We start from the raw sequence: 71,943 nt of genomic DNA on the forward strand, positions 1-71,943 counted from the left end.
CCATCCTACTCCTGTTATCGCTCATCCAGTACAAGATGGGGCTGAAATGGAATGCATGGCTGAAGAGCTCCTTGGATGGTCTGCCACACGGCACTCGCTACAGGCACACTGTGTCAGGCCTTACATACGGCACATGCTCTAGGCACGCCTTGCCGGGTCTTATGCACAGCACACGCTACAGGACACCATACAGGGCCTTACGCACAGCACACGCTACAGGACACCATACAGGGCCTTACGCACGACACACGCTACAGGCACGCCGTACAGGGCCTTATGCACGGCACGCTACAGGCACGCCGTACAGGGCCTTACGCACGGCACACGCTACAGGCACGCCGTACAGGGCCTTACGCACAGCACACGCTACAGGACGCCGTACAGGGCCTTACGCACAGCACACGCTACAGGCACGCCGTACAGGGCCTTACGCACAGCTCACGCTACAGGCACGCCGTACAGGGCCTTACGCACAGCACACGCTACAGGACGCCGTACAGGGCCTTACGCACAGCACACGCTACAGGCACGCCGTACAGGGCCTTACGCACGACACACGCTACAGGCACGCCGTACAGGGCCTTACGCACGACACACGCTACAGGCACGCCGTACAGGGCCTTACGCACGACACACGCTACAGGACGCCGTACAGGGCCTTACGCACGGCACACGCTACAGGCACGCCATACAGGGCCTTACGCACGGCACACGCTACAGGCACGCCGTACAGGGCCTTACGCACGACACACGCTACAGGACGCCGTACAGGGCCTTACGCACGACACACGCTACAGGACGCCGTACAGGGCCTTACTCACGGCACACGCTACAGGCACGCCGTACAGGGCCTTACGCACGACACACGCTACAGGACGCGGTACAGGGCCTTACGCACGACACACGCTACAGGACGCGGTACAGGGCCTTACGCACGGCACACGCTACAGGACGCCGTACAGGGCCTTACGCACAGCACACACTACAGGACGCCGTACAGGGCCTTACGCACGACACACGCTACAGGACGCGGTACAGGGCCTTACGCACGACACACGCTACAGGACACCGTACAGGGCCTTACGCACAGCACACACTACAGGACGCCGTACAGGGATTTATGCACGGCACACGCTAAAAGCATGCCATGCAGGGCTTACACATGGCACACGAGCCCACAGCCCAGGTGGTACAAGACCACAGAGCTGCCGTCTGAGACTAAATTAGATCACATATATTTACAAGCTCAGTCTTGCAAGCTTGTGTTTTTGTAGCTCATGGGATTTTGAAGGCTTTTTTTAATAGCTGCCCATGTCCTGTATTTAATTTAACGTACATGCTGCTACTTTGCATGACAAATTCCTTTGCTGGAACCACACAATGGAGCTCGTTGGGGATGTGGGTGGCCTGGCTGTGGAGGCGACGAGATCAGCCCTCCGCCCGGACACGCTGTGGTACATGCTGACATGCTGGAAATCAGGACTTGTGATACTCGTGGTTGAGGGAGGTGGTCTGGCTGTACTAAAATAGATTTTTTTTTAAATAAAGTTTTTTTTTGGCATTCCCCTCAACTAGGGTGTCAAATTTTCCCTTCCAGATATATTGCACAGGAGCAGGTAATGTAACAGCTCATCTTTTCTTAATCTCTACCGACAATGTGCTTCAGTGACCTTACTAGTATCTACAGCAGGACCTCAAGATGTTACCTTGTGATGTGATAAGTGCTTCATTGAGGGCCATGTGAAGGCTTTAATAGGAGAATTACAATGGCTGCCGTAACCTTGGTGACAGAAGTCACATGTCAATGTGTGAAAATGTTGATTGGATACTACAGGCTGCTGATGGGTACCAGCTGGGCGGGGCTAACAGGTCGCTGACAGCTGTAGTACCATTGAGTTAAGTACCCATAGATGTACTTCAAGCTATACTGCTGAGTGTTTATTTGCGTGTGCATAAGGAGTGGGGCTGTATGCCACATGTAAAGCGCGCTGTTGCCGTGATTGGCGGGGCACACCCACTGCCCCCAATCTCTCTCCGCAAGTCCATTTCCACTCGCTGTGGGACGCTGGCTAGTCCCCAGCCCCCTCCAGTGGGGCTGCTCCTGACTGCCTCTCACTGCCATGACACGCAGTTGCAGGGAAAAAAAAAGAAAGATAAAAATAAATGATGCAGAGGGAACGGTGGTTTTGATGCGAGCCCGCTGGCGTGAGTCGTCCCGACATCCTCGGTGCGTGGCGCTGCCTCAGACACTCGCTCGAACCCCCTGCTCCTTTGTAGTTAAATACAAGCACGGCTGCCTGCGGTAGGCTTTCAAAACAATTCATTTAACTACATCCAAATTGGCCTTCCATTACGCTGTCTGGTTCAAGCCGTAGAAAGCTATTTGATTTGAATTAAGACAAACTTTGTATAAATAAATGGCCTCTGAGTTGTCTCTTGGCTTGTGATCAAAGCCAAATAAGTGATAAATGTATCTAAATGAATGTTGTTTCCCCTCCTCCCACAGCAGAATTTTTTTGAGATGCCTGTACATTCACACACTCTGACTAATGAACATGAGACCTGAATCCTTGGACTGACAGGATTTGCTTTGCTTAGCTGTCTGCGGGGTGGCGCCCCCTATCGGCCCAGATGCCTTATAGCCTCATTGCTTTTTGCAGGCAGCCAGCGGCGCATCTGGCCCAGACTGGGAGAGACGAGAGGAGGCTCTTCTGGGTGACGCTTCATACAGCAGCACTCAGGCAAAATGGGCTTCTCATCATGGTTGAGTGCTACAGGATGATCAGATCAGCACAGTCTCGTCACCCCCACCGCCTGAGGTCCAGCACATTCCAAGCCTCGCTGAAAACGAGGTGCCTGGGGGAGCATCTTCTGCCCCTAACATCCCCCCACCCCCCTTTGGCCAAGGGCCCCGCTGCAGATCCTCAGCTGGAAGGTCAGCCTGTTGTCCTCACCTCCTTTGTCATGAACCGATGGTCAGAGCAGAGGAATCGGAGGCAGGGTTACTTTGAGGATGAAAAGATGGAAAACACTGTCAGGTCCAATTTCCTCCACTGCTTCATAGCCACACAGCTGTATTTTCGCATGAACATGAGCGAGTACGAAGCTGTAAATCACCCCGACTGAAAATATAAACTGTTTAGTTATAAAATTCATAAAGTTGCCAGACTGTTCTCATAAAATTCATATTGCATTAGCTGAATTCGGATCCTAAAATAATCTGTCGAAGGCATTTCTCTGGCTCCCTTGTTTTTTGTTTTTGAGACGTAGATTGGGAAGCATATATTTAATCATTTTGAGTAAATATTTTTAAATTGTCATGTTTTATGATCCTTATTACCTTTATTATGTTTGCTGTTGCCCAATCAGTTGTGCAGAAGGATCGTTTTATGCGATTGGCAGCTGTCTGCCAGGAAATGTGGGATGGAGACACGCGGGAGGGATGTTTATTGAAACCAGCAACGTTTGGTTACGCCCGAGTCCGCAGTTACCCCTGTGCGCCACCTCATTCTGCCCTGACTGATATGGGTCCCTGTAGGTGAGCCTTACTGCACAAGCCCTGCGCCTCTCGCCCTCCCCGCTCCATGCTTCTCCATCCGCTGCGCAGGATCGCCACAGCTGGCCCTCTTACCCGCGACGCTCCTGTCAGCGAGACGAAAGCCAGCTGTGTCACATTTGCCGGGGCGACGGAGAGACTTCCAAGCCTTGCACGAGCAACAAATCAAGCCCCCTTCTCTTCCTGTTCTGTCTTGAAGCACCTTCATCCACAGTGACAGAAGCCCAGTGCAATGTGGGAGCTGGGTTGGGGGGGGGGGGGGGGCAATTAGCGGTTTTCAGGCAGCTGTGCAAGTCCCTGGGTGATGGGAGCTCAGGTGGTCCTCTGTCTCCAATCACACGCCACCCCACTATCTTTAGTTATTGGTCTGAGTCAATGCTGGGGGAGGAGCCAGTGACTGTTCAGGCATGCGTGTGCGACTCCCTCTTGCTCACCGCCGCAGAGGAAGTGGTTCAAGCTCTCCATGATGCAGCAGAGAACACCTATGGAAAAATGTATCCGGGACAGTGGAGGCTGCTTTTGGGAAGACAAAAACAGGGTAGCTGTTTATTCCGTGAGCAACATGTGCCTCTTTGATGTGGCTACTTTCATCTCGGGATGCGTGGGTCTGTTCGGCCGGCAGAAACACATCAAGACAGCGGAGCACTGGCAGGGGATGGCGGGTCGCCACGGTGACGGCGAGGAGCAGCGATGGGGCCGTCGGCTGTCCACCGGGCAATACAGACGCTGCAGAGGCTGTGAATGTTCTCTGACAGGGGGAGGGGCCCGAGGGGGCAGTCACTGCTTCCTGTGAATCTGCCCAATGGCACCGAACCCCGACCTGTGCCAGTCACCCCCGGCAGATGTGCCGCATAGTGCCACCCCAGAGGCATCTAACCGGAGAGCCACAGAACACAGCACCTACCACAGTGGGTAATGCAGCAGGGGATGCTGGGACAGCAGGGGATTCCCAGTTGTGCACGGTGGCCTGTCTGCCTGCTCCACGGCTTCTCACTTGGGTACTGACTGTGAACCCTGGGCAGCAAACACAGGCACAGACAGAAGGTGAAAAGCAGCATGTCACCAAACATGCCAAGATAAGCAATCAGCAGATGGATGGATGGATAGATAGATAGATAGATAGATAGATAGATAGACAGACAGATAGATAGATAGACAGATAGATAGATAGATAGACAGATAGATAGACAGACAGTAATAGATCTTGTACCTTTCTACACAGACAGTAATAGGCTAGTTAAGTTCAAGCAGCTGAACGTCTTGCGGTGCCTCTGTAGGTGGGAGGCCATGTGGAAGTGTCACACATTGGCTGTGAGTATGTTTCCCTCCCCCCAGAGCCTTCCAAATGGTGGTCCTGGAATCCACAAACCACTGAGTGCCCCCATTTGGGCCCTGTGTCTGGGGGTTAACCCCCCATCTGGCTTTGTGCCAGTGGAGAGGTTCTCACACCTCTGTGGCTGAGCCGGGGGGGTGTGGGGTGTGGGGGGGGGGTGTGGATCCCTCGGCACTGTGCCATCACCCACCACCCCTGTGGGGAGACGGGAGACTAAGACCTGGCGATGAGGCCCCCGGCCCCCAGTGCAGATTCAACCTGCTTCCAAATTTGCATACCATACTGCCCAAAGTACATCGTGACATGGATCACAGAAATAAGCCCCAAAGTTATATAGTGTTTCTCAGTTCTGCTGTATCTTTTTTTGTATTATGGGGGTATTTTCCTTTAAACTACTATCTTCTGAGAAAAATACAAGAGAAATAAAAGAAATTACATTTTCTCCCCTTTGTTCTGCTTGCTGACAGTGTGTTTCATTTTGAGGTTTTTGGTCTTTTTCTATCTGTAACTCTCTATTCCTGTACAAAGGCCATGAGTTCCCCTGGGACCCTTGAGGGACAGTCTGTACCATACCTCACATGCTCGCCCTCAACCCCATCCAAACGACCCCCAACCTGTGTCCATCCGTGTTCCATGGTGAGAGCAACACCCCTGGCAGCCTTTGGCCCCTGCTGGTCAATCCGCAGACCTTTCCGGTGACACAAAGCTAGCCGATGCGTGGGAATGCTGCATTTTTACAGGGACAGCGAGGGACTCTGGCTAGGGCCCTGGGGGCCTGATGGCATGGCAATAATTATGCCAGGAGCACAAATAAGGAGCTATCTGTCACTTTGGCCCAGCCTCCCACACCGACAGCAGTTCCCTGGGGATGCACACGGGGTGTTCGCAGTGAAAACGTCGTTCTAATGTTCAGTGTCACGTCTTTCTAAACACTCTCCAAATCTCTCCCGTAAGAAATAATCCTAAACATGCCCAGCGTGACTGTAAACATTTGGGACAAATATTTGGAGGATTGACCCCCCCTTCACATCTTTAAGTGTATCTGCTGGTCGCCAACCGTTCTGGGGGCCCACCATTCTAGGGTCCCACCGTTCTGGGGGCCCACTGTTCTCGGGGCCCACCTTTCTGGGGGCCCACCGTTCTGGGTGGGCATCATTCTAGGGGCCCACCGTTCTGGGTGCCCACCATTCTAGGGGCCCACCGTTCTGGGGGCCCACCGTTCTAGGGGCCCACCGTTCTGGGTGCCCACCATTCTAGGGGCCCACCGTTCTGGGTGCCCACCATTCTAGGGGCCCACCGTTCTGGGCGCCCACCATTCTAGGGGCTCACCGTTCTCAGGGCCCCCATTTCTGGGGGCCCAATGTTCTGGGTGGCCACCATTCTAGGGGCCCACCATTCTGGGTGCCCACCGTTCTAGGGGCCCACCGTTCTGGGGGTCCACCGTTCTGGGTGCCCATACTTCTAGGGGCCCACCGTTCTGGGCGCCCACCATTCTAGGGGCCCACCGTTCTCAGGGCCCCCCTTTCTGGGGGCCCAACGTTCTGGGTGGCCACCATTCTAGGGGCCCACCATTCTGGGTGCCCACCGTTCTAGGGGCCCACCGTTCTGGGTGCCCATACTTCTAGGGGCCCACCGTTCTGGGCGCCCACCATTCTAGGGGGCCACCGTTCTGCCCCATTGTTTTGAAATCAGCCCCATAACCGTAGAAGCATCACTTCCCATGGATCCAGGAATCCTCAGGGCACCGCAAAATGCTGCTGAGGGGGAAGTGATTTGTTTTGCTTGGGATAAGATTGGCGTTGGGAGAGTTGGCCCCCAGCCCTCCAGGTTTACACAACGCTGAGACAGGCTTCAGTCCAGCTCACTTAGAAATCATTTTCATCATCATTTTGAAAAAATATATATTTATGGCGCCTACAACGAGGCACAAACTCATTCGGACTCTTTTCCATCTGTGTGCAATACTATCATCACCTGTTTCCATGGTCCTCGTTCACATCTGGTTCCCATTTAAAAAAAAAAAAATCACACAAGGTGCATTTTTTTCCCTGCCTTTCTCATCTGTGCCTTTGTATTTAACTTGAGGAGGCTGCAACAACAAATTATGATCTTAGACTTGGACTCTTGCTTCAGGTTTTAAACAGAAATATGACTCCTGGGAGGGGGGTGGGGGTGCACATTTACCATAACCGCGTGTTTGAGGGCTTCCCAGCCTTTGTAGACTTAATGTCAAGACGATGCAGCAATAATCTATCGTTCCAGAAAAGGTGGAAATTTGTTGTTTTCTTGATTCTGGTGAGACTCTGCTGTAAGACTCCCAGACTATTATGTAAATAAATGTCCCTTCTGAACGAGTTGCTCCTCACACAAACCGTGCAGATTACATGGTAAGTTAGAGTTTTGGTCATTGCAAGTCCATCTCTTCACCACCCAAAATAACAAACTGAATAACTGACGTAAGAATAATGCATAACAGCCCCGATTACCAGCATAGAGGTTCCCTTACGTCCATTAGGCTGGTCTCCATCCCTACACTCCTTCTGCTTGCTTGGGACCCATCTCACCTGGCCCCTCAAAGTGACTCCTTTCTGGCAAGGTTTTGAAGAAGGTTTGTCAACGAGACGTGATACCTTCCAATGGGGCCCCTCTACCGAGGCTCCGTAACACCTCTTTCCTAATTGAGATCTTCCATTGAGGCCCCTGAATGAGGACCTGCACACGGGGGAATTTTCAGGGCCCTTCTGCCGTATGCTTTGCCAGAGCCTCTGACGGCATGGAGTCGGGGGTCTGTTCCCACTGCCCGCACCCCTAACGCTGACGTAAGAGCAAAGGAGAGGCTCCCAAGCAGAAGGGGCAAAGGTTAGATCCCAACTGGCTGAAGACCCCATTGTTTTAAGCTCGCTTTGCTCTTCCCGCTCGCCTTTGTTTGAAACAAGTTACACCCACATCAGAAACAAACCGCTGCATGTTTTCCTATTGGCCATAATTTATTATCGCTGACTAAAGCTCTCCAGTGAGGGGTTTTGAATATCAGTTTTATCAAAGGGGATATCTAGAGGAAATGTCCTTTGTCAGCCCACAGATGTATGAATGACTGGTTCAGGGACAAAAGGGCCCCTCTGATTTATAAGTCCTGATATTTATTTTCACCTCCATTATCTATTTGTCTTGGGTAAATTGCAGCAATCTCTCAGGGTCTGCAGCGTGGAAGAACTCTCCGTGGTTGAATGAGCACTTAAGGATATATACCCTAAGATCCTATATAATAACCTAAGGGTATATTGAAAAAAACGGGGCGTACTTAACCCGGTAGTGCCTTAATGGTGTCACCTCTGTGGAGTAATGGAGGCACGCAGCCTGTCGAATGCAGCCGTGAAGCTGGAACACAAGGAAAAAGCGTCTTTGCAGCGTAACATAAACCGTATTCACCGAAGACACCAGAAAGGTAAACAGCGCTGAAAAATGTGGGTCGACCCGGCGACGTCCCCCGACCCCCAGGCCTACAGCAAATTGGGGACATCTGGGCTTTTCTCGTGGGCTCGTCATCGCTGAAGTCTTGAAGTACGTGGCCTGTGCAGTGCCGCATTTCCCAGGCTATAATATGAAAACATTAGTGATACGTTTCCATCACCCAGTTCTTAGTGAATGTGACATTTGAGGCTGGGCAGCTCTGAACGGAAGCTGAACACAGTGTCAGGTGGAAATTTCTGGAATGTATTTTTCCGGTCCTTTCAGTGGTGTCTTTGAGGTACTGTGACGGCATGAACTGGCACTGCGGGCAGCCTCCCAGCATTCAGCGCTGCGGCCTGGTTTGAGGGGAGTCCTAGCAAACGTGCCCCCCGTTAATCTGCAGAGCTCTTCCCTGCTTGCTCCCCCTGCTCTTTTTCTCATCTTATTAATCCGCAGGACGTGTTGTAAATGCACTTTGCCTTTTAAAGGAGGCAGAATTAAAGGCTGGTTCTGCCTGATGGTTGAAAGTGCAGCCGCTTTCATGCGAATAAAGCCGACGTTAATCGCTATTATTACGGGGAAGCTGTTGGCATGACTCACCTTAAGTGGTTATATAATACTGATTGGTGGGGGTGAGACTGCAGTTCGGATCCGTGTTGCACTTACAGCACATGAATGCCAAGCTTGCTGCGATTGTAGCTTTTGCTGGCACAGAGGAGGGAGGGAGGGGGCCCCCGTCTGTAGGCCTAAGAGCAGACAAAGAAAATCAGGGGAATTACGCACAGCCCAAAGACTTTCAGCTCAGATTCAAAACTAGTTAAGGGAAATTATACATATTGATGTGATTTTTAATATTTTCCGGCCGTGTGTGTGCGCAGTGCGTCCGTCTCCAGCCAAAGACGTATGGGGGGTGGATTGGAGTCTCTAAAGTGTATGTTTTTGTGACAGACTGGCCTTCTGTCCAGGGTGGTTCCTGTCTTATGCTTCTTGTGAGAAGTTCCAGGCTCACTATGAACTCATACTGGATAAGTGGCAAATGATGGAAGAGCGGGTGGCAGGGGTGTCACAAGCCGGGGGCACTAGGGACTGAACCCCAAATGATTTGTTTAGCTCAGATGTTTTAACAACCACTCTCTCAGTTTGAGAATTCCACACATCACCACATAGTCCTAGTCTGAGGCTGCAGTTCCCCAAAATCATTGTAGTGCCTCAATAATTCAATACCATGACTCTCTGACAGATTATGTCTCTGGGATAAGGCAATGCCCTAACAGCGCCCCTAGTGGTTGGACTGGAGGGTGTTATAGTGTCAGATATGAAAGAAGCACTGCTTTGAGGAGATATGTGTTTTATTTGTAGGGTAGCTATGAGATGGGTCATATGCTCTGTTTTCTGGCCTCCTCAGGCTTACAACCCCAGGGGACAGATACCATGTTCGTTAGGATCCGCCTCGCCTGGGGCTGCCTGTATGGGTAACCTTGAGAAACACCTGAACATCTGACGCCTGGTCACCTGCGGAGTTGTGATCTGTGGGCCGCCACGTTTAGCACGTCCCACTTTCCGCTGCTTGAGGTTCTCTGTCTCATGGCGGATCAATCGAGCCAAATGACCTCATTTGAAGTTGCACATTAGAGGGAATGTTGTCAGGCCTTAAATTGGGTATGTTTGATTTACTACCCATCTGAGCTTGGAATATAGAACTATATCCGTGAATCATCTCTAGGGATCCTTGGAAGTACATCACTCTGAACAGGTTTAAGTGATTTTATGGCTATATTTAATCCCGCAACCTGTCACATCGATAGTAAGCTGAATGCAAATCTGCTCTGTAAATCACTGCAAGAGGTGCAGTGCAGTGTTCTGGCGGTCGTTCACAGCGGACAGCCAGAGAACCCTGCGCATCCGACGGCATCCCCACTTAACCCTGAAGCAATTCCCAGGCGACAGAGAAAATCAGGTCGTCAGCAACTTGTCATTTTCCGAGCCCGGCCCGCGTTTGGGGGTCAGGTGGCAGCACTGTAGATATTACCGGATGTCACTTATTGCTACTGTGGTGTGACCATCTTGCATCTTATAATGTTACAGAACATAATCCAGTAAGAAATAAAACATGTTTAAGGGTTTCTCAATACAAAGTTTTACCTGGTCACTGCTTCCACTGTGAAGTCCCCTTTTTAATTGACATACTCCATGTATTTCATACTCGTTTTATGCCAGTTGGAGAAGAGCTATTTGAACTGAACGTGGGAAACAGCAAACTTGTAGCTGGTGGCAGCAATGGCATTTGGAATCAACTGAATGTGACATTTGCTCGTTTCTGCAAGAAGGGAGACCTTTGCGAGTTTGTGCAGGTCTGAAGGGGGCCAGGCCTGCCTGTACGCAGAGTGCCAGTTCACTGCGAATCGAGCTGGAAATCTGAAATTACCTTTCGAAAACATTAAGTCAATAATGTTTCACTTCTGAGCATTAATTACTTTTCACTGAAGGCTTGACCATATTTGAAATGCATCCTTGTAATTCCCAGTCATTTGTGACCACTTACCCAGTAAAGGATTCTGGGGACATCCATAGATGTACAAGACATACACAATTGATATTACTTTGGCTGGCTGCAGAGCGCATTGTTAGACCTAAAATAGTCTGAAAAATGCATGCAATAAACATCACTTCATTTCCAAATAAAAAATTTTAATACATCATCTAATCTGTGCCTAACTGAGAGCATTTGTTCTGAAAATCCACGATTACACAGTGCCAGCTCCCACCCAGATCAGATGTGTTATTGATGATGTGGATGTCTTTTGATGCAAACGTGGGTTTATGCGGACATGCTGGCAGGAAGGGCCCCTGGGGTAGAGAGAGAGCCTTGCGTACGGTTTGCCCTGAACCGTTGGGCTGTCATGGTAATCTGCGACACGCACTTTTGCTTGTTGTTTACAGTAATGTGATTTTCTTTCTGAGTGTTTGCCTTGGGAGCAGGGTATGGCTCTCGCGGCTCCGGCACACCAGCCGACCCGGCAATCTGAGGAGCCAGCCGACTCCTCCTGTGTGTTTATTCGGCGCAACGATGATTTAAGGATGCGCAAACGCTCACGTACGACCAGAGCCGACCCGACTCTGGGCCCCTGTGGCACGGAGATGCTGGACTGGCTTGTGTTCTTCAACCCTTAGGCATTCTGTTCTCCCCCATGACTGAAGATGATAGAACCCAGGGACAAGCGAGGGCAGGGATGTGAGTGGTCACAGCTCACAATGTCCATGTGATCGGGCCCCTGCGCTTGCGAGCTCGGGGCCCCTTGGGAGCAGAATCCCTCTCCTCTGCAGCTGGCCATCCACCCCAGAGGGATTTAGGGCCCGTGTCCTCAACCCGGGGACTATTTCTGGCCGGCCACCGTAAAGAGACATGCATGACTGTCCCACAGCCCTTTGGGGGCAGCCGCAGATGCAGGCTTATAGGGGGACTGTGGGAATTTGCTCTTGCGATCTTGAGTAGCAGCTGCCGAGCATGGGGCGTTACAATAGGGCGTTACAATGGGGAGTTACAATAGGGCGTTACAATGGAGTGTTACAATGGAGCATTAGCCCAACCGCTCACCTCTCCTTTGCTCACGGTCTGGTCTTTTACCCACTCACTCATACACACACACACACACACACACATATACATTCACACATACACACACTCAACCATATACAGGTTTGTAATTATATCTTTGTGGGGACTCTTCATTCATTTCTATGGGGGAAACTCTAATCCCAACATGACACCCTTACCCCCTACCCAACCCTAACCTTAACCATCAGTAGCCAGACATAATACAAGACTTTTGGTGTTTTTCATTTTTAAATGCATCCACAGATGAAAAATGGTTCCCACAGCATCAAAAATAACAGGATTTTATCACATTGTGGGGCTTTCCAAACTGTGCAGCCTGCAGCTTGCATTGGCCCAGTCCGCAGTCCCAGCAGAAAGATTTTTCCATGTTTGATGTCACGCTGCGTTGTGGTGTACCTCAGTCAAACGTGCTGTTTGGATTAAAGGCAAATGGGTTGGAGGGACGGCCTTGTTTACACCCTTCAGGCTGTAACAGGCACCGGCTCGGGCCCACAGTGAGGCCGGCCACATCCTCCAGAAGCCGGGACTCTCCGCCAGTGCCCCCTCTCCCGGGCTGCCACCCATGAGGGCCACGGTGTGTTTTCGGGTCCTGAATCCCCCATCTCCTCAGCCCCGCGAGGGGAGGAACACAAAAGGTGCCCCGGGGCCCCGTCAAGCCAGCATCACTCAGATCTCACTCCAGGAAGAAAACCGTAAATTGTTTGAGATCATGGAAAGAGCGACATGTGCGTCAGCTCAGAGATAACAGGATGTCAATGCAGGAAGCAGCACTGCATATACACACACACACACAAGCTCATAAAGACACGCACACTCACACAAACACAAGCTTATACAGACACACAGAGATACACACACACATGCAAGCTCACCAACACACAAACACATAGACACACACTTATACAGACACACACACAGACACATGCACACACGCTTATACAGAGACACAGTGATACACATACACACGCACGTTCACAAACACACAGACACACAAGCTTATACAGACACACAGAGAGACACACACACACGCACGCTCACCAACACACAAACACACAGACACACAAGCTTATACAGACACACAGAGAGACACACACACATGCACGCTCACCAACACACAAACACACAGACACACAAGCTTATACAGACACACAGAGAGACACACACACATGCACGCTCACCAACACACAAACACACAGACACACAAGCTTATACAGACACACAGAGATATACACACATGCACGCTCACCAACACACAAACACACAGACACACAAGCTTATACAGACACACAGAGATATACACACATGCACGCTCACCAACACACAAACACACAGACACACAAGCTTATACAGACACACAGAGATATACACACATGCACGCTCACCAACACACAAACACACAGACACACAAGCTTATACAGACACACAGAGAGACACACACACATGCACGCTCACCAACACACAAACACACAGACACACAAGCTTATACAGACACACAGAGATATACACACATGCACGCTCACCAACACACAAACACACAGACACACAAGCTTATACAGACACACAGAGATACACACACACCTGCACGCTCAACGAGACACACAGACTCACAAGCTAATCCAGACACACAGAGATACACTCACACATGCACACTCATCAACACACAAACACACAGACACACGCTTATACACACACAGATACACACACACTTGCACGCTCACCAAGACACACACACAGACACACAGAAGCTAATCCAGACACACAGAGATACACTCACACATGCACACTCATCAACACACAGACATACTTGACAAACACAACATACAAAATCTTGAAAAAAGTTTTTAATGAAAAAATCTATAATCAATTTATATCTTAGTTATATTTTCATAGTACATAGTTGTATAAACAATGGACATCAACATTAGATCATTTGTATAAAATGCACTGATTTCTTTCAGCAGATGAGTAAAATTTTTAGACTAACCATTTTGTTTTTTACATTAAAGAAAAATCAATAAAACATGATATACAGTGTTAAGTAGTAAAAGAGGAACACACAATCGGAATTAACCGCTAAGATGACCCATTGCGTTTTAGCTGGGGGGGGGGGTCAGTGGTCATGGCGGTAAGATCAGTGAGGCTCTATGTAACCGGGTTACCGAGTGTCAAAGAGGCAGTGACAGTGAGGGTGTGCGGACATGCATCGTGTAAAGCAGGTGTTCACAACCTAGCCCTCGAGTATCCCAAGACGCTCCATGTTCCTGCTCCCTCCCAGCTCCTGGTAGGAAAAACACAGACTATCTGGGGGTCCCCAAGGACTGGATTGAGAAACAGTGGTGTAAGGGACCTGCTCACCACGGCCACACAGTCCCCATCTTCACCCCTGACGGTAAGTATCCAGCAAGGGCCGAGGAGAGAATGGGGGGAGGGGGGGGGGGGGTCGTCACAGGCAAAGGGGAGAGAGGCTGCCGGTTGCGCTGGGGTTGGGCGATAGCTGGGGCCCCACCGGGTCCCTTGAGTGCTTTTAGTACGGTTAGGGGACACAACGAGGAGCCCAGCATCCTGACGAGGCGTAGGCCCTAGGAGTTCTTCTCCGGAAGCTTCATGGTCACCGTCTTGGTCTCAGAGTACTCCCTCAGTCCGTACTCGCCCCTGGAAGGTGGACACACACACACACACACACACACACACACACATGCTCGTTAAGACGTGATGCTGAAAGGCACATGGCACCACAATCCTCCAATGACGGCTGCACAACTTGCCCTGGGACACGACATGCCAACAGTGTGGCATTGCAGGCCTGGGTGATTCCACATTAAACACGACTGGGGGGCCAAGTGTATAGATTACAGGCTGGGGCCCCCATGCCTTACACATGCACAGAGTCTCTGAAATCGAATTTAAATTCTTACTCGAACTTCCATTTAAAGAACTACATCACTCTATGAAATATAATACAACTACGAAAACACATAAAACAATTTAACACTATGATGTGAGAGACCTAGACCTGAGGGTCTACGTCGACATCGCTGGACCAGACACACCAGTGTGGTGGACTTACATTTCCCGCCCATTTCCAGACATCTTGAATCCTCCAAACGGACACTGGGAGCTCAGGGCATTGAAGCAGTTTATCCTGCAGGATACAGGAAGCAGTCGTGGTTACAGCCTGCAGCCTGCAGCCGCTACCTAACCCTAGTGCCATCTGAGGATTCTGGTTAGTCGTTCAAATGGGCAGTAACTACAGACTGTATTTAAAGCGTCTGTGATACTGACTCACGGCCATTTATGTCTGGAGCTTAAGAGAAGATTTTTAAAAGCGGCAGATAATTGACAGTTATTGCAACCAAAATAAACTAAACTTCAAGGAAAAAATGTTAGGGCCAAACCGACTTTAAACAACATATTACATTAAATTCAGCCTCAACAGTGAAAGCCATCGCTATTCCCAGAGCAGTAGGACATCTATAGAAAAAATCCCCCAAAGTGAAGATATCAGATAGACTCATAGGACAGGAGATCGAGGCACATTGCAACAACAAAAATGATTGTGTGATGCTGGGTGCTGATAGCGCTGCTCCGCGATGCTAATGATGCTAACGATGCTAATGGGTGGGCTCCTGAAGAGGCCCCTTACCAGACAGTGCCGGCCTGCATGGCTGTGGACACGGTCATGGCCTTGTTGATGTCATTGGTGAACACGCCGGCAGTCAAGCCGTAATCAGAGTTGTTGGCTCTCTCGATCACCTCCTCCATGGTCTTGAACTTCATGATTTGCTGAACAGGCCCGAAGATCTGCAGTGGTGGGGGGGACACAGACGAAAGGCGTGTTTGGATCTTGGTGAAACCGCACACTTGGTCGTGGCAGGCGATGGAGTGCAGATGGTGTACCTCCTCCTTGGCGATGCACATGTCATCGCTGACGTTGGAGAAGACAGTGGGCTCCACAAAGAAGCCTTTGAGGCCAAGGGCCTTGCCCCCGCACTCCAGCCGGGCCCCCTCGCTGATCCCGCTCTGGATGAGCTCCAGGACACGGCTCTGCTGCTCCTTGCTGATCTGCAGTCAGAGGAGAGGGGCGTGATTCAGGGCCTGAGACAGCAGCGGACAGCACTTGTGCCAGTCTGGCCCCATGGAAGCCTTAAGGAAGCCAATTCTCTCTCGTTCAATATCTCCATGAATATGAATCGAAAAATTACTATGGTACGTTTATTTAAAAAAAATCATGAAGTATGTTCTGAGTGTTTTCCTTAGATGCCCCTTGTGGGCGTGTGATCTTCCTGTGCTGAGATAATGGCCCTTTACTGGAATGAACTCCTTATTCTGCCAAAGCTCAGAAATGCATTTCCTCACAAGGAAAACATTTTTAAATGGTGACAAATACACAAGAACGTTTCACACATCCGCTAAATTCAGCTTCCGATGTGCAATCTAGAAGGGCTTGGCTGATGCCCCCCCAACCTCCCCAACTCCCTCCCCCTCGGATGTCCGCCAGATGGGTTGACCTGGGGGCCCTGCTCGGTGCTGGGGTCAAACGGGCTCCCCACCACCCTCTTCTTGGCTCGCTCCACGCTCCTGCGCACAAACTCCTCGTAGATGGGCTCCTCCACGTAGATGCGGGAGCCAGCGGTGCAGCACTGGCCGTTGTTGAAGAAGACGCCCTGGTGAGCCTGCTCCACGGCCACGTCCACTGTGGAGGAAGCAGGGCCTTCACCACACCGCTCCTGTCGTACGAGTCTTAGCTCTGCTAAGTGGCTAACAGTGGTTCGCAAATGGGCGTAAATAACGAAAAAGTGAAGTGAAAATGAATATGAGCTGCTTAAACATGGCCACCCAGATGCTTGGCAGATAACTGCAAAGTCAAACAGCTGAAATGCAATGAAAACATGTCCGCTGACCGTCCCTATATCAAAAACGCGAGCCCCCCCAAGTGTCCTAGTGTGTCCACTGCCCACTTTCATCCCAGTGGTCACCCTCGCTGTCACAGACAGCATGAAATGCCGCAGTCATTAACGCTCTTCCGCTTCCCGTGGTCGCGCGGCTCTCCACTTCGCGCGTTTGATATCCGACCCAGGCGGGTGGCAGGGGGTGTGGCGGGTCCCCTCTGATGGCACGCGGGGGGCTAACAGAGTGCACTGATTTATGGGCCAGTCGCCTGGGGTGGAGGCGGGTAGGGCGGCCCCCAGTGGGCTTGAATTACGGCCCCCGTGAGTGGCTGCAGAATGCGGTGGAGGGCAAGGTGCTGCGCTTCGGATAAGCCGCTAGGGATCGCAGTAGCGCCCAGACATGCACGGGACGGAGGCTGGTACGCTGCCCGCAGAAGCCGCCGGTGAGCCAGTCAGCCGGACGCCTGCCGCCACCTCGGTCCCAGACTCACAAGTGGCTTCTCAGGTGTCTGCGTCTATCCGCAAAGCCCACCGCCTCAGACCCTACCGCTCAGAAAGGCAAATAAATTTAGCGGATAAATTGCTAGCAGACTTTTGGCGGCTCCCTGAGAGCCCCCCCGTGAGAGCGGGGAAGTTGACATCGGAGCGGCGCAGGCTTACGGTCCGCATCTGCGAAAATAATGTTGGGGCTCTTTCCTCCGAGTTCCAGCGTCACTCGCTTCAAATTGCTCCGTCCAGCTGCTTCTTGGATCAGCTTGCCGACCTGCGGAAGGAAACGCGGCTCAGTGTGACTCACAGAGATGCCCGGCCGGATCCCGGAGACCGGAATGCTAAATTGCTCAGGTGGCTTCCATTTAAATAAGTTAGCAGGTTGGGGTGGGATTGGGGCAGTGGCCGGGCAGGGGGGCCCCCTTATGGGCTCTTCCGGAGCCGGAAGATGCCAAACACATATCCGAAACATCCATTACACCAACAGGCCGGCAGCAGGGAGCGGAAAATATGATGCCTCAGCAGAGAGAAGGTTCTGGTTCAATCCGCCTCCGAAGGCCACAGATGATGTAGGTGGCATCTCCGGCTCTCTGTGTTTTTTCCACCGAATCGTTTTGTGTGGATATTTTAGGATGTTTTAGGTGCCATAAACAGACGGGCGGCGCAGTGAGTGCTGAAACTCACCAGCAGACTAAACGAGACATTTCCTAATGTTCATGACAAAAAGAGACTAGCAAGGTTTGGGTCTCCCCCAAGCTGGCCTGCAGGCCCCCCCATTCCCTTACCTACCAGCTGGGGGTGGCACCTGGAGGTTCTCCCTACCAAACCAGCAAATGTTCATTACAGCCTGTCTCTAGCCAAAATGGGTGCGAGCATTAATCTGACCGGAGCAGGTAGCCTGCTGGGCCCGAAAACAGACAAGTGGAAGAACAGCTGTTGTGTCGTCAAACATTTGTTTGGCGTGGACCCCCCCTCCCCCCCCAACCCTAAAACTCTGCTGCAGCTCGCTTTGATGGCAGCACGGGCTGTGTTGATATGTAAGGGAGACTCTGGAGCACCTTCTTCTGGGTCCACTGGCACTTCACGTGACCTCGGCCCTCTGTCCGGCTCCCAGCCGCCCACCTTGCCCCTGCCAGGCTGCCAGTGGGCATCACCAGGTGGAGCAGCGTGGTGCCGCTTGTTACAGCACAGTGACACTATCACCAGGGAGCCACGGGAGAGCGACGTCTGGGAATGAGGAGCCCCTAGTGGGAGCGGCTGGCGCCCCGGCTGTGTGATAGCAAGCGGTGGCCAGCGGGCATCGGCAGATCAAACCTGCATGAGTGGTGGCCACGCTGCATGGTTTTTTCTTTAGTATATGTGATGGACCACCCTGCACTCTCCTGACGGAGAATCTGAGGTGTCCCTGTCGCCAGACCCAGCAAACAACACAGAGCACTAGAACATTCCTCTGGTCTGATCTGTCCTGCCCAATGACAGGCCGCTTGCAGCTGAGCCTCCAGCAGGGGGCACTAATGACAGGCCCAATGGCCCACAGCACATAAACCTCTAAGCATCTCAGATGAGCGAGGGAACCACAGTGACCCCTAGCTGCCTCCCGCGCCCCCTGAGCAGAGGTGGGGCTTTATCGTCCAGCGCCCCCCTTGATCCGTTACCTTGGTCGATCCCGTAAAAGCCACCTTGTCGATGCCCATGTGGGACGCGATGGCGGCTCCCACCGTTGGCCCAAATCCCGGCACGATGTTGACGACTCCTGGCGGGAACCCGGCCTGTCCAGATAGAATTTGGAAATGGGTTTCTAAGCCGTGTGTGTGGGGGGTGGGGGGATTGTCAACGATCAGCCCATATTCCTGGTGGCCGGGGGGAGGACCGGAAAAGTGAGCAGTTTGAACGGCCGAGGGTGGCTGGACGTTACCTCTTTGATGAGGGCCCCCATGTAGAGGCAGCTGAGAGGAGTCTGCTCGGCCGGCTTGAGCACCACGGTGTTCCCGCAGCACAGTGCGGGGGCCAGCTTCCAGGCTGTCATCAGCAGTGGGAAGTTCCACTGCGCACACACAGGGCAGAGGGCACGGGGGGGTTGGCACACAGCTGGCACACACACAGACACTCGACGGCTTCTAAACATGGAAAGGCCCCAACTCGCTCGCTGTCGCACGGCCGTTTGGCCCCCCCACCAGCTTTCTACTGTCCCTACTGTCAGTGGAGTTGGAGCGGAAAATGAATGGCACTGGTGTGACCCAAAGGCCCCCTCCAAGCTGACCTTAGCTTCAAGCCCAAGGGAAACATGAACGCAGCATCACACAAACAAACTCATCTCTGACTCTCAGACTATCAGGTGCCACCACAGTGGATGCGATTCGCCATGACCTTCAACACGTCTCATCTAGAAAGAGCTCTATTAGTAAATGTGCTTCAATTTAACTAAACAAAAGTTGCCATGGAGCTTTCCAAGTTTCTCAAAGTGCCGAACATATTCAAGTTGTCTGTGAGCAACTGTCTTAGAAGGGAGATGAGCTGTTAGAAGAGAGATACTTGGTTTAAGAAACATTATACACAGGGAGATGCTGCCTTTTCTTGTCATACACGTAATCTCATTCCAAGGGCTTTTTCAGTGTCCCCTCTGTCACACACACAGAAATACATTGTCCCATGCTGGCAATTCTTTCTCACTTTACTGGCTTTCAGTACGTTCACACAGCATGGTGCTTGCAGTGTTTTGTCATCCTTTCCGGAATGTTCTGACCATTGTCCTCCCCCCATCTCGAGCCCGGGGCAGCCAAGGCCCCGTCCCTCCACCCTGCGGACTACACGAGCTACATTCTGGGCAGCTTTCTGACTCGGTCTGCCTGCCCAAACATACAGTGACCGGCAAACACGTCACACAGTCCCCAGGCTGGGACCACCAACAATCTCCCTCGTCCGCAGTCACCTCCCCCCCCCCCAACCTTTTCCCACCCACTTCCCTGTTTTCCCCGGAAAAACCACGCAGCTGTGAGAGCGGCATTTTATTTGATTTGAACAAAAAGCGGCCTGCCAGATACTCACTGGGATGATCTGTCCACACACGCCGATGGGCTCGGTCCTGGTGAATGAAAAATAATCCCCATCTGCAGAGAATGTGGGGGAGAGACCGGGATCGCTATCATTCAGGGCTCCAGTTGAGCTTGGCAGTACATGAAAAGAAAATGGGGGGGGGGGCTACTTCAGGGTAGATCTATGGCACTTGCATGGGAGAGATCAGACCGATGCAATAGTTTGTTGGTCATATTTATTTCCCCTTAGTGCATAATAAAAAACCAGCTCAAAGTCCCAGGAGCTTTGAAAGCCGATCTCCATAAAGATGACCAGCAATCAACTGTAAATTGGACTTGAGTACGGGAGATGGATTTGAAGTTGTATAGTAGCAAATGACTGAAGGGTAACCGTGATAGGGACAATGTCATTCCCATTTCTCTGGTATTGCAGAGTGATCATATGGACTGTTAATGGGGATTCTCTTGGGAAAAGTGCTGGTACCAGTAGGGCAATGAGCTTCACTGGGTTTGACTGCCAGTTCAGACCTCAGATGGGGCGATTTCAAAATCTTTCCAAAAAGTTGTAACACGCAGTCAAAATGATGCCCTGAGCTCTATGCCTCCCGGATTTGGTCTTGAATATCTTCGCTAGGATATGCCAGGCAGCTGGGTGCCATCAACCCAACAGCTTCACTCTGGATCAGAGTCAAGGTGCGTTTGACCATCAAGCACCTCTTCATAATAGTAAGACTGTCCAGAATTACCAGAAGGCCATCAAGATGACGGCCAAATTCAGCAGCCAAACCCTTGGACTTACCCATCGGGATGGTTAATCCATGGATCTTGTCAGCCCAACCAGCAAAGTATCTCAGGGTCTTAATGGTTCCTAGAAGGTCCACATAGAAGGCAGAAAGAAACGGCTTCCCGCTGTCCATGGACTCCAGTGTCTGCAAAGGTGGGTAACGAGTGAAGCTGGAGTTATCAGGAGCAAGTGATTCCGTCCTTGAAAATGATGCCATATTAAAGGACACGGAATTATGAGCCTGCAGTGACCCAGGGGAGAGTCTGCTGTTTCTGCTCCTACTTATCCAAAGTGGATAAAGAATGACTTATGGATCCAGGCAAACATATTGCTCAGTTATATCACTTCATACTAAGACTTCTACATTCAGCATTTGCTTCATGTTTTAAACGTGTAAAGCATGCAGTTGCTTCATATGCCCATTTCTTAAATTGACAGGAAAGTGAACTGAAGCACATCACATAACATTAACCGTGACATAATTTCATGTCACATTTTAAATCTGCTGTTTACACAACTCAGATGTTTGTAGTTCATTATGAATCTATGAATAAAATGTTAAAAATCAAAAATCAGTTGTAGAAGAGCCTGAATAATGATCAAATCATTTAATCATTTAAATCATGAAAAATCATCTAAATCTTCTCAGATTTGCATGAGGGATGCGTGAACTGATAGCGAGGAAGGCTGCAGCCCACTCACCGCCAGGTAGGACCTGTCCCTCTCCACCAGGTCAGCCAGCTTGGAGAGCAGCCTTCCACGTTCTGAAGCGTCCATCCTGCGCCACACGGAGCCCAGGGAAAAGGCCAGGCGGGCAGCCTGCACGGCCTTGTCCACGTCCGCCTTGGGGAGCGGGGATGCAAACAGAGTGAACCTCACGCCTCTGGCTCATGCTCGCTAAGCGTGACAGCATCCAATCAGGCTGTTCTGTTGACTGATAGAATTACTTTGATCTCTGTCAGCCGTACAGAGTTTCCACACAGAGGCACAGATCAGGGTGGTGATTCAGAATGGCTTGCCTGCCCAACCACATTAGACTAAACTCTACTTCCTGTTGGCCTCCTTACTTTTTGGCCATTCACACACTTGGACAGGCCCTTAGGAATGGGCGCCAGGCTCGATGCTGTAGAAAGCACAGCATGTGTGGCATTGTACAGGAGAGACACAGAACATCATAGCCCCTTTACCATCACATCATGCGGGGCACTGTCCACAGCTCTGGGATAACAGTTTACCTTTATATAGAAAAAAACAACATCTGTTTTATAAGGATCTAGGTCCTAAAACCAACCTTGTCTGCCTCCTGAACTTCACAGATCTTCTCCCCATTGGAAGGGTTGTACACAGGGAAGAACTTTCCGCTGACCGAGTTCTGCCACTCATTATTAATGAAGATCTGCAAGGGGGACACACAGCTGTCAGGATTCACCACACAGACAGACCCAAGGCAGATGAGATTTCTTTTCCATACCTGATGGTCTGGTTCATTATAATGACACACCTGTGATCCCTGGAGCTAGATGGTGATCAGAATCAGGAGCTGGCATCCACTCATCCTCACTCAGGCATGGCTGCTGTTCATACCAAACGCTAAATTCCCTTTCTAACTTTTTTCCACTTAAAATAACCAAGATCTTCTCATTCTGTTGCTCAAAAATGCAAGCAGGAATAGTTTGCTTTTTTTGTTCTTCTGCTGAGGCTCCAAGACAAAAATACTGTAGAAACCCACAACGTTACTCAGCTCCCTAAGCATATTTTCATCATTAATGTCCACTCATGCTTGATTAGTTGTATTTATTTAGTTTCCTCTCAAAATCATACATCATACTCACTGTATCATCCTCAGGAATAGCACAGAAAAGAACACCGGCGACCAATCAGAGATCACAGGCTACAGGAGAAAGTTCACCAGGGCTTGTAGAAGTCCTTCATTTTCTCATTTGACTCTGCATGTACCAGCGAAAAAGTAATCTGTCTTGCAAAACAAGTAATTAATTATTGTGCACGGCTAGTTTAGTCAGAACTACCATAGTATACAATAATTATCTAAAAGCTAATGGCATTTACAAACAACTCATTTGTGCAGCTGCTGCTTCTGATCGCCCTGGTGCTGAAGCCTCTGCAAAGTCTGACAGTGACCAGTTGGGTGAACAGAGAAAAAAAAAAACCCCTTAGCAGAGCCCACACTCATGGAGACCCCCACCCCTCCCCAGGACAAACAAGATCTGAGGAACGTTTCACGAAGAATTTTGCTTCGATGCAAGCGGCCCGTTTAATGGCATCCTCAGATTCCAGGGCCCCAGAGGGGAAATGCAAACACATACTACAAAAAAGAAGAAACATGTTCGCACTGCAGAGACCAGCATGAACTAACATATTCCTTACTGCTGCGTTCTTTCACACTCGGCGCTGGAATTGCCGTTTTCTGGTTCATTCCTGCTTCCCAGAAAGTTAATATGTGATGCGATACACCAAGTATTTGATGTCAGAGTAGAGTGGCAGGGTGGAACCATTCCCCGGCCTTTGATGACGTTCGGGTCCCGCTGACTCGGGTCCAACAGACACTGTTTTTAATGGCTGTCAGTCTGCCTGATGGATGATTGTTTGGATCACATCTGCTCACTGAAACCCCTTTCTATATACATTTGCTGTTACGGGACTTTATTTGTGGATGGATAAAGATACTCTGAAAGCCTATCTTACAACAGGGTTCAAGTGCCCCTCTGGCCTAAACCTCACTTACCCCTACGCATATTTATGACTGTAAACCTAGAGTCTTAAATACAATTTAATTGGCAGTAAACTATAAAGTATTTACTTTAGAGCAGGTCTGAAGTGCCCGTCGCTCTGGAATGGATTCAAAGCTCACCCTCGCCATCCTTCCCAGCTGGGCTGCTCTCCACCAGTTGACCAGTTCACAGGGAAAACCTCACATAAATAACTCGCTGCAGAAAGACTGGGGGGGGGGGAGGGTTCTGTATCAACCGGTACCATTCTGCAGACACTCCCGCCACGTGGGATCAGATTCCTCCCTAATTAGTCTGCATCGCCTCACCCACGTCCCCTTGACGGGAGATGGACGGGCGCGTCTGCTGCTAATGGCACGTTCACGGCCACGCTGCCCACTTACGGCAGGTACCCAATCCCTCTTCCTGCTATCAGGAATCAGACAGCCACCATTCCTGCTAACAGCAGAGGCACGGCCTGGAATCCCGCTAAGATAAATACTCCCACAATTCAAGGTAAGAGCCAGCTTCTAGATAATGGGAGATACCAGCCTCACTCCATATATCCTGTGGATTCACATTAACAGCAGGTACAAAGCTACCCAGTTGCCTTCCCCAGCCTCCCTGCCTGGCTGTCTGTGGTCTCCAGCAGTCACTCACTTAACCAAGCTCATTAAAGGCACTTCATAAAAGTGCCAGTGACATGATGAAACAGAGGGGAGAACTCTTCAGGCCGCAGAAATATACTTTACAATATATCAGGGGTCTACTGCAGTCTTAACCAAGGAGAGACTCTTGAAGGCCCGACAGTGAATAGAAGAATGCAAACATTATGGTGTTTAGTACGCTAAGCTTGACCCACCTGGATTTAGGTGTAAATGGAAGCAACTGCACAGCACATCAGATTATTACAAGAACGGCTGCTAAAAATTTGCCTGCCGATTATCCAGCTTTGCATCCCAATTTCTGTCACACGCACACCCTAGGTAGTTTTTTGGCTTAAACTGTGGGAGACCCACCATCTAACATGACACTGTGGTTTACTAGGTGCTACCTCACTCAGCTGAACTGCAGGGGGAAATTTTATGCAGGGGGAGATGCCGGTCTCCTTAGTGTTTAGGTACAGGTGACTCGCCAGATTATGTGGGCTGCCAGGTCTGTACGTTTCACTCCAAAATTTGGTTTCCCAGATGTTAATAAACTTTGCAAGACTGCCGTCACTACCAATCGACCGTAAGCAAAACAAATGTATGGCTGTCGTAACAGACGATTATTTGGTTTCTGTTTACGATGCAGGAATTAGCATCTTCCCGACCACCCGCTGTTTTGTAAACATGAAAACCACTTGGCATCAAAGAGGCCGACCCCACTACTCCAAATCGTGGGGCGTTAGGACTGACAGTAAGTCAGCCCTGAGACAGCTGTGAGCGTTCCGCACTTACTGGGAACTCATACTGGGGTATGAGCAGAATGGGGAAGGCTGAGGAACAGCAGAGAGCAGCAGGTCTGTTAGGGCGCAAGCACCACGGCACAGATCATATGATGCAAAAATATCCAGCAAATCCTTAGTAAACAGACTGTCTCCACCAAAACAGAGGAAACAGAGACAGCACAACCAACACTATAATATAACACAATATGTATGAGACCTAGAACGAAATACAAAGAAATGCGTTTCAACAAATTTCTGCTTTAAATGACAAAATTATAATCCATCCATCCATCCATTTCTTAATGAAATATATATGCCTTTTCAGTTATGTTAAAGAATTATTTATTACAACAAAGACCCCACAAAAATGAAAAACATTAAAAATACGGGACAGTTACACACACACAAACACACATCTGCTTGCATTCATATCTTTGTGGGGACCGTTCATTCATTCATTTCTATCGGCATAATCCTAATAACCTTAACCATAGGTAACCAAACAAAATACAAGACTTTTGGCATTTTTAGTTTTTTGTTTGCATCCACAGATTTTTTTTTTTAAATTGAGGTTATTCTTGTGGGGAGTGAACCAACATCCTCTCAAGGTAAAAAGTTACAGGTTTTTAATCGATCTGGTCCCCTAGAATGTAATAATTACAAAAACGCACACGGCTTGACAGTAGACTCTAGGCACCTGCTCACTAATCTCATATCTCCCCATTTCAGGGCATTTATAATTATTACTGTAACAAATAAGAGGAGGAAGGACAAATCGGCCCCGGGCCCCAGACCCCATGTTTTTTTCATTATTTGACAGCATGTCAGTCTGACACAACAAACCTCTAACTGTTCCCATTTGTGCGGCCGCCCAGCCACCGAATGCTTCAGCACTCCTGGGTTTGTTTGGCCGAGGAAACTCTCCTGGCTTCTCTCTCTCTCTCTCTCTCTCTCTCTCTCTCTCTTTCTCTTATCTTACTTCCACGAAAGCTGCACAGTCCCCTCTTACATAAAAAAAAAATATTCAGAAACCACCCATACTTTGTCTCAGCACAGCACATTTGTTCCAAGCGCTTCCAAGGGGCCAAAGCCATCGGGGTAAATTGACATACTGTCACTCACGGGACGCTCAAATAAATATGCATCCCGTGAAAGGAAAAGCGAGAGCCTCTTCTACCAAATTAGCGGGTGAGTACGACCCCCTGCCCCCCCCCCCCCCCCACACACACACACACCATGAACACACACTGAGCGTGCATCGACCCTAAGGCCCAGTCATCCTGAAGGGGGAGGAGGAGGGGGACTAGGTGAAGATGTGGTAGGGTGGGGGGGGTGGGTATTTTGAAGGGGCACAAAAACTCTCTGATCACGACTGAATGCCCTCTGATCATCCAAAATAAATGTGTCCTTCTCTGCTAATGGCGTAAGAGCCCCAGACAGCCGTCTTGCCTTTCACTTGCGAATCACTTGCCCAGCTACATTCAGGGGAGAAATAAGTCCTGGGGGCCAGTGACATAAAAGCTATCCAAGTGAGGTTTTGTTTACGGGACCAGAAGATTAGCAGGTTAATTAGCCGGGCCAATTAGGGAGCTTGGACATGTCCACCACCAAAGGACTAGTGCTGTGAGGCTTTTTCTCTCTCTAGGATACCTGGAGATAATCAGCTTTATGGAGATCCCATCCAATGTACAATGGAGGGCACAATGGAGATTTAGGTTTGCGTGCCTGTGTGTGCCTGAGTGTACAGTACTAGTCCCTGCAGCCTGAAATCATAACAGGCTGAAATGATCGTAAATTGCTGCAGTATTCCCTCGACGGAGCAAGTCAGGCGCATACTTCCACGGTACGAGCTTGGTAATATTCTGCTGGCAGTGGGCCGATGCACAATCGCGTTGCACAACTCAAAAGCAAATTTCTATTGATATTTGTCCAGGATTTTACTCAAACTGTTAGTCATGCAGTCAGGCTCTTAGATCAAGATAACCATTTTCAAATTCAAAGAAAATTATCGAATATCTGTAACATGCGAACACTTAAATGTAAGTAGAGCACACATCAAACGGCCGGGCCGGGTAAGGAGCCGGACCACAGCGATCGTGCTCTTCCATGATGACAGGAACTTCCAACCGTCATTAAACATTGTGATTTATTGCCTTAATCCTGCTTTTCAAAACAGGTCACTTCAAAATGAAAAGGGGCTACAGACATGAGGGACCATCATGCGGCAATAAGAACAGACGTGCTCTGACTCCCCCATGAGCCCGGTGTACGTGTGCGGAAGACGAGTCTCAACCGAGTCACTGTTTTCTCTCCCTGGGCCGTGCAGGGACTGGTAAATCACTCAGCTTGAAGCATCCCCTGCGTTCAAATCTATTTGATCTCGATGGCAGTGTGGACACTGTTTTGAAGCCGGGAATTCCAATTCAGCGCGGGTCAGATTCTCGCGAGGCCAATGACCCTCACAGGACCATATATTAGCGGCTGGCGGCAGCCTCTGTGCTCTGTCAGGCTACAACAGGCTTCCAGCAAGGAGGCTGCCTCATCATAAAGTTACTGAGAGCTGGCCAACTGCGCGCCCACTGCAATGATCTTATACAAAATAAATTAGACCAGCTTCAGGCAGCACTGTACAGTGTTCACATTAAGCTGCAGTTTTCAGTAAAGTCCGTATGTGAAACCCAAGAACCCTTCTGAGTTTAGCCAAAAATTCATATTCCTCTGCAGAATGCAACTATTGCAGAAAACATTGTTTGTATTTTCCTAAATATAAACAATATTCTTTTATTTAAAAATGTAAATTAATTGAGTAAATATTTACTTCCTGGCATTCTGGCTGCATACCCTACCAAAAACTAGAGTGGCGTACAGCTCTCTGCAGGAATACCACAGTAAATAAGCTGCAGTTTTACTCTGCAAAAGAAGTCATAGAAATACCATACAAAAGGCCAGCAGTTCAGAGAGATGTAACCATAACGACAAATGAGATATTAAACAGACATGTCCTTGTACCTACAGTACTGTGCAGCAGTCTTAGGCAATCAAAGAAATGATGTTTAAATGATAATCATGTTGGTGTAACACCATGTTATTATGCCTGTCAAAATGTGCCAGTTTAGCCATTTCAAAACCTCTCCTAAAATCACCCCAGTATTTGCAGCGACCATCCAATACACTCATGTATTTTCTGACTTGACTGCTACACTGTCAGAAAAAGGAGGACCGGTTTCTACAGCCCCCTTGTCACTGGGGCTGTACGCTCAAGGATCTGCCGATTGTACCCTAGCCGTAGGTTACATATACTTTTAATTTTAGGAACAGAAATGGACACTGAGGAACAACCCCAAGATACAAACAACGTTAATGTACCCCAATGGTACAAAAATGTTCCTCATAGTTACATTTCTGTACCTCAAAAGGTACATTTTCCCTTGAGGGTGCAGCCCCAGTGACAAGCAAAGGTACAAATTGTTACTCCTTTCTCTGACAGTGTAGCATACCACGTTCAGATAATCAACAGCTCTTTGACTCATTTAAATAATTTAATTAATTTAGCTGGTGGTCGGATTTAACAAACACATGGAATGGCTGGGGAACCCCTGAGGGGAGGTTTGGGAACTGAAGCGCTGTTCTCCTAGTTATCAAACAAGATAACAGTGACTTTTTGGAGAACAGAAGAAATTCTTGTTAGTTTTTATTGTTACTATTAAATTTAATATGTTCTAATGCTAAATTGTGTTTTTTTTTTTGTCTGAGCAAATATACACTGATTCCCCGAGAAAAATAGCTTTAAACATTGTCTTGGACTGACAGTAAATGCATTCTGGTCTGAGCAAAAATGACCGGACACTGTGGTACCCTGAGAGACGCCTTTCTCAGGCAGAGGCTAATGACCAGCTGCCTCTCGTCTCCCCTCTCCCTCCTAGCTGTAAAAAAAAAAAGTGAAAAACATCAATGAGGTTCCATCAGCGGGGGCTAATTTATGCCTTCCTCTGTGAGGTTATCACCCCCGTCGACCGAGCTCCTTCGTTGGGACCTCCATAAGCTCTACCACTCGCCTTCGGGGACTAGTCAAGCTAAATGTTTTAATTCCAGGTTCACTGTGCTGAGAGCTCCCCAAACAGCTCTTAAAACAAACAGCTGGAGGTGACTTTCCTTACAGACCAACCTCCATAGCTGCAAGCATCCGACCATGAGAGAATGACACATTGAATCAAAGTTGAGTGTGACGCTGAGTGACACCTTCTGCTGTTCCTTGGAAATGCATGGAAAGTACTGTAGGCCATTTTGAATGTTCAAGGTGCGCCGCACGGGGCATGTGTGGGAAAAGAGCTCACACTTAATCGCTAGTGTAGATGCCGTGCAAAAAAACAAGCTGGCGTCAAATTCAGAATAATGAAGTACGTCTTCCTGCTAAAACAGGGGCCCGCAAAGGCGTAGAGCAAAGGGAAGCATAAACCGCAGCAGACCCATGTCCGCAGACCTCAGCCAAACAGCGCACCCTCTTATATCTACCCATAAGTCATACTTTCATCAGAGCAATAACATTTTAAAAAAATGCCTTTTACACACGCCACTTGTGCGTAGCTTGGCGGGCTGTGTGCCGCACGCGCACTCGCACACGCACGCGCGCACGCACTCGCACACGCACGCACGCACACACGCCCCCCCTCCCCACCCCCGGCATCCTCATAGCTTGCTGCATGCTGCTCCATTACAGACAGTGCACACCCTAAAAGGGCGAGAGCAGGAGTCAGGCTGCCTGGACATCCCATAAATCACAGCCCCCCCCCCCCCCTCCCCCATGAAGAAGACAGTAGATTCCCCCCAAATTCCTGTGAGTTTATTCTCTCTCCCACTTTTCTCTTCAGGTTCCCCTTCAAATGATGACTGTCCCCACAGCACCGTGGGTCAAATTTTTTTTTGTTTTTCTCCAATTACACAGTAAAACTAAGGAGTTTTTGGGGAGGGGGCGAGCAGGGGACATGCAGGGGAAATTTCAGTGAGAATATTCACGTCAACCCTGAAAAGCGTTTGAATCGGTTGAATATGCGCCACAGACTGCTACTTCACTTAGTTTAATATCAGGAACAAGAAAGTGTGTCTTTGCAGAGGAGGTTTGATTCAAAAGTTAAAATACACAGTTGATGGGTTGGACTGATTGGACTCTGCAGTCTGCAGCATTTCTGATGTTCTTGCGTGCTCTGTGTTCTGCTAAACGCACGACACTTTTACAGCGGTGCTGGTGAGCTTTGTGAACGCACTACATACAGTATTACTGACACACCTCTCATGTCAGTGCCCTCTTCCTTCATGACTGTACTACAAGGCGAATCAGGAAAAATAAAATAACGTTGCAGTAGGAGACACTCGCCAAGACATAAACTTCATTTTGCTATAATTTTTATTCCTTAACGTATAAATTTAAATACACCACGTGTATGCTTCAGTTGTAGGATCTGTGAGCACGTCGAGCACGAAAACTGCATGGTTTTCGATTAAAAGAACAATCATAATATATTAATGATTCTTCAATGTATTCAAAATTAAAACGTAATTTACGACTAACCAGTTATTGCAACTGGTAACTAATTAAACACAAAATTAAATTACATACATTGGATGTTAAAATAATATATTAATTGATATATAGGTTTTGCGGATTTGTGCGTGGTTTCTGTTAGCGAGAGCCTCGCTCGCAGGCCGCGGACAGCAGCCGACACCTGCCCAGATCCGGAGCACTGCGTCACTATACAGTTTACTTCAATTTAGACTTTTGTGAATAGTCATTAAATTGTTTCCACTAATGCATCCTCGAGAGTCAACCTGTGTGCGTGTGTGTGTTTTCCCGACTTGTATTAAAGCTTTGGACTCTCGATTACTTACAAATTGGACCGCTTACAGTGATTACCTACTGTATACCACAAAACTTTACGAGAAATGACTCTCTCATTTTAAGGTTTTAAAATGTTACCTTTTATCTTTTAATCTAATTATCAAATATAAATGAAAAATCACATAAATGAGCCGTGCTCTTTCTGCTAGTTTCTAAAACTGCTTATTTGTGTTGATTTTTCTACATTCTGGTGTGTTACAGCGATTCCATATTCAGAGTCACAGTGTTATGTATGTATTTCCTCTTATATCCGTTACTTACGTAAAATGACAATGAATATCCTATTCATCGGATATATTAACAGCCTGGAAAATTACAACCAAATCCTACGAACCTGCAAATAAACCTTAAACGAATGATCCGCAATTGAAGGATTCTTGACATTTTATGATGAACATTGCATAACTTTATGAGAAATATCACATACTTTACACTTGATCTGAGATAATACAATTAATAATTAATTTTTCATTGATAATTCGGTTGTCGAAACTTTCGAATTTGTTTCCATTTTAATTGTTCATTTCATTTTGATTAAATATTATTAGTGGATTTAAAGAAGATGGATACATTAATGAAAAGATGCAATAAAACAAAACCATTTCAATTCAAAATTGTTTTTTAAAGAAATCACAAACCTTAGTATATTTTATCTCCGGATTGGACACGGGCGAGGGCATCGAATGGAGAGACGCATTGAGCGCAGCGGCGTCGGTCTTAACTTCCCCGGGTAGCTCAATTTTACTGGAAGTCATTGCGCAGGGACGTCTCTCTTGTACAGATGTGCGTCTTGTGTTTTTTTCCACAGGTTTCTGATTAGGGCTTTGGAATCCCTCCTGCGTTTATAGCCAGGTGTCAGCTTCGGCCCATTTTTATTGGGTAGTGAGCAGGGCCGTCCTCCCGATATAATTAAAATCGAACATTTACATAAAGCACTCTGGGCGATCTGGAGGAAAAAGAGACACCCCCCACCCGCCTCCACATGCAAGCACACATATATACGCACACCCCTCTTTTAAGGGGGGGGGCAGAGAAACTTTCTTCGCTTCACGTTCCTAAAAGATTCCCCCAGACATGAAGGTGTTTATCATTTAGTGTGTTTATTTACTCAATACATCAATCAGGAGCTTGGGGAAAACGTGAAAAGTGAGGAGGTGTCGGAATTCGTGCTGAAGTGGTGAACACGATGGTTTTACGCATTGTAATTAGAGGAGAATTAACACCTGAGTGAGAGCAGAGATCTGTTTGAAAGGCCGTTTAATCAAAACAACGTGTTGAGGAGCCCAAACTTACAGAGCCCACTAGGACGATGAAGTTAAAGTACCCCGAGCCGCAGCATATTTCACCCGTCACATTTGTTTACATTTGTGTTTCAAAACGTGTTCTGGAGGAGTCTGCAAATCAGTTACGTTTACAGCATTTGCCAAAAAATAGTTGATTTATTTAGTATTAAAATATATATTATAAATTAACTGCTGAATTAGATCATCGATAATAGATGAATTTTCTATGTGAAATCCAAATAACATTTTCCACTTCATTCCAAGTCAAAGACAAAAGGATATTGGGGAATTTACTTACTCTGTCAGATTTTTTTAAATGTTCCGAAGCCTTGTCCTAGGCAGATTGCAAGTGTCACTTTTGCAAGTGTGAATTTTCTTTGGCTGAAGTCCGTTTGCCACGCATTTCCCTTACTTGGCTGTTACAACATTCACAGATGGACTCAGGATGTTGTTGAAGTGTTGCCATCAGGGGGATCACAAGTTATTTCTGTCTCTTGATTGTGAGAAACGATCAGTCGGCAGTGTTGTGCTCCAGTTAGCGTTTACCTACGACTTTTCAGTAAACATTGGGATCCTCTATAGGACCACAAGTGACTGTTAGTAGCCAGTCTCGATCTGGGGGATTACACAGAAAATCACGCGTTATCTTTTCAGTTTACATCGGTTTACATTAAGCTATACACAAACCTTAACGCCTATCTTAGGACTTTCAATCGAATCGTTTAAGTATAAATTTATCATCTGCTTATTATAGCGGCTTACCCTCGGGGTTATTTGATGTCTCTGTAGCGTCACTGCAAAATTATACTTTAGATATTATTATCAATTTCATACTTTTTACAATTATTTTGCAGCTTGCTTCTTCTCGATATTTAAAATCTAATTACTAGAACACGAATACTAAATATAGCCGGACCGTGACATAAAATAAAATAAGCCACGAGATATATTTTAGAGTGTTATGATTTTTAAAGCCTCACTGGAGTGTTTTTCGTCCATCACCACAGTCTTTTTTCTTCACAGCATGGGTGACTCTCTAAAGTGCCTGCTTCACATCAAAGACGACAATTTACTGAAAAGGTGACACTGATTAATGCCACCAAAACATTTCCTTTTTTTCACCTGTAGCTCCTCCTTTTAACAGCCTCCAGCCGAGTGTCTGGTGAAACAGGCGCCATAGCCTAGCTGTTATTTTTTCTGTTCATGGAGCGCCCTCTATCGACAAAGCACGAATTCACGCTGAATATTATCACTACGATAAGTCATCATTAGGTTAAATATTATCATGTAACTATGGTATAATAACCAATTCGACCTATAGGGTTTACCGCACAATTCAGACCTTAAAGCGGCTTATTATTCTTACCATGTGTCGTCGAAGTAGATTCCTAGCGGTTTCTGAGTGCGTCAACGGCGCCGAATATATTGCACATGTCCTAAAATAATACAATGAGTCAAGTTATCTTTAGGCCTAAAGTAATACATTTTAATAGCTGTCTTATTACTAGGCCAATAGAAATGTAAAGGTACTGTCTTAAAAAGACAATATTTAAAACACAATATTTACATGTAGGCCTAGTTCAACATATGTGTCTTTAAAACGTGTTTATGTCCAGCTGCCATTCTTAGGTGACCAGTGTGCGATAAAATCGTACATGTCAGTAGCAGGGGTCAACACCATGGCTAATTCTGACAGACGTTTTGATCAAAATGCAGTTTTTACCGTTAATGGAATTCACTAATGTAGCGTACATAGTTATTTTTCCTCAGTCAAAACATTTTGTCACGGACACACGTGTCTCGCTATGGACACATCTGTCAGTGTATGAACAGGATGACTATCCCCGGTTTGTATTACACAAAATGAATGTGATTTCGGCATCCAGTTTTGTTTACCACGTAGATGGACAAATAGGGCCACCATCAGTGCCGGTCAGTAGGAGCGATGAAACAGAAGCCACAAATAACACAGTAAATCATCACTGATGCCGTTAATATAGTGGTATTTCAACAGAGCATGATATCTACAGACACTTTTATCCAAAGCGACGTACGTTTTGGGGGAAGCAGCGTCAGACGATCCCGGGAGCCACCTGGAATTAGGTGTCTTCCAATCACAGGCACAATGACAAAATAACCTACATGAGCCGTACATGTGTACGGTACTGTGCAGCACTCTTAGGCCATCAAGGAAAATGATGCTTAAATTATATGCATGTTGGTGCAAAACTATGATTTTTTTTTGTCTGTCAAAGTGCATCAGATCAACTGCTTCAAAACCTCTCCTAAAATCACCCCAGTGTTTGCAGCTACTATGAAATTCAACAATGAATTTTTTTTACCATTAGCTTACAGTGTTCGTCTAATCGACACCTCACTGTATAGTCAAAAACATTTTTTTAACTAATTACATGAATTAATTGAGCGAGCTAGTGGGGAAATGTGACAAATACATTAAATGGCTGGGGTGCCCCTGCAGAGAGCTTTGGGGACTGATTTGGTGTTGATCCAGCAAGATATAAATGACTTTTGACAGAACTGAAGATATTCCTGTTAGTTTTTATTATGCTACTCTTCATTTGCATATGGTCTAATGTTAAATAGTGTTTTTGTTCTGAGCAAACATACACTTACTATCCAAATAAATAGCTTTACATAGTTCCTGCCTAAGACTTTTGCAAACTACTGTAGTTTTCTGCAAATACATTAAATTGGTTTTGAATTCTAAAATAAATGGTAATATATGTCAAGACAAACTTGTTAAACGACCTGGAAATGTCATAGTGATTTTTAATAATCATTTTAGTAGACGGATAGGGAAACGGGTAGTATGTCTGTTTGACAAGATAAAGTGTAAGAATTTTAAAACAAATTGCATTTCATCCAGTAGAGGGCAGTCGTTAGCTAAGATCTCCAAACGCTTACGTCCCATTCTCCGCGATCCAGCTATTCCACTGGGGATGGGAGATGACGCTTATTTCCTTTTAGATCCGATTTGATACAACCAAGGTTGGTCTCGCCGATACGGATCCCGATGTTATAGTCTTTTGTGTGGATTAAATGGGAAATAGTGCTGAATGATACTGGGGAAAACCACAGCGTAGTATTTAAAATACACTGCCCGGCCAAAAAATAGTCGCCATTTGAATTTATATCAGCAAATATTTAGGAGCCAATGACTGGATCATTATTACAGCTCAGCAACGTTATGCAGCAATAAAGTAAAGTCAGCTGAGTACCTGAATCTCCTGAATGGCCAGGTTACACCTCCATCCATCATCAATGGATTTTTTTTCTTCACTGTTGGCATGGGCATATTCCAGGACAAGAATGCTAAGATTCATTGGGTTCGAACTGTCAAAGAGTGGTTCAGGGAGCATGAGAAACCATTTTCACGCATGACTTGGTCACCACAGAGTTGTGACCTTAACCTCATTGAAGGTCTTTGGGATGTGCTGAAGGACTCTTTATGGAGTGGTTCAAATCACTTGTCAATACAGGATCTAGGTGAAAAATTAATGTAAATCTGGATGATAACAAAGGATGAGATGTTGCATAAGCTTGTGCAAACAATGCCATGACAAATGTGCGCCATAATCAAAGCTAATGGTGGTATTTGCAATAAATATTGTGATATTTATCAAACAAGAAAGAGTGAAAAATCGATCCAAAACAAACTAACCAAGCAGAACTTACATGCCAATTGAGTGTCAAATAAGTTGGTGGCATTGCTGTGAATTGTGGCAACAGACACAAAGCAGTGACAACAATTTTCTTTTCTTGTCGTTCGCTTTTTGCCTTCTCACTCATTTTTGTTAAATTTCAAACAACTACATCCCACTGTCTATGACTGAGTGCAACATTAGGAATAAAAATGATCATGAATGGCCCGGTGAGCGCCGAGCTTCTGCTAAAGCACCAGCGGTGAACATTCCGCTGCTTCTGTTACACCAGCACAGCCAGCATTAGCCGCATGTATAGTCAAGGCAAAACAAAACGCTCAGCTATGTTACACTTTATCGAAAGCTTTGAGGACAGATATACCATATTTTTCTTATTTTAAAAATATCACCAGGAAAACAACTAATGTTCATTGGCCCATTAATAACACCAAACAACATTATTTGCCTGACAACAGTTTGTGGACTAATCTTAACATTAGGCCTAAACGCGCATTTTCAACCGCCCGCGTATATTGGCATTACTTAAAATGATGCCATTTTACACTATCTCTTTTATTTGATATGGATTATGTTTAAAGCCCAATGGGTTTCCCACGAAACTGGTATAATATCTAACCAGCTATGTTTGTCAAAAAAATGGTACTACAGTCTCTGACTCTAGGTCAGATCGTATTGAAAGTTACTAACCTGAAGCTAATCTCACTAAACAAGGTCATGGTAAACTACTGGGTTGTGGTTTGGTTAAAACCGGTGTTTTTTTTTTTTGTTCAGTGGAAGTGGCTCAGATTTAACGGTACGGGGCGGCCGCGTGCACTGGCGGATAAGAGCGTGCCCCCGTTTCAGTTTAAATCACAGAAAAATGTGCAGTAGCCTATATTTCAGTGAAGTCGAAAAACTGATATTTATCGATATCGATATTTTAAAATTTGAATCGATTCTCAATGTTAAACATTCTCATCGAAAGAATTGATATTTTAGTAGGCCTATCGATCTGCATGTCCCCGTTTTCCACCATGTGAACTGAAATAATAGCAGTGTGTGCATATTTCGGCTAAAGTAAATAATTGGAAACCTCTTATAGTGATCATAGTTATAGTGATCAACCGCTTATATGGATCAAAAAGCTTGGGATAGAATCATTCCTGTACACGGTTTAAATTATTTTCTTATAGTAATCAAGTAGTCGGCTTACAGTGTTCATTTTGGGTGCCTTTGAACATGACAACATATGGAAAAATGTAAACTACGGTAAGAAGAAAAAATAGACTATAATGATCATCTGCTTACAGTGATCAGTTTCACTCCGACAGACATGATCACTATAAGCGGTGTACACTATTCAAATATTGTGATAATTTAATGCCTGTTCATAACTGCTTGTGTTGCTAGTGGCCAAGACAGCATATAGGTCAGCACTGCAGGAAGGAAATAAATTAAAGGTGAGAAGACCTGCCACTGCTTTTGTTTGGTGTACTTAGGCAATGGTGAAACACAGCGTGTAAATGCCTCACACTAATCCAGTTACAAGGACCTTCCATTCACATTTTCCACAAAACAAATAAGTTCATAGGTTACATTCTTTTAGAGGTGGAAAATGGGTAATGAAAAAACTGAAATTGGACATTGGAAAATGTGTCTTGAAATGGCACACTGATGTCGTTAAGCAGAATAATGCAATTAACCACTTGAATGCAAGCGACGAGTCGGAATAACTAGAGTGAGATAAATAAGCGATTAAGGGAGAGCAGCGTGAGCGGGCGCGGTGACACGGGGTTACATGTCAGGCGGAGGGTGAGCGGCGCGCATTGGCCGTCACCGCCAGTCCCGATAACAGCGCAGCATCCTCTAGCCGCTAACACATGGAGACTGAGCGCAAAAGGACAATGAAAGAGTGCTGCGTGGTGCGTAACCGCATCTTCAGGGAGTTTCTGGCCGAATTTCTCGGAACATTTATATTAATTGTAAGTACCCCGAACCCATACATTTCTGCGGTAATGTCTGTTTTACGGAAGTCAGAGCGAAGACTGTCAGAATTACACTCAGAACTAGGTATTTTCGCGTTGCCAGCAGGTGTTTTGAAAATTGACTAAACTTTCACTCTGACTACAAAAAAATATATTTGGAAAAATTCTGATGATCGATCGTTTCCTATGTTCTTTTCACTTCTTGATCATTCCTCGTTGTCACGAAACGCAAACACTTGTAGTGAGTGGAGAGACATTTAACAGGTGGTTAAGTTTGGCTTCAATTCAACTGATTTGCAAAATAGTTACATATAGGTTATTATTTTTTGAGAAATATATTTATTGATTTTTCCAGTATTTAGCATTTATTAAAGTATTTAGACTACTTAAATACATTGAACTATATTATAACACTTTTCTTTTTTTAAATTATAGTCGCGGGCCTGAGAATTTATGAATTTATATATTGAAATGCCACCGAAGGGCTTTTTGTTTAGTTTTAAAAAATATCATAGTGACACTGAACTTTTTGACATTTATATGCAGTTTTAAACATAATCCTCATAAATGACACGTGCCCCTCCGTCCGTGACGGTAGTTTATATGTCCTGCAGCAGACCTAACCATGCACTGTAACGTAATAAGCAGAGGTAGTATGTTGCCGAAGACACTGAGCCAGCTTTGCCACTTTGTTTAGGTTAAAATGCTGATCTGTCTGAGCTTCATCATCTTCCTTATGCATCTTTAGCCAAGTCGATGGTCTGGTTCTTTCTGGTTCTTCTCCATCACTGTCGCTATCTAAGGTGGCTTTGCAAGGGTTGATATTAAAGTCTCTGGAGTTAGATATGACGCTCTGGAATGAGATCGGGTATCATGACGTGAATTGCCGGTAGCGAAAGGCAGCTCCTGCGGCTCTCCTGATTCCGTTCTGCCCCCCCGTCACAGCTGTTCGGCTGCGGCTCCGTGGCACAGACGGTGTTGAGTCGCGGTGCCCTGGGAGAGCCGCTCACCATCCACATCGGCTTCACTCTGGGAGTGATGATGGCGGTCTACGTGGCTGGAGGGGTGTCAGGTGACAGTCGCACTGCTGTTACATACATGGATCCGAGGGATCGGTCACAGCATAGACACGGTTTTCCTGTTGTGTAGATGCACCACACTGCACTCTAACGGTAAAAAGTTCAGCCCAGTACAGCTTGGTGCCAAAACACCTGCTTTCCAGTGTTGCATCACACATGCATTAGCACAGAACCTGCTCACCTAGAGTGGCAGAATATTACAGAAAAAAGTAGAGAAAATCACAGCAGGATGGATCAGTATCATAAATCAGACATACAGAATAGTAGCATGAAGATTCTGTTGTTCTCCACTGTTGTACCTTAGAGTCGGAAATCTGAATTGTTCCAGTGAAACAATGGTCAAACCTGCAGGATTCCATAGATAAATGTGACAGCATTTGACAAGAAGAAAACGTATGTTGATAGTTTGTAGGTTTGGCTGTATATAGAATGGCTACACAGCTGCTGTATACATATGATTGGACACCAGTTGAACAGAAATTCATGACATTTAAGGAAAGAGAAGACTGCCAGGCTGAAAGTGAATCTTTGCTAAGTGGGAACACTTTCATTTAGAAGGGTGGAGGAAAATGAGGGAGGAATTCTCTTCAGTAGCAGGAGGGAAGCATGTTATTTACCTTCAAGGTATAAATAAGTCTTTGTGCTTATGCACAAGGACTCACAGTTCATATTTTTGCTGCTTGTAGGAGTGTTAAACACATCAGTTTGTTCAGATCTTTACCGGGTGGTGTCTTGGCGTTCATGCATCATCCATATTTCAGGGAGGAAACATGCTCTTCCAGGACGGGTTTGATGTCTGTTCTGCAGTCTGAATGAAATGTCAAGGCACCTGTAAGCTGAATGCTACACTTGTCATTAGTGCTTTAAGAGAACCACAAAGTAAACAATTGTGAAAGTGGTAACATCTCTTGCATAACCTAACAGAAAGCCGCTTAGAAGATAATTTTTACGTGGGAGTTTGTGAGGCTGTCATGACATCATGTATGGCGGCTTTGGGTGTAGCAGGGGTGAAAGGGAAAGGATCTGCTTTTGATCCTCGTCTTTCTGAGTAAAACAGGTATGTGTTGCTTTAAGAGTCTTTCGAGACCCCGAAGTGCTCATTCCAGGAAGGCAGGGTCATCTTAGCTGGAAGTAGCACTTTCTGTGGACAGTGTAACGATGAGAAACAAGGATCGCCGACGGGGCGGGGGCGGACAGGGGCGGGGGGGGGAGCAGAGGCCGTGGAACTCATTAGGGCCATACCTGATGACTCAGTTGTGGGTTCCTGATTCTGAAGTCTTTCTTAGTAGCAGATAAAGATTTATAAAGAACACAGGCTGGATTTACAGGCTCAAGAGATAGTTGATTATGACCAGAAGGACTTCATTGGATACTTTCTTCTAAGATCTCTGCAGAGAGGGACCTTCATGCTGAGTTATCAGTAAAGAATGAAGCACTGGGGATCCCTTGCACAAATTATGGGCGATTCAGTGCTGCTGTGCAGGTGGGAGGGGGCAAAGTTTAACAACAGATCAGATTACATGTTTGTTATGGATGCTTTGCATGGCTTGGAATGACTAGTCTCAGTTAAATACGCCGAGGACTTAATGCCGGTCTGTGTCAGGCACAGAAGACAGGCGATGTTCATGAGAGTTATCGTCAGACCAGACGACTTGTGCAGACGTTGAAAATACTGTTATTTGTTGTCTTTGTGTCTCTGCAGGGACACAGAAACATGTTTCTCGTATTGTGACAGGGCTGTGTAACCAGACTGTAAGCATTCATAGGGAACAAGCATGGGCTCCGTCCTTTGGAATGGGGGAAACAGGACTCCACTCCCCCCCCCCTCCAACGGTTAGCCCAGCCTGCATATAAACAGGTCAATAGGAATAAATCTTACATCCTACGTACAAACAAAACAATCACTATTTCATCACATTCCTGTAACCTCATTACAGCCCTTTGGAAACCTGGTCTATTTTTATCTTGATAATTTACTCAAATTGACAGGACATATTAATGCAGTCTACAGGTCATTATTCATAAGATAATGGCTAATCTAAAGTAGCTTACACTTTCACTCATTTATGCTTTTTTAATATTACTACATTCCCTTAATTATTTTAATTAGCAGCTAATAATACAACCAAATAACAGAACAACCTCAGTACTTGTCCAAAGAAATCACTGACCTGTAACATAAAATGTCTTCAGAATAACATCTTAGCATATAGCCAATCAAGTCAATGCCGTGTAGGGGCTGAATTTTAGACCATGTCTGGAGCAGATTGGGTTTAATTAGTGGACACATCATTTACTTGCTTAGTTGATACTCCCAACCAAGGGAACCTCATCATCAGTGAAATGAGTTCAGGTCTAGCACCCTTCCCTAGGGTACAACAGCAGGGCCTCCGTTCCCAGTTACAGGTCTGTCTTCTGAGGCATTTTCCTCTGGAAATGCTGCTGGGAGATGTGCACAGATGGGTCACATCACCCAATAGTGTCATTTTGTTTCCCAGAATGGGTTATGGATTACAGGCTGGCCTGTGCCTCATGTCCCAGCAGCGCCAGCCATGAAAAGGTCACTCCTCAGCCCCCGGCTGCCGAACAAAAGGGCAGGGTGCCCGGCCAATCGCGTCCACCGCTGTCGTGTGACAGCATGCAGATCCATCGTCAGTCCGCCTCAGGGTGTGGCTCCAACGATGGCCCGTCAACAAACAAAACAGGATATGAACAGAGCTGCCTGCAGAGGCGGCTGCAGCCAGTCGGAGAGTCTGGCTCTCAGCACCATGGCACACATGCACACACAAGAAGCATCAAATTTCAATGGGCAGCGATGTATCAGAGGTGACATTCCAGCCACCCCCCCCCCCCAGGTGCCCACATTAACCCTGCCGTGTCCCTGGCTATGGTTGTCCTGGGTCGGCTGAAACTGGTGAAGTTCCCCGTCTATGTCATCGCGCAGTTCCTGGGAGCCTTTGTTGGCGCGGCTGCTGTCTTCTGCCTGTACTACGGTGAGCGTATCCTAAATTTAGACACGGAAAGTCTTGGGGTTTAAGGGGCCATTTTTACTGACAGATTTACACGCCTTCCTGCTGTGACCTAAAATGGACTTTGTGGTTTCATATTCTTCTGCATTTACAAAAAAAGGAATGTTGTGTCTATTTTTATTCCCAGGACTTGAAACACAAACAATGGAAATATCCCTCTGACAGAATTTAAACTGATACAATCATAATTTTCATTCAAAATTTCAATATAAAATAGATGTAGCATAACAGCAAGTATAACTTACATGCAATTTTTTTTTTAATTACATTTCTTTTCACACTAAACAATCTGAACATTTACAGAAAAATCTGCCATTGGCCATACTGGGCAATGAAATGAACTCAAAATACATCTTTTTGATTAATTTGAGAATGATTAATGCATTTAAGGTCAAAGCACATTTCCCCACACGATAACATTTTCTAAGTTGGTTACAGATCAGCCATTAGTATCACGTTGGTGATCTGCCTAATTGCAGATATAGTCACTAGCAACTGGTCCAACATGGGAAATGTTTTTGACTGCCTGTCCCTTAAACTACCGGCCAAGGGCAGAGCTGAAGGACAGCGCATTGATCATGAGTTGGCTTTGTCCAAAAGTAGCCCCTTTGGGATGAACGGAAAATAGAGGAGCATGAGATCAACACCACGATGCCTGGCTCCCTGTCTGAACCCCAGAAGCATACAGATCTTCTCAAAGACTTTTCGAGAAGGTCGGGGAACTCAGTCAAGTTAGAGCTCTTCTGTGCAATCAGAAGAACAAGTCTGTTACACAGGCTGTGAAACGGAGCGCTGATCAGTTCTGAAACTGCACACCTCATTCTCCCAGATGCCTTTATGGACTTCACGAGTGGGATACTGTCAGTGACTGGCATCAACGCCACAGCACACATCTTTGCCTCCTACCCTTCTAGGCACCTCTCAATAATCAACGGATTCATTGACCAGGTGAGTGACCCGAACTGCCATCCAATGAGCCAGAACCTTGCATTACGCCATTTGTTTACGTATCGGTGTCTCACTGTTCATCTGATCATGCCATTTAAATGGGAGAGGCACCGTGTGTGTGTGTGCAGGCTACAGATTTCAACCTGAGGAATCATTAACTTCTTCTTTTAAAGATTACTCTGTTAGTTGTTCATTCTAACACATTTACAATAATTTACAGCATTTTACTGAGTAAGCTGCACAATAAACAGGTGTCATGCAGCACCCTAATGCAGAACCCAAAAAGCAATGTCAATATTTTCCAGACCTCACCACCCTATGAATGCTCAATGCTCCCATAGTGCTAAATTAGAGCAGAGAGGAAGATCCATTACGGCCTATCCCGCATAAACTGGTTCTCGCCAGAGGAAATTAGCAATGTCCATGCTGGGAAGATTAACACCACCATTAAAGGCAGGATCCCCTTGGTATTCAAAGCAAAGGTTTGGGTTACAAAGTGCATCCTTTACTGATGTTTTATAGTCTCGGATTGACTATAAAATACTGCTGTTAACCTATAAAGCACTGAATGGCCTTGCACCAGACTACCTTAATAATCTGCTGACCACATACAATCCCCCACGCTTGCTTCGATCTCAAGGTGCGGGATATCTGTTAGTACCTAGGGTAGAAAGATCTACGGCAGGCTGCAGAGCTTTCTCCTATAGAGCTCCTCAGCTGTGGAACGGTCTTCCACCGGATGTGCGGGTTTCAGGCTCACTTTCAATGTTCAAGTCTAGACTAAAAACACACCTTTTTAGTTTAGCTTATAGGGACACTAGTTCTAGCTAGCTTCTCACTCCCAGTTAAACCTATAGTGTGAGGTGTAGAGCTGGGTGGGGATCGGTGCCATTGGCTTTGGATAAACTGAATTGACAGTGCTGTCACTCTAGCTTCACAATTGCTTGTGGGATTGGAGTGCTGACATTTCAGGGACTCCCCATGCCTGCATTCCCACCTGCCTCTCCCTCCTACTTATGCTGCCATAGCCATATCTGCCGGAGCATTGCACTTCATATTGCACTCATCTAACTTTTAGCACTGCCTATAGTCTCCCTTACTTTGACTAATTGCATTTATTTCCACCACCTTCTCCTGGGTGGTGCTACCTGGAGCCTTCAATCTATCAAGATGTCCAGCACACCCTGCAACATGTGACGTCGCCACTGCCAATGACGACCGTGCATCCAGCTCGCCGTTCTGCCAGTGTCATCTTCCTTGTACGACCCGCTCCCTGCCTTCTGGCTGCCTGGCGATTTGAGGAAGTGTTGGCACCGGCTTGTCATCTCCCCCCTACTCTGCGTTTGTGTTTCAGACTACACTGTATTTGACTCTCCCTGCCGGCCCCAGGAGGATGGGCTCCCCCTTTGAGTCTGGTCCCTCCCAAGGTTTCTTCCTTCTAGGGAGTTTTTCCTTGCCACTGTCGCCTATGGCTTACTCACTGGGGGCTTTGGGTGGGGATGCTGTAAAGCGCTTTGGGACAATGTAATGTTGTGATAATGCGCTATACAAAAATAAATTTGTTGTTGTTGTTGTTGTATGTTGCTGGACACACAGAGGTCAGTGGATAGATGCGTCCCTGGTCATGTAGTGCTGGGGTCTATTGGACTGGAGGCCTTTCACAGTTATGGGCGATTTAATGGTCTTTTGTTTGTTGTTTTAGGTCACTGCTTACAGCACTGATCTGAGATCAGCAAGGCGGTCATTCTGATTCAATAAACAGATTGCTCTTCCAGCATGTGGTTAATGCTGCAGACTTTGAGCAATTTGAATTGATCGCCCTCCTTCCTAAAAGCCAATCTATTAATTAACCTGTTTTTCTATGTCCTATGGTGTCACATTGCCCCGATGTTACTAATGAGCTATGATGCATGGAAATTGGCCATCTTTGGTTGTAGTGGCCTGCTAGATGCATTGGGTTTTTTCTTCCAATTTAGCTCTAATACGTTCAGCTATAAATCTGGTACTGATTAAAATATGCTAATGTATAAAATATGCAAGAATCCAGACCCTGAAGATCAGGACAGAGCACAGTGGGTCAAAATAATTTGTCTTTGTGTTGGATACATTGCGTAGGTAACAAAGGCAAGCCTTGTTGCAACTAAAAAGCCAATGAAATAATTCCAGCGTGATGGGTTCAAATCCCACCAGCATGGAGTCATTTTCTCTGGGTAATAAGTAATGTAATGGTAGTGAACATCAAGCTGAAGGTTGCCGTTTCATGTCCCAGCTGTGGCTCTGCCTTAAGCAAGGTACTCAAACCAAACAGATCCAGCAGTATAAAGTAATAAAAATCTTTAGATAATGCTGTTCATGTTCATGGAGTTTAGCTCCGAGGACAATGATACTGCTGTAGCAGACTCCTCCTCTCCTTGCCCAGGTGTTTGGGACGGGCATCCTGGTCTTGTGCATCCTGGCCATTATCGACGGGAAGAACATTGGTGCACCCAGAGGAATGGAGCCCTTGGTCATCGGCTTGATCATCCTGGGGATTGGCGTGTCCATGGGCTTGAACTGTGGTTATCCTCTGAACCCCGCCCGCGACCTGGGCCCCAGGGTCTTCACGGCAGTGGCTGGGTGGGGCATGGAGGTGTTCAGGTAACCAATCACCGCCTTCTTTCTCTCTGAAAGCCGTTCAAACCCTTTCTTGAAGCCAGTACCCCTAATATAACTGGCTCATTACAATTTTCAGCTTTTTAAAAATGCGCACGGAATACTTCATTCCAAAAACCAAATAACGGCTGTAAATGATTCCTGTCAATTAAATGTCGACATTCATGGTCTAACAACTGAATTCTTGCTCAATGGTTTTAGGCTCAAAAGATCATTGCATGTTGGCCCTGACCCTCGAGTAAGAGATCCCTGGGTGGGACAGTCATGTTTTCGGTATCCCATAATACACTGCGACCCTGAGTTGGACACAGCTTTCTTCAAAGGAAGCTTGACCTCTTGGACAGTCAATGGCTGTGTGGTCTTTCCTGCACGAGAGGAAAAAACAGAACGTTCTGATGGTTAGACGAAATGCCCATAGCTAATAAATGGATAATGGAAAAGATATAGACCAAACCAATCCCTTCCTAATGGTATCAATCTTGCTCTCTCAGGCTGGGCAACAGGAAGTGATTAAGGGATAATAGGTTTTTAACAAGAAGCCTGATGACATGTACAACCAAGCCCCCATTTTGTTATCTCTGAAGCAAACCGAACAGCACAGAATGCAAGCAGGAACATTCTGCTTACGTACAGAAGCCTGATAACTCTGTTTGGGTCACTTATCCAAAACAAAGTCCTGATCCCCAGCTAGACTTTTAGAACGTTTATTGACCCTCTTTGATGCCAGCTGGTCAAAGGTCATCGCTAACATGTTCCACCCCCAAGACTGCGGTCATGGTCAGCATGGTAGCTGCTCACGTGCATTTACTTGTTGATTAAAGATTGACAGACAAACATTATGCAACCAATCAAATGCTCAGGTCAGCCAGAGGCGACTCAATCCCCATCCTCGTTTTCAATGTGGCTGAAGAGTCTGACAACAAACAGATGCAGAAATGGATCCTGTTTAGCACTCAGACTGTGAGTGGAGGTATTACAGGTTTTACCTTTTCCAGTCCAGTTTATTTTTAATATTAACATGCTTCCCAGCGTAGTTTCTCTGAAGCGTTTAATAATGATTAACAAGTACGGCATCATGGACAGGAATAACAATTCTTAGTACTATACAAGGGTGAAAATCAGATTTTGGCATTCACCTACCATGTTTCCCCGAAAATAAGACAGGGTCTTATATTAATTTTTGCTCCAAAAGATGCATTAGGGCTTATTTTCAGGGGATGTACTATCTTCCCATGTACAACAAACTACAGTACATTTACCGGTATTCATGAACAAAAATCCACATTTACTCAAATGCAGACATCATGTCATCTTCTAACCCTATCTTTCCATGTAAACAATCGAACGATATATTTATTTTATATTGCGAGCATCCTGAAAAATCATGCTCGGGCTTATTTTCGGGGAAACACGGTATCAGTGTAGAAAATAACTGTCTTTAAACCTTTAAATTCGAAGCTAGAATCTCACAGTTAGAAGATCATTAGATCAATCATGCACCTGTCAACTGAGAGAAATAGTCTTGGAAGGGCAGTAGACAGCTGGCTCTTAAGCTTTCACTGTTGGGACCTTTTGGACATGTGGTCACCCTGGACTCCTTTCAACAGATTAGAACTCAGTCCACCTGCCCTCATTATCCTGCCTGGTACCTTAATAACTGTAGTCAACCTGCAACAGTGTTTGTTTTTGCTCAGGCCAAGCCTCACCAGCACATCCCCCCATGCAGAGTAAAAGGTCCCTGGGTGACGTCCCGTTTCCTTAGCAGTAATGCCTGTGTCAAGAGTGCCTTAAGCACAGTGCATGTCTGAGAGTCTCAAGAAAAGTACTAATTTCTGTTCAGCATTATTACGATGGAGGATTAAATTTAGATAAATAACAGGCAAAGAAACAGATTGTCCAAAGGAGAGGAATGGACAGCACCCAACAAGGTGCCCAGAAAGACGAGACGAGAAGGACTGGAATGACCTGCTGAAATACCTTAACATCTGCAGGCAGACAGATGGCTCACTCGCTTGTGGGCCCCTTGTCCCTGCAGCACAGCAGATTACTGGTGGTGGATCCCAGTGGCGGGGCCCCTCGTCGGGGGTGTGGTGGGCGGGGCGATCTACTTCCTCTTCATCGAGCTGCACCATGAGAGTGAGCCCGTGACGGAACAGGAGGAAGAGGAAAGCAGCAGCATCCAGGACAAGTATGAGATGATCGCCGTGAGCTGAAGGAGGAACGGTGCACAATGGGGTCCTCGCTCCTGACCTCCGGTACAAAGAGACGGAACCCCCCAGGAAGGAAGGCCTCAGAAGAGCCATCAAGGAATAAGCCCCACCAAAGAGTGTGCCGATCATCCCTCCCTTTCCCACACATGTCCCTAATCCAACTGCACTCTTCCTAGGTACAGCTGTACATATGTATTTGTACTGCAATCCTACAATGACATACCAGACAACCACACGCCTTGTCACATGGCCTCCAGTGCACTAATAAAGGTCATATCTAATGACTATAAATGATACTTGTATACAACTACCAGGATGATTGTTGTTGTTTAACTGATGAGAAAAGAGGTCTAGTATGACTGAAATCCTAGTTCCTGATGAGTCTTTAAGTACCAATGCAGCTGTCAGGCTAGTTTGACTATACAATGAAGCGTGCATCCAGGTTTTTAATAAAAGATGTCACCACAGAGATTGAGATATTTTTAGATGCTCCTGCTCCATCTTCAGAACATGCATATTTTAGAACTGTGTGGATGGTATTCCCTAGAATCATCCATCATCATGCCTGTTTCTAACACTCATTTCGCTTAATGCTGAATATTTTTTAGCATGTGAAGTACAGACTTACAAAAACTGACTGCTGTTGTCCATTGTAAAGTTATTTTCTTTGTCACGTCTGGCCTGTTTTGAAGGTACTGTGCCCTGCATTTCACAGTGTCAAATGGTTTTTATTGCATTATTTGTAAATACAAAGTAAAAAAAAAAAGAAAACAGTACAAAAGGACTTTGTGTGTTTTTTTCCCAATTTTGATAGCGGAGAATTTACATTTAGGAGACTTTGCTTTTCCCCGTCGAAGTGCCGATTTACAAGCTGCAAACACAGCAATGCAGTCCAGAAAAACAGACATGATTACTGGTGCAACAGATTAAACTCTAGCATGAATTTTGGCAAATCCCTTTCCCCCCAGGGCCGTTGTCAGATAGCTGGTTTATATATGGCCTAATTAAATTATCTAAGGGAGATGTGACTTTGCGATGTGTAATTAGCATAAATAGAGGAGGATGGAGGGACTCGCGGAGGTTCGCGTCACTTCGCTTTTCACTAACCCTCAGATCAGGCTGTAGTCTTGAAAAATGCATACCTGATAAACATGGAGAGTATATCTTTAAAGAAAGGTTGCTTTTATGTTTGCTGGTTTTCCTAAGTGCATGAGTGTGCTTTGGGTTACTTCATTTTACTGCTCAAAATTACTTGTACCAGATACACTGCTTTCATGGATTTACACAGTAAAAGATATGCATTCTTCAGTTTTGGCAGTAAAATAATAAAATAAGTCAAATGGGAGTAGCAATGGTAACTAACAGAAATAAAATGTTTAAAAGTTATGTTTTAAATCTTCCGGCAACATTCGCTTGTTCATCTTCATTAATATCTTTAAAGTCAAGACTTCTTTTTCAGTGTCCATGACAAATTCAGAAATGCACCTTCACTCCAGCTACACAATAAGTTACTGATTAGTGCAGCGGCAGATGTGAAAATTTGACCACAGATCCTTGTTCCGCCTACCATCACTCAGCCAACTATGAAAATGAGAATTAACTCCCAACACCTTAGGAGGGAGCAGTCAGCAAAGCTGTGTAAAGCGTCATAAAATACATGAGGCATGATTCGCAGGATTCACTCCCTGGAATGCACTTGTCCAGGTTACCCAGGGCTGCAGGCTGACAGGCAGTAATCTGGTGATTTGGTGCAGCCTCTCAGGCCTCCTCCAGGTCGGGAGGCTACAGACAGCTGTACGTTTTATGGCAACAGATCTACTCTTCCCACAGTCACCTGTTCATTACCAATGGACATAATGTCCTCCTGGGAAGAGCCTTGTTTGAAGACGACCAGGGCTTTCTGCTTGGGATGATAATTGGTTTGAATGTACAGAAAGTGTGAACTGTGGAATGTTATGCAATGCTGTAACGAGCACCTCATTTCACCCAGTTAAACTAGCTCCATCCACAATGGATCGGCTACTCACAGGATGGCCTTTCAGTGTCATTTAAACCAGAACCGTCTAAGCTGTGGCCATCGAACTAGAAAGTACAAGTAAATGTGCATGTAGACAAGCCTTAGCAGAGAGGCTCTGCCCAGGGAAAAACTGGGTGGAAAAATCTTTTAGCATGCTAGCATACGCAATAAAGGAAATTAAGAATAGCCAGGAGTTACAGGCAGGCCTCAAGCTAACCAAGGAGCCCTCCACACACTCGCCATTAAATGCTTAATTAGGGACTTTAATACACTGTTTAACCAGCATCAACATTTCATTCTAATGTCCTTAAGTGCTCTTTAGTACAGCTTAGGTCAGGTAAAGGCCGGCTAGAATGTTTGCGGACGTGTACAAAGACAGGTGAAGATTTGAGGTTTAATCTTTTACATATAAATGTTTGTTTTTCTCTATGATACGGAAAATGACTGAAAAAGACCGAAAATCACGCAACTGGGGGCCAACAGCAGTGTGAATGACTCAACAATTACAGCCAAACAAACAGAAATGAAATTGCAAACATATTGCCTAGATAAACAGGTACTTGTCCAAGGAAGCTGTATGAAGTTGTGATTCACAAATATCTCTCGTTCCCTCATTCTGTGAAAAGCCACTTGTAGGTCACTCCACACACTTATTCTGGCAGGAGAATTAATGAACCCAGTCAAAATAATGACCTTAGGACCTTGACACGATAATGAAATGCAGCTTAAATTCAGCTAAATCAAAACTCCACTCGAGAGTTAAGCCCCAGAACCTGATTGCCTTCCAGGATCATTTCCCTAAATTGCCAGCCTCAAGGAAGCCCCCCGTTGCCCCCGCGTCGCCCCCCAAATGTTTACAGCAAGCACCCTATTCAAATCACAGACATTCTTTTTCCAGAAAAAAAACAGCTTAAACAACCCATTAAAAGAAGCGTGGCCCGTGAATGAACAACTAAACAAAACGAACAAATATACTTTATTTGCCATTTGCACAAGTACACTGGAATGCTTCTCTTCACCTACCCCATCTTGCCCTTCATCGCTTGGGGGTCACAGCGCAGCGTCAGCTAACGTGCAGCGCCCATGGGGTGGGGGCATTAAGGGCCTTACTCAAGGGCCCATGGACATATCACTGTTCTGTAGAGGATGGGGCTCAAACCAGCGATCCTCTGATCACAGGGACAGAGACTTAGCCCACTGAGCCGCTCATTGCTACCAGGTATTTATTTACACATTCTCCCAGAGGATCATGGGAAACCATCACAGCTGGAACAATCATGATTGAGAATTGAGTGCACATTGTGCCAATAACATGCAAGAAGATTGGTCTACCAACTTGGGGGTTTGAGGAGATGAAAGCATCAACTATGTAAGCTCCAAGGGAGAAGCCAACATTGTATAGCAATCAATGGCTCAATGAGTTTGTTGCTATACCTGGCAGGTTCCAATTCTAAAGCAAATCTCTCTGCTGTGCAGCTACCAAACGAAGCCAGACTCAAGTCAACCTTAAAACCCAAAAATAAAACACAATAATCACATTTAGTCAACCACCTGGATCGCAGGGCACATCTAAGGGGATACATCAGGTCATGTGAGACATTTAATTCAGGTCCATGCTAAATCTGAGATCGATCTCCTGAACCTCACCTAAGCAGCACTAAACTGTTCCAACAAGCCATTTAAAGGCATTCAACCAAACCGAACCAGAATATAAGCTTTCACATAAATCTATTACAATAACTGAGGACATTAACATTTAATCTCTTCTGCTTGATATCAGTAATGGATCATGATAAATGTGGGTACATTGGGTGGAATGATTACTTTGCGGATATTCGGCTATTTTACAGGACTGGGGTGGTTTCATTCTGGCGAAAAACAGGATTAATAGGAGGGATGGAGGCATGACAGCTGAGGGGTGAAGAGGAGCCCATTGAATTCAAGACTCTCTCAAAACCACAGGCGACGCCTTAAGGCTCGCAGTCAAAGGAACACTCACGTCAGTGGAAAAGCATAAAATGCTGAAAGAACCTTAAAGTCACTGATCGATTACCATGCAGACTCAGTTCATTTCCCCACTGCTGTCGGCCAGCTCCAGGGTATGGAAGGCATCACCTCGCAAAAACAATTTTCATTTCTGTGTAATCATAAAATAATGGGGCCCTCTTTTCCTGCTACAGTGACAGGATTCTTTGACAGATCTCCTCAGGAAATGAGAACAAATACAGAGAACAAATAAACAGATTAGATGAAACAGAATAGATTTATATCTCTATGCCCAGAGAAGCTGCTCACGGCTCCACAGTGACGAGAAATTATTCTTAGTGATATACAAGGCAAAACTGTGACCTTATAAAGAATTCCCACACTCGAAAAAATCTGACAGGACTCAAAAATGTTAACATTCAATAGACTGAGAACAAATGCTGCATTAATTTTGTGCTTTAAAGAAAAGTTGCATTAATTTAGCACTTTAAAGAACACAGTTACAAAGCTTCCATAAAAAACTGTACAGCTCATTTAAAATAGCTATTTAAAACCAGCATACAGCTGAACATCAGCAAGATTAGTTTAGAATTGTTCATTTATAAATATTTCTGTAAAAAAATCCTCTCACTCACTCTCTCTCACACACACACAAAAGAGAAATCAGAAAGCACTCTAACTACACTGCCAGAATCCCTACAGAGGTCAGGTCAATACTAAACGTCTAAGCAGTTCTGTCCAATGTTTAAAACACACGGGTTAGCAGACCCATGGCACTAATTGGTTCATTCCAGGCAGCAGACGTTTCTCTATGGCACTAGATCAATTCCATTTACTAAGTATTGGGTGTAAACACCCCATCCATTACAACACATACAGTCAAACTTGCAGATCCTTTTACAACAAGCCTACTGTCACAATCCAGCAAGTTACAGTCTTAATCTACACTATAAAAAACGTAAAATAATTTCAAAATTAAAATAAGGCAACCATCCTTAAATCTAACTTTAATCTAACGTTACATGTATTTCATTGTTTTTCAGGCAGCTGGATATTTTATTGAGGAAAAATCAATTGCCTGGACTGTGTCGCCCCGAATCAGGCTGGGGCCCTAAGCGGGATCCTCTTCTTGGGGCCCACACCCCCAAACTCCCCACGACACCTCTCCCTGAATCCCGTACAATAGTATCTCAGAAAATCTTAATTTGAACAATCAATAATGTATAAACAAAGAAGCACATATCACAAACATAACCATAGCTATTTAACAAAAGACAAAATGAAACGAATATTATTATTCCATGCCCCCGGCGCTGGCCATGATTTTGGGCATTATTGAATTCTACCTGAATCACTATTCTATATATTTATGAGTCCAAGCAGCATATTCAAAATATCAATGATGCTTTCTTGCCATGTCTTTCATTACGTGAGGCACGAAAAATTATGAAATACTGTGGACCCCCTCTCATGTTAACAGTGTACTTCTGTTCAGCGTCATGGCGCTTGGCGTCACTACATGCGGCCACGTGCGGCAGAAAATGCCCGACAGACACGGACTGGAGCCGCGGACACTGGCATTCCCGTTTCAGGAGATAATGCTGTGATCGCCTCCATTTTACTGGAACTCAGGACCACATCAGAAACAGAAGCCATTCTCTCACACTAACGCTAAATAATTAGAACTGGCTCGTGCAATTCGTATTGTGAATCTTGCAACAAATGTGACGTAAGTGAAGCAGAGGGAAAGAGCTCATTTTGCTCCTTGATTTATTCAATACATTTCCTTGTTTTATTGAGGGAAAAACACAGATTATGCTTAGTTGTTTTCATACCAGAGTCATGTATAAAATTCGCAATGAATATCATTCCCTAAAATACGGAACATGTAGCAGCACAGTTAGCTAGGTGACTGGAAGTTAAACCCATTTTCTAAACAGACCTGCATGTGCAGCATGAGCTGCTGCTGTATGCTTTTGTTTTCTTTCTGGGCTGACTTGAAGCATGCATCTCTCTCTCTAGTTCTCTTCTTAATCGGCCCCTCCGACTCGATTACGGGCCCCAGGCGCAGTGCATGATGTGCGTGCATGAAGAGACGGTTATTAAAAAGTTCTGTCCGTCTGCCTTCTTAAAAACCCCACTTGGATAATGATAAAAAAACACAGCCATATAAAACAAAGGGATTAAGATGATCTCCCTGGTGGTGCTCCAGTCAAATGGTGACATGGCTTATATACTACAGCAGAGGCCAGGGTAACACTGAGAGGCTCCCAAGAGCTCCCCCTGGTGGCTGAGGGTGTCTGGCCTCCTCCAACAGCATGGCCTTCTAAATGCTGGCTGTGCAGTGTCATACTCAGTAGGGCTCTGCTGCCTGTCTGGTGAAAAGAAGCAGGTGGTAAGTTACAGTGCTCTTTCCATACACAGTGGCTAATCCATCCTTTGAACAGTTTATAAGGCTTTCTACTCTCTCTACAGCCGTACGCGATTTACTCTCAACCAGCATAGACTCCTAAGATACAGGCCACCAAGCATATTGAAGGAGCTTCTATATTTTTATGCGGAGTTAATGCCAACTAAGCTGCAAGTCAAGTCAAAGTTTGCAGTGAGGGCACCGCTCAGGCAGTCTCCTCCCACTGATAGCGTGTCGCTACTCATTTGATATCCAATCCATCACAGCCTGAGCTCATCCAAGCTTCTTGCCACATATTACACTGAGACTGAGGGAGAGAGCCAGGAGCACGCAGATTCCCACTGGTCAGTCTCATAACATTCAATTTACTCTTGTGTTAATAGCAGCTGGTTTTAAAGACAGCATGCATTAGAAGGCCAGTAAAACTCTCCCCCCTACGTGCGTGTCGATGGAGAAAGATGCCCTTCAGGACTATCCCGACCCTGAGTAGTATGGTGACAGACACATGGCTGGCATGGTTCATGCTACATATTAATAGCAATGAGGAAAATTCATGCTATAAACAAAGTAATGCATGAGAATAAGAGGAGCATTTAAAATTGACAATATGCAACATAAAACACTAGTGATTTTATTGTCCTATGTGTCATGGTGAGGGTGGTGTTTAAGGAACAGAGGAATAAGACTTTGTTCACCCTCGGCGGCAAGCACCAGAAACTCATGTAGCATCCGAGAAGCCTGCGGCCACGCGCTTCAACCCCGGGGCAATTGCATGTGTATGTGCTTCACAACACACTGGCCCAAGCGTGACTTTAAAACACCACAGGCTGGTGTAGCCCCCAACACACACACACACAGTGTCATACTACACCTCGCTGATCACACCTGACACAGACGATGGGGACCTGAGGGGAGCAGCCAGTCAATGAGAGCAGCTTCAGACCATCATGTTCCACAGCAGCAGGGGGGCAGCGTGGGAGAGAAAAGCAGAAGCTGCTGTGAGTTTGGCACTGCAGGGGTGATGTGAGCGTGTGCACAGGGTGGAGGGTGAAAAGTGAGACCAGCTGGAACGTGCAGCTACTGTATGCAGGTAGTTATCCATGGAAAAGGTGGAGGGTTTCTCTCTCCAAATGGTACCAGTGTACAACAGGATACTGCTGTTAATCCATTCATATAATGCAGCCATTCTCCACCTATGGGTCTCAAACCAAATTTGGGTCGTGTCAGATCGTAAATGGGTCGTGAGGCAGAGTTGGAAATGTAAGTGTTTTAAAACCAGCAAGCTGCTATGCTGATCCACGACCAGATTTCCCAGCCCTAATGCTAGAATTAACCTATATAAACGGTTCTTGGGTCTGCAAATGCTTAGCGCAAAATTAGTGAACACTCAACCAATCCAAGAAGCCAAACCACAGATGCTTAATTTAAAATTCACTATCACATCTAATCAGATTTGTGTGATTTGCATTGCCTGGCATAAACTGCAGAGTGCACTGTGTGCTTGATCATAGCGTTAATTTAAACCTATACTTGATATAGGGTTGCGACTGAGCTGGCAGGGTAAAAATTGGGTTGCGGTGCAAAAAAAGGTTGAGAACCACTGATATAATGGAAGGGGAGATGAGCTTTAAGGATACCAAGTTGCATCACTGAGGACCCGTTGATGTAACAAATCCACCAAATGATGCATTAAACAACACCCAAGCCCTAGACAGAGAGGAAACATTGCAGGTGCCTGAGGAACTTCAACAGGTAATACGGGCAACTGAGTTCCTGTAAATAAAACCAACGATGGAACACAAACTTACACATTTGTGTGCAGTCATCCCACCACAGAGCTGCATAAAGACGGCAATTTAAAATTATACAATACATACTCAAAAATGCATGTTTTAAATAAACTGTATTGGTTAGAATAATCAGCAGTGTCTCAAGTCTTCAATAAGCATATTAATAGAAAATCTGGATTAGAACTGTATTTTGTATAGGACAAGTGGGTACAGAGAATGGATGGATGGAATAAAAATAAAACGTTAATCTTTACATGATTCATAAGATTTTTTATTTAGCATTTTGCCCCCCCTAGTGCTGAATGTCTTCAACTGCAACCAATCACTTTTTTTATTTTTATTTTTTTTAATGGAGGAACATCCCTTGAAACCTATTTAAAAACACCCAATTCAAAGTACTACAAAACCAAGCAATTAATCAAGTAACACTGCAACTAATATTACTGCACTGTCTCTCCACACTTGACCTGACACCGTTCAGCCCTGATTTCCCAGCTGTTCCACTAGCAACCAGCCTCCTTCCACTGTGCTGTTGACATTGAATCCTCATATTTCAGTGGACTATCACATTGTAAAAGTCACCCTATGCACTTTGGTTAAGGCTCCCATGCCACACTTGGCCAGTCCAATCTCCTGTTTCCCCCGTCCCGGTCTCTCCATTGCTCACTCCCTCTCACTCCTGATACAGCTGGACACTATCTCTGAATCACCAACCTGAGACCAAAACAAACCATGTGCAGGAGAATGGAAAAGCCTCTCCAGGCACATCTAGCTTTGGGAAGGACTCGGGTCTTAGGGCAGGAAGCAGAAACATCCAATTTACGAGGAGCCTGCCAGGAACAGTGGGAGCGCTGAGCGATGGCTGGCTGTAAACTCCGCAGGGACGAGGTCCAGTGCTGCAGCTGAAGCTCGGGAACATCTCAGAACCACAGATTAAAGACGCGATTTTACTCACTCCTCCAATACTGCATACACTTTCCCTCTCACTGAATCCAGCATGGATAAGATGACCAGGAACATACCAGCACCGGTAACTTACAAAAAATTACAAAGCATTTACATATGACGAAGTGTTTAAAGAATGAAGAGTATCTAAAGAAATCCATCAACAGAATTCAACCTTTGAAGCAAACCAATTTAAATTCAGAAGCAGGGCTGTAAACACTAGGTGTACCTAGATAAAGAAGGGAGGATCTGACTGCAAGTATGCACTGATAGGGTTATCAATACCCAGTTTTCACTAATAGGACCGCTTTTAACCTGACAACTCGGTCCTACACTCATATCATTCCATATTACCATTTCTTGAACATCATTTGGAAATACAAAGATTCTTAAGAACAGTGTAGGAGGGGTAAAAAAGCCTGTCTCTCATCCAAAATAGGCTGTTTAATAACTTTTTGTAACTGAACACAAAACTTTGCTAAACATTTACATTTTGGAAAACCACGGTGGTAAAAAAAAAAAAAAAAAAAATGGTTGTAGATCAACCACTTAGCGACATTACATCCAACTTCCAGGAGTGATAGAGTAAGAGAATAGTTGTACGTTATTCATTAATGGAGAAAGTAGTTTTCACATATGCAATTGAGAGCAGGTTTTGGGGTCAGAGAGCAGGTCAGCCAGCGTCCAGGACCCTTGGACCAGTGGGGGTTACAGGCTTTGCTCAAGGTCCAATGGTGATATAGGATTCAAACCAAAGACCTTTCAAGCAAGGAACCTTAGCTGATTGAGCTATGCTCAACCCCACTGGTGTGGAACAGCGTAGCCCACAGTGTAACCATCAGCTACATTAAGAGACAAACTCTAACTACTTACAAAAATCAATGTGTTTAGAATTTATACTTAAACATGTACATATCCTGCAAATTAACTTTTTAGGAACATTTTATGGTTGTGACTAAAGAGAAACATAAGGCTTGCCCCCACCCTCAATTAAAATGTGGTCTGGTCCTGAAATTAAGAATGAGTAATTAGGTTCAAATACACACATTAACTGGACTGTGCACACCAATGTCTCCCAACCCCACATACACACCACGAAAGTAAATCAATGTCTTGATCAAATCTATTTTTATTAATGCATTTCAAGTACTTCAAAAAATTACATATGTCTGCACAATATCTTTTGCAATTTTTTAATAAAAAATTTTAAGGGAACAAAAAAAGAACAAAAGAAAAAGTTCTGGATACTGTATAAAACACAGCGGATGTAAAATAAGACCACAGAATTAGCCCCCCCCCCCCCAAATATTTCCACTTGTATCACCCATCCAAAGCGAACATCTCAGTGCAAGGTTCTCTCAAGGTCTGAAACTGATTAAATATATAATATGCTTTAAAAAAATAATGACCCAAACATCGACACAGCCACGCTCCCATGAGACAGACCCTACCACAGGAAAAACGGGGGTGCACACTCACTGCGTCACAGCCGATTGGTTTTTGTAATTAACCAAACCGGCAGCTTTCATTATCAGCCACCCACCCACAAGCGCCCAAAAAGAGGATGAGTCACATTTATGTAGTCACATCACTAAAATAAGCTAGTCCAGCCCATGCTGCCATTCTCCCCCACACACACTGCGGCCATGAGGCAGCTGCAGCACACCGGCGTGACCTTCCGGAAGAGTAAAGGCCAATGGCGCCCTGTTTGCAGCGGGAAAGCCCGAGTGACCCTCGCATGGGCCGATGGCATGGCTCCCAGCCAAGCCCACAGGGTCACTTTGGAGAACTTCCTTACATGCTGGAATAGCAATTCTGGATTGCAATGGTTTACCAACTTCATAGAACATGTTATTTAAAAAATAAAGGAAAAAAAAAAGAAAACAAACTCTGAGCTGCCTGTTAGCACTGAGAAGAGGGACATGCTCAGTGACCATTAAAGCAGAACTGCTGGCAACCATGATTCAAAACAAGCGCTCACACAATTCAGCTTTCCTTTCAGCAGCAGAGAGAAGCCAAGATTCTTGGGCGGGACCTTGAGAAGGAGCTGGGGGTGGGTGGGGGGCAGTGGGGGTAAGATTAAGTACTGGAGCGAAGCATTGCCACTTCTGCAATCTGTTTCCTCCAAGCCTCTAGAGAGCAGGCCTGTCATAACTGATACTCAGCAGGAGGTGGATTCTGGAATTGCTGCTTCACACCCAGTTTGTCCTTGATAACTGGCTCAGAACAGGCAGTGAGTTTACACTGGGGTAGGGGGGGGGGGAGACAACAGGGAGCTCTTTTAGGGCCCACTAATCAACACCATATTACCTTTTAACTAAATATACACCACATTTGGGGGGGGGGGGGGGGGGCTCCTCCAATACTGCGTCAAGGCTGCAGAGTGTGAGTTGGCACAGCAGTTGTGAGTCTTTATGCACCTGAGCACTAATACAATCAAGTGAACTGAACAAATTGCCTCCCTAATTCAACTAATTTGTTCCCCCCTGTCAGACAGCTGAAAAACCTGCACATACAGCAGCCTGGCAGAAACACAGCTGTGCGTGCAGCAGGGGTAAGCATGACCTTTACAACAACTCGCCTGATTGGTTGCCTCAGCCGCCCAGAGGGATGTCACTGGTGATTGGCTACTCTGTTCCTTGTGTCGTCAAAAGGCTCAGTGGAATGACGATCAGCAGAGGTGGTCAACACGCCCATGCCACACCCAGCCCGCCCAGTACAACTCCCCTCCTTTCACACCCTCTTACATTTAGTGGTTGTTTACCAGCTAATATCACATTGTACAGAAAACTGGAAAAGTAACTCAAAAGAAGATAAATGCAACAGAATGAAAGAATGTAACCTTCGGCTAAACGCTGATGCTACTGCAGACAGCCACCTCACCCTGCATGATATACCCACCTCTGACATCTAAAACAATTTACCTTCATTCATTTATAAATCCCTCTACGCGCCCCATGCAAAATAGCAGCTGCTAAAATAAGCCAAGTGACAAAGAAAAAGACCAACTGCTTGTGGTCAAAAAAAATTTAAAAATCCTCAGGAATTCTCTACTATGATGTCATGTTCTATTTTTCTTTGATTTTTTTCTTGAAAGTCCTGAGTGTTTAATAAAATGTTTTTTCCAAAAAGCAGAAAAGGCTCCTCATATGATACAGTGTGTAAAATTCCATATTGCGATCTCTGTACAGCTGCACACTGCGGATGCAGCCCAGACAGAAGCCTGCGCTTGTGCTCCTTTGAAGCTGCGGAGATTAAATTGGCAACGTGGTCCCTTGAACTCTGAGACTGCAGCTTCCCAGCTTGCATCGGCTGCAGAGGCCCACACATCACCTGCAGTCAGTTTCCAAAGGGGCGAGGTGGTGGCAGTGGGGGGGGGGGGGCATCACATGAAAAAAGAGGGGGGGAAAAAGGGAATAAAGGGAGAACGACAGAGAGAGAGAGTGCGAGAGAGAACGAGTAGAGCTAAGACTTGTCCCTGACACTGTGTTAAAAAAAGGCTGAAAAAATTAAATACACAGAAATCTTTAATTCCTCTCTCTGTCCGTTGTCAGATTTTAAGAAAGCCATTTGCCACTCTGAGAAAAGAGCAACATCATGAGTCCTGTTCCCCCCCCCCCCCTTCCTGTATAATGGGTCTGCTTGCCAGTTTGCTCTGCAGAACGTGGGGGGTGTTTGGATCTGACTGTTACAGGTAATTCTTTGGAGTGAAGTTTTTCCCGCTGTAGGCACTAGGAACAACCAAGGCACCGGGAGGCCTAACTGCCTCAGCGTCTCATCTGGCCCATCTGGTAGTCCTCTCGGGGCTGGCGAGAGTGGCGCTGTGGCTGAGTCTGGGCCTGCTGGGCTCGCCTCCTCTTCAGCGTGCCTGTGTGAGACCAGGGGATCAGGCGCTGGCAGCGTCCGCACCGAGCTCCCTACCACCCTCACGCTTTTCCCCAACGTACAGGCTGGGGACTTCGCTCAACAAAAAACGCTCTGACCCTTCTGTCAGGTCTTACAGATTTTAAGGAAACCTTAGGACTGAAGTATGGCTGATTAATGGAGACTGTCCATCGATACCCTGTCTTCTACTGGACAGCTTTGCATCCAGAAGCGGACTAGGGACGAGGCCTGCCTTACTTGGGAGGGGCTTGGGCGGCGACAGCTTGGGGTTGCTGCTGGGGGTGTGGCCTGCCTTACCTGGGAGGGGCTTGGGGTTGCTGCTGGGGGTGTGGCCTGCCTTACCTGGGAGGGGCTTGGGCGGCGGCAGCTTGGGGTTGTTGCTGGGGGTGTGGCCTGCCTTACCTGGGAGGGGCTTGGGCGGCGGCAGCTTGGGGTTGCTGCTGGGGGTGTGGCCTGCCTTACCTGGGAGGGGCTTGGGCGGCGGCAGCTTGGGGGTGTGGCCTGCCTTACCTGGGAGGGGCTTGGGCGGCGGCAGCTTGGGGTTGCTGCTGGGGGTATGGCCTGCCTTACCTGGGAGGGGCTTGGGCGGCGGCAGCTTGGGGTTGCTGCTGGGGGTGTGGACGCTGCAGATCTTGATGAAGCCGGCCATCAGCAGGATGAGGGCGATGCCCATGAGCAGCACGGCCCACCAGTGTCCCTGAAAGAAACACGTCAAACACCTCCAAGGTGAAATCGCTAGAGCACAACGACTGGCAGACCTGCTTCTCCTCTGCTGCAACAAAACCACAAATGTTCTCAACAGACTTGAGTGGTTATTCTAAAGGATTTTGATATTTTTGCGAAACGTTGAATTATGTAATGCCCAGAATATCCAAAAAAAAAAAAGAGTACAAAATGGTTTACAGTCCAAGGACACTTACAACAATCCACTCGGCGATATTCTCGTAGAGCTCTGGATTCAGGAGAGCCTTCTTGAGCCTAGCAAGGGGCCCATCAGCATCCACCAGGCGGCACTTCATGAAGACGTCGCAGTAGCCCTTAAAATCATTGCAGGGTGAGCCAGGCTGCAGTGTGATGACAGTGTTATTGAAGAATTTCTTCCACCGGGTTGAAGTGGTGCTGCTGCAGGTGTCGGGGTTGGCTGTGGGGAAACGAGAGGATCAGATCATCGCAGCACCAACATGCTGACGCAAAGCGTGGAGGAGGACGCTGGGCTGGCTCACATTTCTCCATGCAGCAGACGTGGCACAGCTCGCTGTCATTCTTGCCCTCGACGCTGGCGCACGTGCAAACATCCAAGTTATGCTTCTGGCAAATGGAGCCCGAGCAAACCTGAGGAGCAGAAGAGAGCGGCAGCAGCGTGATTTTGAGAACAGGACGCAGGAGCGGGGTAATGCGCCGACACGCGTGGTCGTACATTAATCATCAACTGTCTAGATATCCACACAAATACATATGTACACATGAATGGCCTCTACGGTCTAAATATCCATGCCCCAAAAATAGCCCCAAAAAAGGAGAACATGGAGAGTGGGTCCCTGGATCTGCCTGACATCAATCTCGGTGACAAATTTCAAACTCGGTCCTAATGGAGCCCAGCAATCACAAACCCCATTGAAGCAGACTTGTGTATCCCTATGGCAGGAAGTCAAGTTGGGCTTGGGCTCGGAGACAGGACACTGTGCTGTCTCGCCGTTGCACGAGCCCACGTGGGCGCAGTCCGACTCCTCGCGGCACTTCTCGTTGCGTCCCATGAAGGTGCAGCTGGCTGTGCAGCAGGGCCCTTGGCTGGGGCTGGAAGGGAGGAGTGGGTTACAGACATTCACACAGAGGGTGTCCTACTTTAAGCAGGCAGGTCGGAGGAATGCGCCGCAGAAATGAAGCTGGGGAACCACCTACCTGCACTGTTTGTTCGGCTTCAACTTGCACTTCTTGCCATCAGGCTGGTTGGCGTCGTAGCAACACTGGTCCTTGCACTGATCACTGTAGCCACAGTCACACTCCTCACCAACCTCCACTAGGCCATTCCCACAGATGGGCTGACCAGACTCTGCAGACAGATACACAAACTTCAGTCTAACAAGTTCACACACCACTGCTACACTGCACATAATAATAATGACAATACTCATCTTTTCTATCACACTGTCCATCCATCCAGCCCAGAGAGCACTAGGCAGATGCCATGGACGGGATGCCAGTCCATCACAGCGCATAAACATTCACGCACAGGATTACGTTACTGGATGAATATTAGCTCCAAACTCCCTTGCACATTCTCAGCTTCAGGGATGAGTACTTACCCACAAAGCAGATGTCCCTCTTCTTCTCCAGCACTTGGCTGATGTTGCGCATGCTGCAAATGGAGAACTTGTTGTTGTTGGGCCGATCCCCTGAGGTGGCTCGGGCATACATGATGAAGTTTCCACTTTCCTTCTGGTTCTGGATCTTCGACTCGCCGGGGGTGCACAACAAACCAGAGTCATGCTGAGGGGACCGCAGGGAACCAAACCACCGGTTAAGACCGAGCCCATAGGTAGCCAATGGAAAACACAGCACTCAAACTGCACCTCCTGTGAATTACTTGACCCCATAAACGCTGAAGGGTGAAGGGAGAGCCTTTGGCCCAGGATCTTACCGGAGAGCCGAAATTGTGCCCTATCTCGTGGGCGAAGGTGATGTGGGAGACCTTGGGTGGGACGTGGGAGGCATAATTCTGAACGGTGATGATGCCTGTGTTCAGGGACTTCCTCTTCCCATCGGAATACGGTTTGTTCTTCTCACAAATGCCACCTGAGCTCCCTGCAGGCACCAGAACACGGTCACTCGCAGTTGTTTGCAAACCAAAGAAAATGTTTACCGAACCCACACAGCTACAGACTGTCTACCAGGGTCATTTTTGGCAGTGGACAGAGTAGCTTAACCTTGTTTTACTGTTGAAAAAACAAACGCCTCTTGTGCTGCCATGGTTTCCAAGAAGGTGTCGATTTGTTTGGAAATGAGATCTGAGTGCTAGCATTGTTTTGTGGCCAAACATATTAAAACAGGACAGAACATTCCAGTTAATGGTCACAGTCAGGGCTTGTGTCAGGGACAGGAGGCAAACAGAACTAAACTGAAGAGATTCTTTGAACATGATGGATGGGCAGAGGAAGCCAGGGCAGGCTGGGAGATGGGCCGGAAGTGCACTGACACACGTGGCCACAAAGTGAACGGCACACAAGGACACCCTGTAAAAAGATTAAGACAAAGACCCACTGCATAGGTATGCAGATGCATTCCTACACCCAGCCTGCTACTTACCCAACCTTGTATCTGATCCAGGATGAATTTCTAATCTTGGGTTTGCTGTGTAATTGTGAGTCAAGCTCCACAGCAGATAATTTTCCATTGTTGTGTTTAGCTTCTGATTTGCTTTTCCCTTTTGACACCACATGAGTTTACAAAGAGATCTCCAACTTGTACTCAGAGCTAGCAGGCTCATACCGAATGTGACCCTGTCCCTTTAAGGGCGGCCCTAATTATGAAATGCTAAACTGGCAAGCACTTACTTCGTGCTAATCTGTGGATTATTTTTACTGGTCCGCTCAAATTGTCACACACAGGGACAGGAAGTAATACGTGACTCGAGTGCAGTGATGCCACAAAATTAAGCTTAAAGGGAGACCAGTCTGGGTACACAGTGGCTCCTGAGAGACTGAGAAGAAATAAGGAACACACACAGCATTGTGGTTCATGGTGATAATGATGTCAAGAGGGGACTTCATTAGAGTCTACAGTCTGCTCAAGGCTCAGACTCCACACTGCTTAAGCATTAACAATAAGGCTTCCTAACAGTGAGACAGACACAGACCTCACCCTTCACCAGCCTCGCTCATCACCATGCAAAGCATCATTCTGCCTCAGTTCCTTATAATCACATACACAGCTGCCTTTTGACACCATGTTAAATCGCGCCATGTTACACCTCTCCGTGCAGCGAGTGGGAGATGCTGTCTGGAAGCCAGCAGACACATCTGGGGGTGATTTCTCAAATTCAACATCAGGACCATTAGCCAGGCTTGGCTGGAGGTTCCTGCTCTCTGGTGCTATCAGTCCACCCAGGTCGATACCAGAAGGGAGATTTGCTGCGAAAGCCCTCCCTGGACATGCTCTCGTTCGATCGACTGACAGACGGCATGCAAAGATGCAGAGTCTCTCTCTCTCTGCCCCTGAGAGGCAGACGGAGTGCAAGGCCTGAACGAGCTCCTCAGCAACACCAGCGACGCCAACAAGGATCATGGGACGGATGTACAGCATAACCAGAGACAGCAAGTTTTTGGTTTGATCCCTGGGTAAGCATGGGATAGCTACCCACTGACCAACCTGCCCACCTGGGCCCATCATCGCTCTGCTGAAGATCTGATCTAACAAGAGGGATCAAAAAGAAAAACTCCCCTCCATAAAGGGTCATTTGTACAGGCAGATACAGGGCCTGAACTACCATCTTAAACTGGAACAGGGGGTTCCATACAGTCGTGTTGCACTTCTGTATAACAGCAATAGTTTAATACGTCATAAACTAAGGCCCACTGCACTTGCCATTTACGTTCTCAGTTCATGCTCCTTGCTGTTTTCCACCTAACCTGTAAGCCTCCAGAGAACAATGTGAATTAAATTAAGTATGTACAGTGGAGTGAGACACACCCCAAAGAGGAGGAACTGCCGTGGGGATCAAGGTTCAGATGTACATTAATCTGAAAGCCACAGAGAGACGAGGCTTGGAAAAGCGGAGATGGAGATTTCACAGGGTCAAAGAGCCCAGAAGAGCTGACTGAGACAGAAATCCCACAGGAGGCCAGTTTGCCGGGATTAACAGAGACATTAAAGCCAACCAGCGAGGCTGCTGCTCTCAGGATCATAATGTGCTTATATTTAGTTGCTTAGCTAACACTTACCCGAAGAAACCTGAGATTATTACATGTTTTGGCAGCTGATATTTTACAGGAGCAATTCAGGTTAAGCAGCTTACGTAGGGTAGCAGAAAAGGGCGACAGGGACTTGGACAGTCAGCCCTGTTTGTAACCATATGCTACCAAAGATCCCTGAAGTTCAACAGGTTGCAGCCAAGAGGACATTTCTTGGATTTTACAACAGTTTACACCAAGAAACACTAGTAGCAACATAGGCATCCAATAATGACCACAAAGGTCCCAGAGGGTACGGTTCCCAGGTATGTTGATACCTGCTGGGGCCCCCACCCATGCCAGGCCCAGCACCCCATCGTCAAAGTCGCGGTCTGTGAAGACATAGGCCAGGCAGTAGTCATCATGGTTCTGTTCAGAGTTCAACTCAAGGAACTTCTCCACCCCAATGTTGGGGAAACGGAAGGGGTTGCTTGGGTCCTTCATGTCGTCTGTGGTGTTGATCTGAAAAAGTACAAGAGACTTCAGTACCTGCAGGATCCAGGATCACAGCGAGCCAGTTTGAATCATCCAGCTACAAGGTCATACAATCAGACGCTTCCAAAGAGGTCTGCGGCCGCGAATCGCACAAAGGAATGCGCTGCACTGCTCACACACTCACCCGGATCCTCTTAACCATGAAACTGATGTTGCGAATGCCCAGAAAGTCTGTGCTCTGGTATATGGAGTCAACTGCCTTCACATGGCTGGAGATCTGGAACAGGAGTGATTAGACTTACAAAAAACAAGGGCATGTACTTCACTCACACAAGCATGGAGTATGACACAAAATAATACCAAAAGGTAACCTCGTGTCACTATCAAAAAGACATTTTAAAAAAAGATCAGACAAGATGAACTAACACCTTTTCTCTAGCTACCTGCAAATCATATTTTTTGCTGAGTGAGAATGGCGCAGCGGTCAACTTTTCTCCATGTTTCCATAAATCATCCGTGAAAGGCGACCCGGACGGCCTGGCAGAAAGCCCGCCTGCTCCCAGGACCCAAGCAAAGGCTCCACTCTGGCACCTAAATTATATACGGCCTGCTAATGACTCCAATTATCCTGCCATTTCTCTCCTCGGAAAGTGCTGCCCACTGCGTACCGATGAAAGGGGAGATTTATCGGTGCAGAGGAAAGCAAAGGGAACGTCACAGCCCATTGGTCACTGGGTAAGGGGAGCTTCCGGCACCCAACCTGGCCCTGGTTTTGAGCGGTCCCAGTACGTGTCCCTCACAGCCTGGAAACATGCCCCATGCTATCTATTCCTGATGATATTTTAGCCCTCCCCCTACCTTACGAACACGTTCCCAGTGTCAGACGCAGACACTCTTGTTTTAATAACGCCTCCATCTCTGGACCCACTTCTGCTGAGCACAGATCTTCGACATGTCATTCATTAGCCATTGAAGCTCTGAGTCGGCCAAGTGCAGCATATGGAAATAGATTAAAGCCACAGACGAATGTGCATATATGCGCACAAATGTGCATACATTATTAATGTCTTCACATAAAGAGACTAGCTGTTTCCTGAAGAGGTGGAAACTAGTGCTGCACAATTAATCAAATAAAAATCAAAATTGCGATATATAGTCCCATGCTCTTACCCAACTGCGAAGGGTTGCGATTTATTACTGGTAATTTTCACACTGTGGCTCCAGTCATTGCACAAATTCATATAGAGCTTTGCCTGAAGTATCTGGAACAGGACCGATACGCATGAGAAACTCATGCTAAAACTCTCCAATCAGGGTCCTCACTCGTCAGCGCATCATTTGTCGTGAAATAGTGGCACTTTGGAGACGACAAAAGACTAATCAGCTGCTTTTTGAATACTAATATGAATAGAGCAGAGGAGAGGGAAGATTGGTACAGAAAAAAAAATCCCTTCTGTAATTTGGAAGTACTTTGGATTTATAAGCAGTGACACTGCTCAGATGGAGGTATTGCCGTGCAACGTGAAAGTGCATAAAGTGCATACACTGCGTGGAAACACAACTAACTTACATCAACATCTTAGACAACGTTCAGAATGATGCAACAAATGTCACGCAAAATTTAAAAACTCAAGTGAAAATGTTACATTAAAAAATCTGGCTGGGCAATCGCGAAAAAACAATTACGATGCCTTTGCAAGGGTCACGCTTGCATTTACCTGTATTTGTTGTAATTGAAAATCAGTATATAGTATTTTTGCTTGGACCAAAACTAATAATAATAATAATAAATACAAATAAATAAATAATAATTAGTTAGTTTTTTTTTAAATAACTTGAGTTGCTAAATATACATTGGAGACACCGATTTATTGAGTCGGCCAAGTGCAGCATATGGAAATAGATTTTATATATTACAGTTTACATTGCATGTGTCAAAGTAATCGCAATGTGATATTGTGATCAAATGGTGCAGCCCTGGTAGAAATGTACCTGTGCAATCACAGCTTCTCTGGTGCCGTAGCGCTTGTAGAAGAGGTGGTCTGTCTGGATGAAGAGCTGGCAGGTGTTCTTCTGTACCTGTGCAGCTCGCTTCTTTCTCAGGATCACTGGCCCGTCAGCACGCTCCTCGTCTTCCACATTCTGGTGGGTCCCCTGCAGGGAGCGATGTTAACCAAAGGGGCTTCAGTGCCCCAGAACAACGCAGAGCCTAAATGGCGTGTGAATCCTGAGAACTGGCTGCTTTGAGACAGTGTGTGTTGGGGCAGTAGCAACACCACTTGCAGCTGGAAAGCTCTCGTTTGTGGAGCACTGTGGTGCCAAGCTTAATTCAAGCAGACAGCCGCAGCAGCCAGACATTATGCTGGAAAGGCCCAAGACACTCGACTGTAATCTGTTTACCCATCGCATACATTCATCTATTCTGACACTTCTCAGCAACGACCGCCAGTTATTAAAAAAGCCACCTGCTGCAGCCCAGAATTAAATGAAGATACTGCCCAAAATCACTGCAAATCACACTGAAATGCATTATAATCCAAACACAGGAGAAGGAAAACCTGACTACCCTTATCTGGCTGGTCTCCTCACTCCTGGGTTACTTACATCATTCACCGTAGAACTACAGACTTCCTTTCAGAGTGACAACTTAAGATATAAATGTAGCGATGCGCCGCGTGATCGCGCTGTGAGGCAGAAGGCAGAGCGCTGACATTCCTGCATGTCCTGTTTCATGTTTGCATTTGCTATCTGTGCTTCTCCCTGTGGTGGCTGACAGATAAGCCTGGGAGGGATCGGGCTGGGAAAAGAAGCTCGTTTCCTGCTCTCTTTTGCACCTGAGTAAAGAGCCTAGGAGCAGCTACAGAGGAAATTGGGGGAGATGTGGGAAATATTCCCTAGGGGGTTGGTAATGAAAGTTTAACTGGAAGCGAGGAGAACACAGATGTACAATTCGATTTCTTGTACAGTAAAAAAGCCTCCATTTTTCAGGATGGGAAAAAATTAAGAAAGGTTGTGAGAGTCTCCATCAAGAGGGACGGGCAAACCAGAGGACACCAGGTCACCAGCTAAAACCTGGCCGGGCAACAGAGTCCCAGATGCAGTAAAAGAAGGGCTATCAGTACACAAACGTGCAGGGATGCCCTTCTTCAAAGGGAAAGAACACTCAAAATTCAGAGGATGATGCTATTCTATTGTGTCAACGCTGCACTAGTGACTGTTACAGTAAACATGTTGCAGCTCAGCTGTAAAATAAGCGCAGTGTATATGCATATGAATATGTATACGGTAGCTGAGAGGGTATTAAAAACACACAGGGTAAGTCTCACCTTGGCTGGCTCCTCTACTGCAGACTGCTGGTACTTCTTCATCCTCTCAAAGACAGAGTGGTCCGCACAGCCTCCTTCGGCCCCGTACTTGTGAGGGTAATCTGTAGGGCACCCAGCAAACCTCCATTTACAACCATCATCCCCAGGTCCCAATTTCAGGTCGATCGGGCACAGACCATATACTGGTCTGTTTATTAGCCCTCATTACCACCTCTGAAGACCTTACACCTTAAAGTGCATGTAAAACAGACTTGTAAGGATGTGCTGGCTAACACTCTCTACCCGGATAAGCCTTCAGGCCATTGGTCAGAGGTTGGGGTCACAAACAAGTGACATGTCACCGGCAGGTGTGACAAGAGCTGGCTAGGAAAGAGCATGGTCTACCCAGGTGACGTCATCAAGCAACCAAGCGGCTTTGAAACTGAGGACCTCAATGGGCCACATGCAGCGACCCTCATGTCTGTGGGAACGCACTAATGCAAACAGGGCTTCAGCTCACTACACCTGCAATCGCCATGTTCATAACTGGACGGCTTCACAAACTCTCCATCCTTCATAATAAGAGCAACTGTTTCCAGGTTTATCGATGGTGAGGGGCCTGGTTTACCTCAGCTAGGCAAAGCTGAAATGAAGCCGAACTAGACTTGGGCAGTATGGCGGTATTACGGTATACCATGGTATTTAGAAATCCCAAAGGTTTATTTTTAATGATATCAAAAATACAGACGTTCCTGTTTCTATTCAACTGAGGCGTGTATTGTAGTGCACAGCACATACCACCAGAGGTCAATCTCCTGGTGAGATAGATGGCAATTGAGAGTGGTAGCAACAACACAGGATTAGGGTAAAAAAAAACAACAGAAAGATAAAAAGCGGTGTTCATTCCATTACTTTAATTTTAGATGGCTAACATAATTTGTAGATAACTTAGATTACATGCTACTGTTAGTAAACCGGTTAATTACATTTCCCAGAGGGAGGTTACCGGGCATGCTGTGCGACAACCATGAAGTGGAGTGGTGTCCATAAAGGATGGGGGATATTTTAAACTCTTCACCATCGTGGTCGTGTTTCCCTAGCGCTCGGCTTCCACACTGATGAGTCCGTTCAGGCTCTCCTTGATTGCGGAGTTTACATGACTTTTTTTTTGTTTTTGTTTTAATACCATCATATACTGTACACCAGCGTGAAATGTCTAGAAGTTATGACTATGAAAAAACAGATACCGGCCAAGCCAAAGCAGAAAATCTGGTGAATATCTGAGCGGAGCTTTAATTGCCTTACAAAGCCTTAGAAACCCAGTTGAGACAGAGACGCCTCTAATTTGTGTTTTTAAATCACAGCAGGGGAGGCTGAGAACCGGCTCCGGCTCCATTACAAGCGTTTACTCACTGAACAATTTACACTGTGACATTTTTTGAGTTTACATATTTGCATAATGTACATTTACAGGCCTCTGTCGTTTTTCCCCAGCTCATTATGGCTGCCACTTAAAATCCGTATGGTAGTTGACATTTTCTAGGCTACAGGCACCAGGCAGATTCTGGTACACAGACACAATGAGCGACGCAGTGCTAGTGACCCCCACACCATCACGTCCAGCTGAGGAGCTACCCTGAACACCAATAGCTGCAAAGCTTGAAGAGTAGTAACAGACTGAGGCCTCATCACGACCCCCTCCCTCCACTGGAAGGCCCTTTATTAAGGGCAGACTTTGGTTACTGATATTCTGCTTGAGCGGCCCCCAATTCATGCCTCAGCACACAAACGAGCGCTGGCCTGCATGCCAAGCAGTCCGTCATTTATAACAGCACAGCGACTCCAGCGCTGGCTGTTAGTGTCTCACCTACACAAACCAGCATAGCCACCCAGAGCCCCCTCCAAAGGTCACGCTTGTTGTCAGTCACACCACATAGCTTCCACCCAAGCACACACTTAATCACTGAACTCTGAGGATTCCATCCAGTAAAACTGTAAAGCAGAACAGAAGTACCCTGGGGCTCCTGTAGGGGGCAGTACATCCTGCATTTCATGCCAGCCTTCAAAGGAATCACTTATATAGATTTTTTGTTTTGCTCTAGATGCAGAAAATAAACTGCATTCCCTTCAGATTTGTGGAATACAGCTTTATATTTACACATAGTTAAAAAAAATA

General features: G+C 46.4%; 3 protein-coding genes across 4 annotated transcripts in view; 1 reads left to right on the forward strand and 2 right to left on the reverse strand.

Annotated features, from left to right (window-relative positions):
* Positions 1 to 13,781: 13,781 nt before the first annotated feature.
* Positions 13,782 to 32,144, reverse strand: aldh1a2 (aldehyde dehydrogenase 1 family, member A2). Its single transcript, XM_023814205.2, has 13 exons — positions 31,839 to 32,144; positions 22,441 to 22,545; positions 21,852 to 21,992; positions 21,165 to 21,294; positions 20,379 to 20,440; positions 19,249 to 19,377; positions 18,989 to 19,102; positions 17,505 to 17,607; positions 16,464 to 16,648; positions 15,853 to 16,017; positions 15,599 to 15,756; positions 15,023 to 15,097; positions 13,782 to 14,607 (listed from the first exon to the last, which is right to left on the reverse strand). Exons 1-13 carry the CDS (start codon positions 31,953 to 31,955, stop codon positions 14,535 to 14,537), a joined length of 1,557 nt encoding a protein of 518 aa, XP_023669973.1. The 5' UTR covers positions 31,956 to 32,144; the 3' UTR covers positions 13,782 to 14,534.
* Positions 32,145 to 37,892: 5,748 nt separating this feature from the next.
* aqp9b (aquaporin 9b) lies at positions 37,893 to 48,768 on the forward strand. The gene is made up of 6 exons (XM_023813908.2): positions 37,893 to 38,127; positions 39,076 to 39,202; positions 42,065 to 42,202; positions 43,068 to 43,186; positions 45,606 to 45,823; positions 47,874 to 48,768. Exons 1-6 carry the CDS (start codon positions 38,026 to 38,028, stop codon positions 48,049 to 48,051), a joined length of 882 nt encoding a protein of 293 aa, XP_023669676.2. The 5' UTR covers positions 37,893 to 38,025; the 3' UTR covers positions 48,052 to 48,768.
* Positions 48,769 to 58,307: 9,539 nt separating this feature from the next.
* The window catches only part of LOC111845001 (disintegrin and metalloproteinase domain-containing protein 10-like), a 59,753-nt gene continuing 46,117 nt past the window's right edge, over positions 58,308 to 71,943 (reverse strand). The window contains exons 5-17 of one of the 2 annotated variants that reach the window (XM_072717980.1): positions 69,789 to 69,889; positions 68,455 to 68,616; positions 66,647 to 66,739; positions 66,306 to 66,489; positions 63,720 to 63,883; positions 63,385 to 63,568; positions 62,981 to 63,131; positions 62,692 to 62,875; positions 62,305 to 62,413; positions 62,002 to 62,222; positions 61,592 to 61,778; positions 61,484 to 61,543; positions 58,308 to 61,064 (exon numbers count right to left, since the gene is read on the reverse strand). In XM_072717980.1, the coding sequence (XP_072574081.1) occupies positions 60,964 to 61,064; positions 61,484 to 61,543; positions 61,592 to 61,778; positions 62,002 to 62,222; positions 62,305 to 62,413; positions 62,692 to 62,875; positions 62,981 to 63,131; positions 63,385 to 63,568; positions 63,720 to 63,883; positions 66,306 to 66,489; positions 66,647 to 66,739; positions 68,455 to 68,616; positions 69,789 to 69,889 (1,901 nt within the window). In that variant the 3' untranslated portion in view covers positions 58,308 to 60,963. The remainder of the gene's footprint in view (positions 61,065 to 61,483; positions 61,544 to 61,591; positions 61,779 to 62,001; positions 62,223 to 62,304; positions 62,414 to 62,691; positions 62,876 to 62,980; positions 63,132 to 63,384; positions 63,569 to 63,719; positions 63,884 to 66,305; positions 66,490 to 66,646; positions 66,740 to 68,454; positions 68,617 to 69,788; positions 69,890 to 71,943) is intronic. The other variant, XM_023814013.2, reaches the window with a different exon arrangement.

Source organism: Paramormyrops kingsleyae, chromosome 11 (assembly GCF_048594095.1).
Source record: "Paramormyrops kingsleyae isolate MSU_618 chromosome 11, PKINGS_0.4, whole genome shotgun sequence".
Taxonomy (NCBI): domain Eukaryota; kingdom Metazoa; phylum Chordata; class Actinopteri; order Osteoglossiformes; family Mormyridae; genus Paramormyrops; species Paramormyrops kingsleyae.

Bases quoted from the DNA above. Each gene is read 5' to 3' on its own strand.
- aqp9b (XM_023813908.2), top strand. From the start codon at position 38,026: ATGGAGACTGAGCGCAAAAGGACAATGAAAGAGTGCTGCGTGGTGCGT. The intron at 39,203-42,064 runs GTGACAGTCGCA...CCCCCCCCCCAG, and splicing joins CGTGGCTGGAGGGGTGTCAG to GTGCCCACATTAACCCTGCC. The intron at 43,187-45,605 runs GTGAGTGACCCG...CTCCTTGCCCAG, and splicing joins TCAACGGATTCATTGACCAG to GTGTTTGGGACGGGCATCCT.
- aldh1a2 (XM_023814205.2), bottom strand. From the start codon at position 31,955: ATGACTTCCAGTAAAATTGAGCTACCCGGGGAAGTTAAGACCGACGCC. The intron at 16,018-16,463 runs GTCAACCCATCT...CTCTGACTGCAG, and splicing joins GCACCGAGCAGGGCCCCCAG to ATCAGCAAGGAGCAGCAGAG. The intron at 15,098-15,598 runs GTAAGGGGCCTC...TGTATCCTGCAG, and splicing joins ATGCAGGCCGGCACTGTCTG to GATAAACTGCTTCAATGCCC.